This window comes from Sturnira hondurensis, unplaced genomic scaffold, assembly GCF_014824575.4.
Source record: "Sturnira hondurensis isolate 20B ecotype Veracruz unplaced genomic scaffold, ASM1482457v3 Scaffold0014384, whole genome shotgun sequence".
Classification (NCBI taxonomy): Eukaryota; Metazoa; Chordata; class Mammalia; order Chiroptera; family Phyllostomidae; genus Sturnira; species Sturnira hondurensis.
Genome location: NW_028087015.1, coordinates 8,616,653 through 8,687,501, shown reverse-complemented (window position 1 = coordinate 8,687,501; position 70,849 = coordinate 8,616,653). Strand labels below are relative to the sequence as shown.

At 44.3% G+C, this 70,849-nt stretch overlaps 2 protein-coding genes and 1 pseudogene across 4 annotated transcripts; 2 read left to right on the top strand and 1 right to left on the bottom strand.

Moving 5' to 3' along the window:
* The first annotated feature begins 3,371 nt into the window (after nt 1-3,371).
* On the top strand, nt 3,372-4,398 carry LOC118998560 (chromobox protein homolog 1-like; annotated as a pseudogene).
* Nucleotides 4,399-22,257: 17,859 nt separating this feature from the next.
* Nucleotides 22,258-41,395, bottom strand: TRIP13 (thyroid hormone receptor interactor 13). Its single transcript, XM_037062938.1, has 13 exons — nt 41,145-41,395; nt 40,215-40,380; nt 38,439-38,568; nt 36,989-37,044; nt 35,902-35,992; nt 34,628-34,700; nt 31,064-31,127; nt 30,216-30,302; nt 29,825-29,931; nt 26,675-26,828; nt 24,437-24,549; nt 23,558-23,627; nt 22,258-23,148 (listed from the first exon to the last, which is right to left on the bottom strand). The coding sequence occupies exons 1-13, from the start codon at nt 41,234-41,236 to the stop codon at nt 23,053-23,055; spliced, it is 1,299 nt and encodes a 432-aa protein (XP_036918833.1). The 5' UTR covers nt 41,237-41,395; the 3' UTR covers nt 22,258-23,052.
* Nucleotides 41,396-41,443: 48 nt separating this feature from the next.
* BRD9 (bromodomain containing 9) lies at nt 41,444-68,899 on the top strand. 3 transcript variants are annotated; one of them, XM_037062934.1, is made up of 16 exons: nt 41,444-41,634; nt 42,307-42,521; nt 42,847-42,979; nt 44,426-44,486; nt 44,904-45,048; nt 47,368-47,478; nt 48,171-48,346; nt 49,699-49,831; nt 51,584-51,659; nt 52,996-53,097; nt 54,392-54,524; nt 59,943-60,054; nt 62,153-62,191; nt 64,990-65,089; nt 66,745-66,912; nt 68,113-68,899. In XM_037062934.1, the coding sequence occupies exons 1-16, from the start codon at nt 41,583-41,585 to the stop codon at nt 68,211-68,213; spliced, it is 1,857 nt and encodes a 618-aa protein (XP_036918829.1). In that variant the 5' UTR covers nt 41,444-41,582; the 3' UTR covers nt 68,214-68,899. The 3 variants fall into 3 exon arrangements, with proteins under 3 accessions (XP_036918829.1, XP_036918832.1, XP_036918831.1); XM_037062937.1 differs by having other exon boundaries at nt 48,234-48,346; nt 68,113-68,333; XM_037062936.1 differs by having other exon boundaries at nt 48,231-48,346; nt 68,113-68,333.
* Nucleotides 68,900-70,849: the final 1,950 nt, after the last annotated feature.

Below are 70,849 nucleotides of genomic sequence, written 5' to 3'. Positions count from 1 at the left end.
CAGCCAACCTCCCTCTGAGCGGGGGTGCAGAACACAAACACGCTGCTCAGTGGGCGCTGAGCCCCAAGTGCAGAGAATGATTCGAAGGAAGACGGAGCAAGTTCTGCCAAGCGTATGCAAGGAGAAGTAAATTGAGGCAGAAATAGACAATTCTCACGGGACAATGGCATCCTCACTAAGTGCTACCTCTCTTGCCCTGAGGGGAGGACCTGCTGGCCAGGTCCATCTCAGAAACAAGGGCCATGCAGGGTGGGCCAGTTCCTAGCAGAGAGCCTGCCTGTGAGGCAGAGAGTTTGGGCCCGACATTTCTTATCTTAGACAATGGCTGCCCCATGCTCCTTGATGTCAATGCTCCTCCCTTGGAACAGAAGACCCCAGAGCAACAGACCTGGAACAGTTTGCTGTCCCCCACTGAGTCACTGAGCGGTACTCCCATCTCCCTTGCCATCGTTCCGTGAAGGCTTCTGCTCTCAGGGTCTCTTATGGGGTAGTTACTCAATTTGGGGTCTTCTGGTGCCCAGAGGCAGGAGAAGGACTCTTCCCTGAACTGACCAAAAGGAAAAAATTTTTTAAAGAAATAGGTGACAGATTTGGGACCGTCCTTGCTAGTGGGACCCCAATGCCACTCAGACATCAGTCCTTTATCCTCAAGTGGAGAAGTGGGACTGGGTTACCTGAGACTTAAAGTGTGACAGGAGAGACAGGGTGGTGGTCTGGGTGCCCTGGAGTCAGCAGCGACTAGGCCCTGAGCCCTTGGAGGATAGAGCGCTGGCCTGGGGCAGGAGGGACACCGAGACTCTGCCTGGGGAGCTGCCCAATAGGGAAAACATAGACACCAGCACCAGAAGAAAGACAGTGGCTTCTGATGGAGGGAGAAGCGACGGCATGCTGGCCATCGACACCCCCCACCCAAGCCCACTGCTATCTTATAAGGCACGTCGGCAATTTCTCAGCCTTTCCCACCTGCCTGCAGTCATGTACCTGCAGGCAAAACTAGAGAGGGCACAGTGGCCATGGGTCAACACTTCTCTTCAGACACAGGGAGGCTTACACCAGACCACATGTGCATGTGTGAGAATGCATGTGTAATCACATGCATTTGGTTGTGTGCATGTGGTTGTATGCACACACTTGTGTATGGTTGTCTGTGTGCCCTGAGCCTGCCAAGGAACATGCAGAGCAAGTCCTGCCGTCTGTCCATCCTATTGGAGTCTCTCTGGTGCACGCACTCCTGTCTTCACGAGGAAAGCTGACCTACATGGTCAAGGCATGGGTGCTCAGTTTCCTGAGAATAGGGTCACTTTGACTTAGGTTCTCTTGACTGACACAAGGGCCATGAAATGCAGAGCACTGCCCAGACAGCCCACACTGGGCAGAGCCTGTCCCGCCAGCCACATCGTCTCACATACTCTGTCCCAGGGTGAGCAGTGCCCCAACTGCACAGGCTGGAGCTCCTCTTGCAGATGCGCCCACCACTCGAGTGACACGTGACAACAATTGAGATAGTAAATGAGGGAAAAGGAGTCCTCACCTGTTCCCCACACAGCTTCAGGCTCAGCAAAAGCATGGTTGAGGTTGCAGTGCCAGAGAGAATCATGTCTGTGTTTTCTGCTAAGTCTGAAGGTGTGCTCTGGCTCCGAGCTCAGGCCAGCTCGCCGCCTGGTCAGGGCAGCAGGGCTCCAGCATCCTCTAAGTCAGACACACAGCTGCGTGATTCTGAAAACCTATATGAAGTCAGAGCAAATGCTTCCTCCATGGAAACTTTCCATGAAGCTACCTGGAGTCACAGAGCCTGGGGTGAGTGAGGGTGCTGGCTGGCAGGTGGCAGCCTGTCCCAGTAGATATGTGGGATGGGCTTGTCCATCAAAGGTGGCCTGTCCCCACTGTGTCAACAAACAGGGCCCTCTACTTCTCAAAAATACCAGCCACCCAAAGATCTCAAGACACACTGGATAGAACCACTCCTCTGTGAACAAAGCAGACAGACCACCCTGACCTAAGGCTGGTGTGTCCCGGGAAACAGTGTGGCCTTTGCTGGGCGAGATGGCATGTCTGGGACTGGTCTTGCATTTCACATCCCTGCTTAGTGGCCCTGGGGAGCTTGGGACAAATGGTTGATCCATTAGGAGTCTGAGTTTCTGTCTTGTTAATGGAGTTATGATCACACATCTTTACAGAGTTGCTGTGGCCTCAACACGAGCCACTCGGGGAGTTCCAGTCTCCTCTATGCCACCCCAGAGGGGGCTGAGTGGGTCACATGTGGCCAAGATCCAAGCCAAAGGGAAGAGCAGGAGTGTGCTGGCAATGCCTGCAGAGGGGAAGCTGACAAAACAGGGCACACAAGTGACCCTTATTTTCTGAAAAACTCAAAGAGAAAAAGCAAAACAAACTTATGTTGGAGCAATTGCTACCCTAAACCCAGGTGGTCTAAAGACAGGCTCCCTCTTTTTAGTACCTCAGGAAGACTAAACAAAAACATTAGGAGCAACTTAAACTTTTCTAGGGTAACCTGGTAACGTATTTTGTTGCCTTGAGCAATTCCACCTGGTATGGCATTTTGTGAGTCTACTGAGTACATGGTGTTGGGAGAAATATTTATACTGATATCTTTTCCAAATGAGTGCAAAAAGGGGGGCGTAAAAAATCTGTACCTCAAACTAAAACCAGAAAGTCAGCCCTGGCTGGTATAGCTCAGTGGATTGAGCACAGGCCTGTGAAGCAAAGGGTCGCAGTTCAATTCCCAGTCAGGGCGCATGCCTGGGTTGCAGGCCAGTTCCCAGCCATGGGACACATGAGAGGCAACCACACATTGATGTTTCTCTCCCACTCTTTCTCCTTCCCTTCCCCTCTCTCTAAAAATAAATAAATAAAGTATTAAAAAAAACCCAGAAAGTCAGGACATGAATTCATAGCTGTATTTCTCAAACTTCTGCTTAACACTTTTTCTTTTTCCAGGTAAACCATTAACTTAAGAAAAGAAAACCATTAAAAATAAAACAAGGTGTGCAATGTAGCTCTGGGAACATAAAAGAAAACTCAAGGCATAGGGAAAGAGAGATCTTCAGTCATAAATGATATTCAGATCATGGAGAAAGAAAGTTTCCAGTCATAAATAATGTCACATGATAAGAAAGCAGGTTGCAGTCATAAATGATAATAGGGAAAGAAAGGTATCAATGAATAAAGGCTAACTCGTGTGATCAAGTTTTCCAGTTGTAAATGATAACTCAGGTGATAAAACAAGTTTTCCTGTCACAGTGAAAATTCTGGTGATAATGAAGGTTTCTGTGGCGGAGGGGAGGGCCACTGGCCCCAGCCTGCTGCTTAGGGGAGGGGCTGAGCAGTGGCCACTGGGCCTGTTGATTTTCTGGGGGCCACCCCTCCTGCCAGCTGGAAGCCATGCTGCCAGTAGCATGACACCAACTCCTGTTCGGCTCTTGGGTGCTACGCTGAACAGTGTCACCCTTTATACCAGAAAGCTGGTGGGTGCTATGGGGAAAAAGCAAAATTGGAAGAAAGTGGAGGAGGTGCTAGAAAAAAAGGTAGAGGAATATGTGGTGGGAAAAGTTCTCGACTGTGGAGTAGTAAAGGGCAAAGTGGAGTAGCTCCTTAAGTGGAAGAGGGTTCTCAATGAGGGAGAGCATGTGGGAGCCAGAAGAGAACCCAGATTGTGCCCACTTCATTGCCAAGTTTCTACAGTCACAGAAAACAGACCACAAGGGAGAAAAGTCAGAGGTAGGCAAGCACAGCACTGACTCTGACTCTGAAGAAAAGGGAGAGGAGAGCAAACCCAAGATGAAAGGAGAGTGAGAAAAGAAAACCTTTAAAAACACTGAGCCAGTATGGCTCAATGGATTGAGCTCCCCGGCCTGCAAACCCAAGGCTTGCCAGTTCAATTCCTGGTCAGGGCACATGCCTGGGTTGCAGGCCAGGTCCCCACTGGGAGGGTGTGCAAGAGGCACATTTATGTTTCTCTCCCTCTCTCTCTCTCCCTACCCCTCTGTCTAAAAGTAAATAAGTAAAATCTTAAAAAAAAAAAAAAGGAAAACAATGAGGCTTTGCCTGGGGTTTGGAGCTGGTGTGAATTATTGGAACTACAGACTCTAGTGGAGAACTCATGTTCCTAATGAATTGGGAAAACTCTGACGTGGCTGACCTGGAAGAGGCTGACCTTGTCCCTGCCAAAGAAAAGCCATAGTCAAGTGCTGCCAGGTTGTCATATCCTTCTATGAGGAAAGGCTGATGTGGCATTCCTACCGCTTGGAGGATGATGGTAGACAAGATGACAAGAGTCATGTGCCCCTGTCGCATTTGACTGGTTTTCAAGTGGGGAGGGAAATGAGTTCTATTTGTCCTGACACTATAAAGTGGCTCAAGAAGATGTTCTTTGAAGAGTGAGTATAGTTTCTGTGCCCTACAGCAGGTCAAGGACTGCATAGGGGAAGGGGGCGTGGGTTTCAAGGCAACTCATTCTGCACTTTACTGAGGAAAGCAAAGGGCCTTCTATGAAGGACAAAACCTGCAGAACGAGTGCATGGGAGATAAAGAAAGATTTTGCAGATCTTCAAATAGCATTCCTACAGCACACGGCCTTTGTCCTACCATGTGTTAACTCTGCATTTTTACAGCAGAGAGCATGTGTGCAGATTTTTGGCTATTACTGTATATTATTTGGGGGTGAAAGGGATGGGGTGGGAAGGAAGGGCAATGGGTAAGATTCTTTATGTTAAAATTTGAGGCCTGACTGGGGAAATGAAAAAATGAGTCATTTGAGGCATGAGTAAAATGAGTAAGGGTGATTTGGTTCTGTGTCCAGAATATTTTATCTTTCCCAACTATGTCATAGCAATGTGAGGACTGTGAGAAGCTGTTTAAAAGCTGTGAATGCCTGAAATTTACAAGCCAAGCTGTTGAGTGCTGTCGGTGACAAAGGACCAAGCTAACTGATCAGTTACCAAAGCTGCCCTTTGGGGGATGGAAACTGGTTGAGGAGGGAACTGCTTCTATTGGAGCATATATGTAGGCAGATCATTCTGTCTTAGAGGTGCTAACTCTTGAAACCAGCCAGAAGACCCTTTCTTTCCAGTTATGAAGCTATAAACATTAGCTTGTCCATCCAAACCACTGGCTGAGGTATTCAGGGAGGGTAATAGGGTGGCATAAGAGGTGTGAAAGTAAAGAGAAATGCCCAGGCTCTGAGGGTAGAAAATTCTTGGGCCCTCTCTGTTTGCTGAACGTTGAACTCGAACTATCGGTGGCAAGAAGCAGTCAGTCACAGACAACATGTGCTCATCAAATCACTCCGAGACTGGAATGTTTCAAAGGCTGTGGTCTCTGGAGAAGATTCAACTTTCCTACTCGGGCAGGAGTTCACTTTAAAACACAAAACAAAAAAATTCTTTTTTAATCCTAAGAATTATTTAATACCCAAATGCTGTCTTAAATCATGAGATCCATCAGACTTGATGTCATTCATTCCTGCATTTAGAACCTCATTGTAAAATCTTTTTAGGCCTGTGTTAGGTTTTAATGAAACCTTTGTTTAAATGTAAACTTCATACCACACTGTCAGTTTTTGTCTTAATAAAACTATATAGATTTATTTTATTTTTTATTATATTTTATTGATTATGCTATTATAGTTTTCCCAATTCCCCCCCTTTATTTCCCCTCTACCCTGTACCCCCCAATCCTGCAGCATCCCCCCCTTAGTTCATGTCCATGGATTGTACATATAAGTTCTTTGAGTCCTCTGTTTCCTGTACCATTTTTGACCTTCCCCTGTCTATTTTATGCCTACCAATTATGCTTCTTCTTCCCTGTATATTTTCACTCCTATTCCTCCCCTCCCCCTCCCCACTGAAAACCCTTCATGTGATGTCCATTACTTTGATTTTGTTCCTGTTCTACTGTTTGTTTAGTTTTTGTTTTCATTGTTTTTCTTTCTTTTATTTTTTTAGGTTCATTTATTGATAGTTGTGAGTTTGTTGTGATTTTACTGGTCATGTTTTTGATCTTCCTTTTCTTAGATAAGTCTCTTTAACATGTCATATAATAAGGGCTTGGTGTTGATGAACTCTTTTAACTTGACCTTATCTTAGAAGCACTTGATCTGCCCTTCCATTCTAAATGACAACTTTGCTGGATAGAGTAATCTTGGATGTAGGTCCTTGCCTTTCATGACTTTAAATACTTCTTTCCAGCCCCTTCTTGTTTGTAAGGTCTCTTTTGAGAAATCAGCTGATAGCCTTATGAGGACTCCTTTGTAGGTAACTCTTTCCTTTCTTCTTTTAAGATTCTCTCTTTGTCTTTTATCTTGGATAACTTAATGATGATGTGCCTTGGTGTATTCCTCTTTGTGTCCAACTTCTTTGGTACTCTTTGGGCTTCCTGGACTTCCTGAAAATCTATTTCCTTCACCAAATTGGAGAAGTTTTTCTTTATTATTTGTTCAAATAAGTTTTCAATTCCTTGCTGTTGTTCTTCTCCTTTTGGCACCCCTATAATTCAGATATTGGAATGTTTCAGGTTGTCCCAGAGGTTTATAATACTCTCTTCACTTTTTTAAATTTTTGTTTCTTCATTCTGTTCCGGTTGGATATTTATTTCTTCCTTTTGTTCCAAAGCATTGATTTGAGTTCCATTTTCCTTCCTGTCACTGTTGGTTCCCTGAATGTTTTGCTTTGTTTCACTTTGGGTATCTTTCATTTGTCCTTTCATTTTTAGACCAAACTCAATCAATTGTGTGAGCATTTTGATTACCAGGGCTTTAAATTCTCCATCAGATAGGTTGGCTATATCCTCATTGCTTAGCTCTCTTTCTGAGGTTTTGCTGTGTTCTTTCATTTTGGCCCTATTTCTTTGTTTTGGTGCACCTGATAAGTTGTAAGGGGGCAGGGCCTTAGGTAATCGCCTGGGCAGGGCAAACCTCCTGGCTGAGATGTGGTGCTGCCTGTGGGGAAGGGGCCAGAGAGGGAATAGTGCTACTCGCCTGCTCGTCTCTAGTGTACTTTTCAATGAACTCCCGTGTGAGACTGGGAGTTTCTGGACTGTGGCAACCGCCATAGTCCACAGCCACCTCTGAATCTCAGTTTCCCCTTAAGTCAGCCCCGCCCAAAGAGCCTGCCTCCAAGCTGTGGCCAGCCCCACCTGCGCCGCCTCACCGAGGTTTTCTCTCCGACTGCTGCCTTAACGGCTGGTTGGTCCGGTTGATTTTTTCTTTAATTCTGTGGTTCTCAGAGTTCCATGCAGTTTGATTTTCTGGTGCTTCTGGTTGTTTATTGATTTTAGATTGGTTGCTATCCTCCTTTTGGTTGTGCAAGGAAGTGAAGCATTTCTACCTATGCCTCCATCTTGGCTAGAACTCTGTATAGATTTATTTTTAACAGCTTCCCAGCTCAAGTGATAATGAGGTGAGAGGGAAAAAAAGGTTTCCAGATGCCAATGATAGTCATCAGATAAGGAGAGCATGCATCCAGTATTAATAACTTGGGTGATAGGGACAGACAGTTTCCAGTCATAAATGATAACTCGGGTGGTAAAGGTGTTTCATGAATAAATTTTAAGTCAGGCCCTGGCTGGTGTAGCTCAGTGGATTGAGCGCGGGCCTGCGAACCAGACAATCGCGGTTCGATTCCCAGTCAGGGCACATGCTTGGGTTGCAGGCCAGTTTCCGGCAGGGGTCAGTTCCCTGCAGGGGATGCACCAGAAGCAACCATACATTGATGTTTCCTTCCTCTCACCTTCCCTTCCCCTCTAAAGATAAATAAATAAAATATTAAAAAAATAAATTTTAAGTCAGCTGATAGAGTATTAAGGCTTCCAGTAATAAATAAGTCAGGAGATAGAGAAGGAGGTTTCATGTCATAAATGATAAGGGAACTAAAAGAGAAGGAAGGATTCAATGCATGGATGATAACTCATGTGATAAAAAAAGGTTTTTAGTGATAAATGATAACTCAGGTGATATAGAGAGAGGGGTCTTGATCATGAAGAATAAATTAGGAAATAGAAAAGAAAGATTTCTAGTTACAAATGACAAATTGTGTGTGAGAGAGAAAAAAAACTTCTGATATACATAATTCAGGTAATAGAGAAAAAAGATGTACAGGCATAAATGATAACTAAGGAGATACAGAAAAAAGGTTTTCCATTTATAAACAATTACTTAGTTGACAGAGAATGACTCAGTCATAAAAGATAAGTCAGATGATAAAGAGTGTTTCCAATTATAAATTATAACTGTGATAGAGAAAGAATGTTTCAAGTTATAAATAATAACTCATAGGATAGAGAAAAAGGTTTCAAGTCATAAAAGGTATGTGAAGTTATAGACCAGGAAGGCTTCAAGTTACAAATGATAGAAAAAGAAAAGTGTCCAGTCATAAATAGTAATTCAGGTGATAAAGGAAGAAGATTCCTTTTTTTGGGGGGGGGGGTTCACAGGCCCATGCTCAATCCACTGAGCTACACCAGCCAGGGCTAGATTCCTTTAAAAAAAAAAAAAAAAAAAACAACTAAGGTGATAGAGAAAGAAAGATTTCCAGTCACAAATGTTAAGGCAGGCAGAAAAAGAAAGGTTTCCAGTCATTGATAATAGCTCAAGTGATAGGAAAAAATGTTCTTTTTCCTCATGCAACTGCACTCCAGGAAGACAAACAACCCAATTAAAAATTGGTAAAGGACTTGAAGAGACACTTCTCCAAGGAGGACATACAGAGTGCCCAGAGACACATGAAAAGATGCTCAGCATCACTAGCTGTCAGAGAGATGCAAATTAAAACCACAATGAGATGCCACTTCATACCAGTTAGAATGGCCATCACAAACAAATCAACAAAAAACAAGTGCTGGCGGGGCTGTGGAGAAAAGAGAACCCTAGTGCACTGTTGGTGGGAACGCAGACTGGTGTGGCCACTGTGGAAAACAATATGGAATTTTCTCAGAAAACTAAAAATGGGACTGCCTTTTGGCCCAGAAATTCCACTGCTGGGATTATACTGAGTCTATTTCTGTTCTGCTTGTCCATTTATTTTGTTTTTTAGATACCACATATATGTGAAATCATATGACATTTGTCTTCCTCTGTCTGACTTACTTCACTCAGCACAATACCTTCTAGGTCTATCCATGTTGTTGCAGATTGCAAGATTTCATTCTCATTTATGGCTGAGTCATATTCCATTGTACACATATGTACCACTTCTTTATCCATTTGTCTATTAACGGACACTTAGTTTGCTTCCATATCTTAGTTATTATAAGTAATGCTGTAATGAACATATAAATGTATATATATATGTCTTTTTGATTTAGTGTTTTGGGGCTCCTTTGGGAAAATACACAGAGGTGAAATTGTTGGGTCCTTCTTTGTCTCTTGTTATAAAGCTTTGTTTTAAAGTTCATTTTGACTGGTATAAGTATTGCTATGCCATCTTTTTTGTTTGTTTGTTTGTTTCCATTTTCATGAAATATCTTTTTCCCAACCCTTTACTTTCAGTCTATGTGTGTCTTTCTATTTGAAGTGAGTCTCTTGTAGACAGCACATGTAAGCATCTTGTTTTTTATCCATTAAGTTTCCATTTGTCTTTTGACTGGAGCATTTAGTCCATTTGCATTTAAAATAATTGTTGATAGCTATGCATTTATTGACATTTTATCTTATTTTCCTTCTTAAATAAGACCCTTTAACATTACCTGTAATACTGGTTTGGTGCAGATGAACTCCTTTAGCTTTTTTTTTTTTTTTTTTTAAATCTGGGAACCTCTTTGTCCTTCAATTCTAAATGGTAGCTTTACAGGGTAAAGTAATCTTGGTTGTGGGTCCTTCCTTTTCATCACTTAGAGCATTTCTTGCCAATCCCTTCTAGCCCGCAAAGTTTTTGCTTAGAAATCATCTGACAGTCTTATGGGAGCTCCCTTGTAGATAAGTAACTGCTTTTTTTTCTTGCTGCTTCCACGATTCTCTTTTTCTTTAACCTTTGGCATTTTGATCATGATGTGTCTTGGTATGGGCTTCTTTGGGTTCATCTTGCTAGGTACTCTGTGCTTCCTGGACTTGTAGGTTTATTTCATTCACCAGGTTAAGGATGTTTTCTATCATTATTTTATCACATAGGGCTTTCTTTCTTTCTTCTTTTTTTTAATGTGGTATTGCTTTTTAAGTATATTTTATTGACTATGCTATTTCAGTTGTCCCATTCTTTTTCTCTCCCCATTATCCTCCTCTGCCCTGCACCCCTCTCCTACCAGTATTCCCCTCCAACTTAGTTCATGTCCATGGGTTGCACATATAAGTTCTTTGGCTTCTTCATTTCCTATACTGTTCTTAACCTCCCCATGTCTATTTTGTACCTGCCAATTATGCTTCTTATTCCCTGTACCTTTTCCCCCATTCTCCTCCCCCAATTGATAATCCTCCATGTGATGTCCGTTTCTCTGATTTTGTTCCTGTTCTAGTTGTTTGCTTACTTTTTTTTTTTTTAGGTCAACTTGTGGATAGTTGTAAGTTTGTTGTCATTTTACTGATTGTAGTTTTGGTCTTCTTTTTTTTCTTAGATAAATCCCTTTAACATTTCATATAATAAGGGTTTGGTGATGATAAACTCCTTTAAATTGACCTTATCTGGGAAGCACTTTATCTGCCCTTCCATTCTAAATGATAGCTTTGCTGGATAGAGTAATCTTGTATATAAGTCCTTGCCTTTCATGACTTGGAATACTTCTTTCCAGTCCCCTCTTGCCTGTAAGGTTTCTTTTGAGAAATCAGCTGATAGTCTTATGAGCACTCCTTTGTAGGTAACTCTCTCCTTTTCTCTTTTTGCTTTTAAGATTATCTCCTTATCTTTAATCATAGTAATTTAATTATTATGTGTCTTGGTGTTTCTTCTTGGATCCAACTTCTTTGGAACTCTCTGAGCTTCCTGGACTTGCATGTCTAGTTCCTTTGCCAGATTGGGGAAGTTTTCCTTCATTATTTTTTTCAAATAAGTTTTCAATTTCTTGGTCTTCCCCTTCTCCTTCTGGCACTCCTGTGATTTGGATGTTGGAAAGTTTGAAGTTGCCCCAGAGGTTCCTAAGCCTCTCCTCATTTTTTTAATTTTAATTTTTATTTCTTTGTTCTGTTCTGATTGAATGCTTATTTCTTCCTTCTGTTCCAAATTGTTGATTTGAGTCCTGGTTTCCTTCCTTTCACTGTTGGTTCCCTGTATATTTTGCTTTATTTCACTTTGTATAGCCTTCACTTCTTCCTTTAATTTATGTCCATACTCAGTCATTTCTGGGAGCACCCTGATCACCAGTGTTTATAACTCTGCATCTGATAGGTTGGCTATCTCCTCATCACTTAGTTTATTTTCTGGAGTTTTTATCTGTTCTTTCACTTGGGCCATATTTCTTTGTCTCAGTGCTCCTGTTACATCATAAGGGGTGGAGCCTTAGGTATCAACCAGGGTGGGGCAACCCACTTTGCTGTGTTGTTGGAGAGGGGTCAGAGAAGGAACATTGCTGTTTGCTTGACTCTCACCCCATTTTCAGTCACTCCCCCTGCTACTCACACATGAATCGCGCCTTTCTGGTGCTGATTCTCAGGTGGTAGGGTTTGAGTACATTCTAGGACCCCATTGGTTCCTCCAATGGCCTCTCCAGTAAGGCTGGCAGTTTCTCTTGCCACTGCAACCACCACAGGATTTTACAGTCAGAGGTTTTGAGGCTTTACTTCTCTGCACTGGAACGTGAGTTGCATGGTCTGTCTTGGTCCCCAGTTGTTCCTCCCAGTTTATCTGCACATGAATGTGGGACCATCTGGTCCACCAGCCACCACCTTGCCATGTGTCCTCTCCACCCCAGCTGCCTGTCTCTGCCCCTCCTACCAGTCTAGATGAATGTTTTTTCTTTAACTCCTTGGTTGTCAGACTTCCATACAGTTCGATTTTTGCAGTTCTGGTTGATTTTGTTTTTAAATTGGTTGTTTTCCTTCCTTGGTTGTATGAGGAAGCAAAGCATATCTACCTACACCTCCATCTCACCCTATTTTTTATTGTTTTTTTTCCTTTTTGTTGTTCTGATTAGATATTTTCTGCTTCTTTGTCTTCCAAATCTCTGATTTGGTCCTCTGTTCCTTCTCCTCAACTGCTGATTTCCTATAATGTATTCTTCATTTCAGTTAGTGTGTTGTTTATTTCTGACTGTTTTGTTTTCTTTCTCCATTTTTATGTTACTATTTCCTTTTTTAAAAGATTTTCTTTATTTATTTTTAGAGAGAGGGGAAGAGAGGGAGAAAGAGAGATGGAGAAACATCAGTGTGTGGTTGCCTCTCACATGGCCCCCACTGGGGACCTAGCCTGTAACTCAGGCATGCGCCGTGACTGGGAATCAAACTGCAATCCTTTGGTTCACAGCCTGTGATCAATCCACTGAGCTACACCAGCCAAGGCTGTTTCTATTTCTTTGTTGAAGTTCTCGCTAAGTTCATCTATTTTTCCTCTATGTACATTGAACATTCTTACAATCATTGTTTTGAACTCCACTTGTTTCCATTTTGTTTAGTTCTTTTTTTGGAGTTTTGTTTTGTTCTTTCATTTGTCTCCTCATTTTGGCTGCACCCCAATGTTTATTTCTATGCATTAGATAGAGCTCCTATGTCTCCCAGGGTTGCTCGAGTGGTCTAATACAGTAGCTGTCCTGTAGGGCCCTGTGGCACAATCTTTTCAATCACCAGAGCTGAGCATTCCAAGTGCACCCCTTCTGTGAGCTGTGTATATCCTCCTGTTGCAGTTGAGCCTTGATTGCTATTGGCACCTCAATGGGAGTGATTTATCCCCCAGGCTAATTGGCTGTGAAGACCAGTTTCAACTGCCATTGAGAATCAGCTATGCAGGGGCCAATCTCATGAAGCAGGACTTACTTCACCTGGGCTCTGGTGCCTACTGAGTCTGCCCTTTGACAAGTGTACCTTTTGGAGAAGGTTTCTTCGTACTTCAATGTGGTCTGAAGCTGTTCACAGGGTGCACTGTCTCTGGAGCCTTTTTGGAGATGCAGGTGAGGTCAACCACCAACTGTGTTCTACTAGTGTCACTCAGAATGAGCTACAAAGCAATCTGCAGATGGCTGCTACTTGTGCTGGACTTGGAGGTACCCAGGAGAGGTTAAGCTGCGAACCAAGACCAGCTGCCACTACTGCTGGGCCTGGGGTCACCTAGCAAGATGTACACAGCAGGCTGAGGTCAGATCCTGCTTGTCTGAGAGATTTTAGGAAAGTCTCAAGTATAAACCAAGACAGGTCATTTGCATGGAAAAGCCACTGAAAACAGTCTGCATGGGCCCACAAGTTGGGTAAGGCAGGGTCTCAGGAAATCACTAAGGCCAGGTGAACAGTGATAGCCATGTTGATGGGGTCTCAGATATGGTGCCTGCCTGCTGGCTCTGTGGGGCAAATGTCCATTAAAGGAACAAAGACTTATGCTAGCACTTGTCTGGGAGAAAACTGTCCCCCATTTCTTTCTCTCTCCAATGCCAGATTACTCAGTTCCTCCTTGTGTATTCCTGCTGCCCCAGAGCTGGAACTCAGAGGGAGTGAGTCTGAAAATATCTACTTATAGGCCCTGTAAGAGGAATTGCCTGGGACTCCAGAAGTCCTCCATCTCACTCAGCTATAATTCAAGCTTGTTTTTAAAGCCAAAAGTTATGGGAACTTCTCTTCCTGGCACTGGAACTCTGCACTGGGGGTTCTGATATGAGGCTGATACCCCTTGCTCCTCATGCAGGACTTCCGCAGCAGATATTCCTCTTGGTTTTTATCTGGCATATGTGAGTATATGACCAGCCTATTCCGCATTTTTGCCCCTCCTTCAAGTCTTGATGTGGCTTCTTCTGTATATCCTTAGTTATAGGACTTTTGTTCAGCTATATTCCAGGTGATTCTGAAAAGCTGTTGTTGTATAGTTTAGTTGTAATTTTGATGTGGTTGTAGGAGGATTCCAAAAATGTTTCAATCATAAAAAATAACAGGTTAAAAAATAAAAGTATCCAAGCATAAATGATAAGTCACATGATCAAGAAAAAAAGTAGCCAGTCATAAATAACTCAGGCTATAGAAAAAGATTTTTTAATCATAATAATAAATCAAAAGATATAGAAAGAAAAATTTTCAGTCATAAGTGATAAATAAGATGATAAAGAAAGTAATTTCTAATCATAAAAGATAGCCAATGTGAGAAAAACAAATTTTCTACTCATAAATGGGAATCATGATGATAGAGGTTCTATCATAAATGATAATCCATTATAGAAATGATAACTCATTAATAGAAAAATTTAAAAATCTTAGTCACAAATGGTCACCACAGTCATAGAAACAAAATTTCCCAGCCTTATATGATAATTCAGGTGATAGAGAATGAAAGGTTTCCTGTCATAAGTGGTAACTCATAAGATAGAGAAATAATGTATCAAGTCCAAAATGTTGTCAAGTGATAAAGAAAATTTCCAGTCATAAATAATTTCAGATGTAAAGAATGTTTTCAGTCATAAATGATAAATAACTTGATTGAGAATGGTTTTTACTCACAAATGATAATTCAGGTTATAGAGGATGAATGCATCCAGACATTAATGAAACTCATGAAATAGGAAAACAATATTTCCAGTAATAAATAATAATTTTGGTGATGGAGAAAAAAATATTTCCAGTCATAAATGGTAACTCAGGTTATAGAGGGGGAATGTTTCAAGTCATAAATGATGGTAAACAATATTTACAGTCACATGATAATTTAAGGATAGATAACAAAATATTTTTAGTCACAAATGATTCAGACTATTATAGGTGAAGGTTTTCAGTCAAAAATGATAACTAAGATTACAGAGAAAAATATTTCTGTCATAAATGACAACTCAGATTATAGAGGAAGAATGTTTTCAGTCCTAAATAATAAATAAGGCAATAGAGAAATATTTCCAGTCATCTATGACCATTAAGTTGATAGAGAACAAGATGTTTTCAGTCATAAATGATAACTGATGTGATTGAGAAAGAAGGTTTTCATTCATAAATGAAATGATACCTCAGGTTATAGAAGAAGATTTCTAGTGATAAATGATAACATGTTATACAGGGAAAAGATTTTCTGATAGAGAACAAATTTTTTTCAGTCGTAAATGGTAACTCAGGTGATAATAAGCAACACTACCAATCATAAAGAACTCAGATGATAGAGCACAAATTGTTTTCAGTCCTAAATGATAATTCTGGTTATATTGGATGAAGATTTTCAATCATAAATGACAACTGAGGAAACAGAGAAAGAATATGTCCAGTCATAAATAACTCAGATAATAGAGAAATAAGATTTCAAGTCATAAATGATAATTCAGGCTATTGAAAACAAAATGTTTCCAGGCATAACTCAAATTATATAGAAAGACTGTTTCAGTCATAAATTATAAATCAGCTTATAGAGCAAGAATGTTTCCCATCCTAAGTGATAAATTACGTGATAGAAAACAAAATGTATTCAGTAGTAAATACCTCAGCTTTCAAAGGAAGACAGTTTTTAGTCATCAATGATAACACAGGTGATAGAGAATAAAGTTTTCAGTCATACATGGCACCTCAGATGATTGATAAAGAAGGCGCCTTGTCAGAAAAAGATAACATATTGTATAGGAAGACAGTTTCTGGTTATAAATGATAACTAGGATTATAAACAACAAAAAGTTTTAGTTATAAAGTTATAAAGATAACTTTAGTTATAAAGAAAGTTATAAAGATAACTCAAGTTATAAAGAAAGAAGGTTTTCAGTCATAAATAACAATTCTGGTTATAGGGGAAGAATGTTTCCAGCTGTAAATGATACCTCAGATGATGGAGATACATTTCAGCTCTAAATGACAATTAAGGTGATAGAGAACAAATATTTTCAGTCATAAGTTATAACTCATATGATAGAGAAGCATTCCCAGTCATAAATGATAATTCAGGCAACAGAGAACAGATTGTTTTCAGTCATATATAATAACTCAGGTGCTAGTTGAAGAGTGTTTTCAGTCATAAATGGTATTTCAGGTTATAGAGAAAAATTTCCAGGCATAAATAATAATTCAGGTGATAGATAAGAAATGTTATCAGTCATACACAATAATTCAGATTGATAAGAAAGGTTTTCAGTTATAAGTGATACTGAGGTTATAAAGGAAGGTTTCTAGTTATAAATTATAACACAAGTGACAAAGAACATAACTGCTTCACTTATAAGTGGTAAGTAAAGTTATTTGAAAAGAATGATTCTATTCATAAATGAAAACACAGATGACAGAGGAACAACATATTCAATAATAAATTATAATTCAGATCAGACAGGAAAAACTATTTTCAGTAATAAAGGATAACTCAGGTTATAATAGAAGGAGGTTTTTAGGCATAACAATAAACCAGGTGCTAGTAGAATGTTTCCTATTATAAATTATAACTCAGGTGATAGAGAAACATTTCTAGACATAAATAATAATTGAGGTGATAAAGGACAAAGTGTTTTCGGTCATAAATAATAACTCAGGTAATAGTGGAAGATTTTTGGTCATAAATAATGAGTCAGGTTATAGAAGAAGAATGTTTTCAGTCATAAATGATAACTCAGGTTATAGAGGAAGGTTTCCTTCATAATTTATAACTCAGTTGGCAGAGAAACATATATAGAAACAAATGATAATTGAGATGATAAAGCACAAAATGTTTTTAGTCATAAAGAATAACTCAGATCATTGAGGAAGAATGTTTTCCTGTCATAAATGATAACACAGGTGATAGAGAAACAACATTTCCAGTCAAAAATTATAGTTCAGATGATAGAGGACAAAATGTTTTCAATCATAAATTGTAGCTCAGGTTATATCAAAAAAGGTTTCCAGTCACAAATGATAATTCTGGAGAAAGAAAACAATGTTTTCAATCATAAATAATAACAATAAAAAACATTTCCAATCATAAATGATATTTAAGATGGAGAATAAAATGTTTGGTCATAAGGGACAGCTCAGATGATATGGGAAGAATATTCTCAGTCATAAATAACTCAGGTGATAGAGAATGTTTTTTTGTCATAAATGACAACTCAGGTGATATAAGAAAAATGTTTCCAATCATAATAATTTGGGTTATAGGGGAAGAATGTTGCCTATCATGAGTAATAAATTGATAGAAAAATATTTTCATTCATAAATAACTCAGTTGACAGAGAACGAAATGTTTTTTTAATATATAATCTTTATTACATTTTATTCCTGTACTAGTTAGTCCCCTTATACCTGCCTCCCCCCAACAATCATCACCCTGTTGTCCACGTCCATGAGTCCTTACTCTTTTTTGCTCAATCCCTCCATCCCCTAACTAGCCCCCACCCCCACTAGCTGTCATCTGTTCTCCATCTATGGGTATATCTCTGGTTTGCTTGGTAGTTCAGTTTGGAGAACAAAATATTTTAAATCATAAATTAGAGGGAGAATGAGATTAAATCACAAGATTAGAGGGAGAATGTTTCCTATCATAACTAATAACTCAGGTAGTAGAGGAAAACGATTTCCATTCATAAATGTTATCTCAGGTAATAGAGAACAAAATGTTTTCAGTAATAAATTGTAATTCAGATTGGGGGGAGGTTTCCAGTCAAAAATTATAATTCAGGTGATAGAGAACAAAATGTTTTCAGGTGTATATGATAACTCAGGTGATAGAAGAAGAATGTCTAAAGTCAAGTAATAACTCAGGTGATAAACATTTTCGGTCACAAATGATAATTCAGGGGATACGAAACGTTTTCAACCATACGATAACTAAAATTTAGAGGAAGAAGATTTTCAGTCATAAGCGAGAACTCAGGTAATTGAGAAACAAAAATTGCAGTGATAAATAATTCAGGTGATAGAACAAAGTATTTTCAATCACAAGTAGTAATGCAGGTTATACAGGAGGGTTTTCCATCATAAATGACAACTCAAGTTATAGAGGAAAAATTTTTCAGTCATAAAAGATAACTCTGGCCCTGGCTGGTGTAGCTCAATGGATTGAGCGTGGGCCTGCAAACCAGAGGATCACAGTTCAATTCCCAGTCAGGGCACATGCCTGGGTTGCAAACCAGTTTCCAGGGTACGCATGAGAGGCAACCATACATTGATATTTCTCTCCTTTCCTTCCCTTTCCATCTAAAGATAAATAAATGAAAATTAAAAAAAAGACAACTCTGGTGATAGAGTAAAAATGTATCCAGTCATAAATGATAACTCAGGTAAAAGTAAAATATTGACAATTATAAGTGGTAACTCAGGTGACAGAAAACAAAATGTTCCCAGTCATTTTTTATTCAAGTTAACAGTAAGAATGATAACTCAGGTTATAGAGAACAACTGTGTTTAGTCATAAATGATAACAGGTTATAAAAAAAGAATGTCTCCTGTCATAAATCATAACTCGGGTGATAAACAACATTTTGTCATAAATGATAAGTTAGGTGATTATAAACAAAATGATTCCAATCATGTGATATCTCAAATTTTGGACAAAGAAGGTTTCTAGTCAAAATAACTCAGGTCTTAGAGAATATAATGGTTTTAGTCATAAATAATAACTCGGGTTATAAAAGAAGTATGTTTCTAGTCATAAAATATAACTCATGTGATTGACATTTCCAGTCATCAATTATAACTGAGGTGATGGAACACAAAATGATTTCAGTTATAAATCATAACTCAGGTTATAGAGGAATTAGGTTTCCTGTAATAAATGATAACTCAGGAGAATATAATGTCTTCAATCAAATGATATCAAGTGATAAACATTTTCAGTCATAAATGATTCAGATGATAGAGAACAAAATGTTTTCAGCCATAAATGTAACTCAGATAATTGAGAAAGAGGGTTTCCAGCCTTAAATGATAACTCAGGTGATAGAGAAACAACATTTCTGGTTATAAATGATAATTCAGCTGAAAGTTTTTCAGTAGCAAAATCATGGTGATAGGAGTCCCAGCAGGTGCCAAAGAGAGCCACTGCCATCTTGCCTGAACTTCAGTTGTTGCCTTGTACTAGAAAGTTGAGCCTCCAAATCCAGTCTCACTGGTCTCGTATGGCAGGAGGATGTAATCATCACATTCAGTCCTGGATATTATTTACTTCACTGTGCCATTTCCACAGAAGGTGTGAGAAGCCATCAACCCAGAGTGAGGGTATGTGATGGCTAAACTCAGGTCGGTTCCCGTTCATTGTACAGGGGGTGGCAGTGTGGGGGCCACTTTCATCCACTCAGTCAGGCTTAGCGTGGGGAGGCTATATCACTTTCCACATGTGGCCCAGGTTGTCTGTCCTCAGAAGCTCTATGTATCCCATCCCTTACTTCCACAGGCCACACCAACTCAAGGGAAGCTGGAAAAATGTGCTGCATGGTCAGGGATGGGATCTGGAGAACACCATCTCTGACACCATCTCCTTGGCAAGTCCTCCCCAGCCCACCCTATCGTGCATCTCTACCTGCTTCTATGTCACCTCATTTTCCCCAGGGTAAGGATCATCCGCTTATTGCAATAGCTCCCAGTAGTACCCAGAGTAATTTCCCCAAAGTTAGGCACTGGCTTTTTCACACTTGCTCTCAAAAAGCATAACCTGTGATCTCACCTATAATTGGAAACTAATTAACAAAACAAACAAAAGAGCAAAAAAAGAACAGAGACATGGAAATAAAGAACAAACTGACAGTGACCAGAGGGATGGGGGATGGGGATAATGGGGGAAAGAAGGGGAGCAGTCAAGTCAAGGAACATGTACAAAGGACCCATGGACAAGGACAATGGGGTGGGGATATCTTTGGGAGTAGGAGTTAGATGGGGCAAGGGAGAGCAATGTGGAGTGGGGTGGGGTGGTGGGAAATGGGTACAACTATAACTGAACAATAAAAAAAATAGAAAGTGTCCAAAGAGAGAATGGGGCAAGTTAGAAAGTTATGCCTTAAAAAACCTAATTGAATTCTTATTCATTTTAAAATGTTTCATCCTTTATTTGTCATTACTAATTATTCCAAATAGAATCTAGTTATTCTCTCTTGGGGGGAAAAAAGGTATAACCTGCCCTGGCTAGTTCCCTTGGTTGGAGTGTCATTTTCCATACACCAAAAAGGTTATGGGTTCGATCCCTGGTCAGGGTGTGTAGGGGAGGCAACTAGCCAATGTTTCTTTCTCTCAGATCAGTAAGTATATCCTCAGGTGAGAATTTAAAAAAAGCATAACCCTCTGCCAACTCTGTCTGGCTTCAAGGCCTATGTGGATGAGGCCTGGGGCCACATCTGTGAGCTGGGGTTGGTGCTACCAGGAGCTGACTACAGCATTTCCCCTGCTCCATGTATCATTGTATCATAGGATTGACAGTTGGCAGTCATGACGACTCCAACAGTGAATCCTTGCCTGGGGATGAGAGCCATGCTAGTGAGGAAGGCCAAGTGGAAACCTTCAAAACCAACCCAAGGGGAACAAGATGCAGGGTGCACCAGCCCTCAATGTTCAATAGCAGCCTGGCCCTGGAGAAACTGAGGACCCTAGCATGACCACCAGACTCCCTCAGGCTTGGCTAAGCAGTGGTTCCATCAGCATAACCCTGCACCTCCATATCAGATATGGCTTCATGACTGCAACACCCCATGGGGCTCAGGTCCATGGCTCATGCCCAACAATTTGGAGTACTCAGACAGGACCAGATGTGGTCACATGCACATGCTCCCTAGATGGTGCTCACTCTCCCTAGCCTTGAGGAGATCTTGTGTACTTCCTGGGGACAGTGCTCTGGCCCACATCACCAATGAGGAATTAGTGGCCCACAACAGGAACATGGCTACACCCACCCCTTCACAAACCTGTTTCTTATGGGCAGGGCAACCCATCCCTATTCTCGCCCTGGGCCAAGGGCAACATCTAGCCTTGCCAGGCAATGTACATCTCAGGGATTTTAACCGCATCTCAGTAAGTGCCCACGGCAGCCTACGCAGGGTCAAGAGCCTGGGTCTTGTGTCCTCCACCTGGGGGCCCCGGTATGACCCACCCCCATGCCTTGGCCTTCCCATCAGAAGCAGGTGCCTCTTCTGGGAGGATAGGTGGGTGTAGGGATGGCCCATGTCTCTTCTCTTTACACAGGTCTAGTGAGCTAGGTCCTGAGGAGGAATGATGGGCTGAGAGCACGTGTTCCTGGGTTACCCTGTCCCCTCCCCTGCAGACACACACACATGCAGATGTCTGTATCCATGAACTCACAGGCACATGTGCATACATATAAGCACATAAACACACATGACTTGTGGGGAGAGTAGAGGGGGGCCTCAGGGCCTGAATAGGAACACATGGCCTGGCCGGTTGCCTCTGTTGAACATGCTTTCCACCCTGGGGCCTTGGTGGACCCTGAACACCCCGGGTCACATCCTGTGGAGTGGTGTTGCCCTCTAGTGGTGGCCCATGGATAGATGTGTCAGCTACACCCACAGTGCTTCTAGAACCCACTTTCTGGGAAATGATTCTAGATCTGGTAGGTGGACCCCCACCCTCACACACATGTCTCATCCTCAGCCAGCAGGGCCTGGGGTCTAAGGCCCCACCCCACCTCTTTCTGAACTCTCTTCCCCATGGCTGTTTCCTTTGCTGTGTCTGTTTCTTTATCCATAGCACCTGGGGCTCTCCCTCTCCTCCCCAGACCCCTTCCTTCCACCTGGATACCTGGACACTGGGTATTTCAGAAGCAAACCCGTAAAATAAAGTTGTTTCATAGTCCCTGCCTACTCCAGCCCCAATACTTTAGGGCATGAAGCGTCCTACCCTCTTCTTCCTTATGCCCACAAACACCACCTTCACTCCCATTACAGGGTCTTTGGAAAACCACAGAGCCAGACCCTGGCTCCAAGGCAGAAGTCACTGGCTGTGCTTCTGGATCTGGCTAAGCCAAGGCTGGCAGATGGCACAGGGACAAAATCCGTGTGGGCCATGGCTTTAGGGGTTTACCACCACGTGGCCTGAGAGGGCCCCTCCCCACAGCTGTGTGTGCAGTCCCCATAAAATGGTACAGCCTCTTCTGCCTTTACCCTCAAAGAATAAAACAGGCTAAAAGTTAAGTAATCATGTGAGTAATTTTTAAGTAATATTCAAAGAGATTGGGAGCAATAAGAGAAACAAAATGAGAAATTTCTGGAAAAATTTTTTAATACTTAAAATGTTATAGAACAAAAGGTAACATTTGAAAAAGTTCTTTTAAAATGTGTACAAAACACTAATATAAAATTTATTTTAGCATGAGATAAGATAAAAGCAAAACATAATACTCTGTGGAATATTCCAATTTTCACATTTGTTAACGTGAATTTTCATTCGAATTCTGATAATGTTACTCAACAGAACAGGGAGAAATACTGTTGCACTGCTTGCTCACTGTGCTGGTTAGGAGGGGCATGAGATACACATTTCAAATGAACACCAAGGGCTGCACCTTTCCCACAAAGTGGACCATGTCTGACTATTATGAAGGACACTTTACCTGGAATTTTTTTCTTGATTTCTGTAATACAAGAATAGGTTTCCTTATTCATTAAATAGTCTGAAATGTCTGCATTAAATAAGACCAGCTCACTTCAGATAGCAATTGCTGCCTTCCATCTCGAGTGATGTGTACATTTTTAATGCTATGATCACATTCTTATTTATGGCGATAAAATTTCTCTCGTTTCCCTAACCTATATTAATCATCATTTTTAAACAAAATTTGTCAACATTTTGTGTCTGATCAACTACAAGCAGGATGAAATAAACACATCTAAGCAGTTCTTTACAAAGGGCCAACAGAACTTGACCTATATCACCCTTTAAAACATTGAAAATGATAGGCCTCCTAATATGCATTGAAAAGTACGTAAATACAGCACACTCCTTTCAACAATGCTCTGCTCTGCAGGTCTATGCCATGTTGTACAAAGATGTCTGAGAAAGTGACCTCACTGCTTGTGTTCATGACTTGGAAACTGCAGGTGGGGGAGGCCAGATCAAACACAAGAGGAAAGCTTTTTTCTATCTTCAAACTGCTTGTCCACTGCCAGGGAAAGGGCCTGGAGGAAGCCCTCAATGGTGACGGTAGGGGCCTGGAAAAATGCGCAGGAGTCAATGGGGTGACCCTCACCCTTGGGGGCCACCGGCAGTACCCACCCCATCCTTGACACAGTCAGCAGAGGGGGCAACTCTGGGTCACTGTTCTGTATGGGCTAAGCTCAGACCTGAGGGGCACAAGTACCTCTGAGGCTTTGATGTGAGCTTTTGATGTATGTGAGCAGAGACACCTCCTCCCAAAGAGCTTAAGAGGGCTCTACAGCTAAGGTATCAAGACTAGAGCCTCCTACAGCCTCAGGAGGCTGTCCCTTTAGAAACTGAGGTAAAATAAGACAGATATCCACCCCAGAGAAATTAAGTGTGACTCCTAGCAAGGCCACACCCTGCTGGACAGAGTGCGTGGGAAAAGTACCCAGAGGCAGAGGATGGCTGTGGAAAACGTACCTGAATGTACAGCGCATGAGCCAGAAATGGGAGTTTTCTTAGGATGCGGCCACTGAGGCCCTCGCTCTTCCTGTGAATGTAACCAAGTTCAGGGATGTCAATTCCATGTGAACAATTGTGTATTTTGAGACTAATTTCCCCAGCTGTGTCTCTGAATGTCCCTTCTCCCACAACCCTGCAAGTGGGGCTGGTCTCCCTTAGTACTCAGCTACTGCTCCAAGTAGGACAGAGTCCTTGCTGCCCTGATGGGCCACCCATGGGCACCATTGTGCTCAGGGACTACAATGCCTACCCAGTGGCATGGATTACCTCACATCTTTATTAATTTTTATACAGATCTCTGAACTGCTCCCCTCTGTCCCATCTCTTCAACAGATAATACAACAAAACCTTTAAAAAATACTGTTCTTTATGTGATCCCTTTGTTCAAAACCTTCCACATGCTTCAACAGTCTCAGAATAAAGTTCACACTCTCTGGTCAGAACTTGGAAGCTTCCCTTACTCAGTCCTCAGCATATAACCCACTGAAGTCCCTGCACACATAGTGTCCATGGCCTTCCAGATTTCTGTCCAGTTTATTTGAATTCTAACTGTCCTCTGAGGCTCTGCTACGTTTTCCCACCTTCCCTTGATCCCCGAAGCCACCTGAGAACTTGGAAGCACTACTGACCCTGGACCTCCATCCTCTGGCCCAGGAACCCAGCCCCAAGGGTGTTGAGGCTCTCAAAGCTCCCCCAGCCTGTGAGTGATGAGTTGGGATTCAACTCCCTGTTCTCTGACCCCACAACCACTACCCCAGATGGCTACAGTTAATTATGACTTCCTGTCACTACAGCAAATGGACTTTTCATGGTTACAAAAATTAGGTCCATTCACACCTTGAAATTTCACTCAAAAGGAGGCTCAACTTTGACACGTTGTTTTCAATGAAGCCAATCATCTCTAGCTCGCGGAGGGTCAGCAGCTGCTGGCGAGGGTATATGATCTGACACTGAGAAGACAGGGGGCAGAGTGTACGTGGTCAGCAACAGGATAGCACTGAGAGAATGAACATAATCCACATCACATCTCACAGACATGCAAACAGAGTCATTAAACATACACAGCTGACCAGGAAACAGGCCCGTTCCCTTCTCACGGGTGGCTGTGGGCGCATATGCACACCACATACTTCCCTGCTTCTTCCAACAAAGACAAGAACACAAACAACAAAACATGTCTCTGAAACAAGCAGCAAACCGGCCTCTTCTATTCTTTGGCCAAAATACGTCCTTACCATGCACCAACACAGGAGTCCAGTCCGGTATTCGGTCTCAAGGATGTGACACAACTTGTAGATGGCAGAGCTAGGCCCTGCAGCCAGGACTTCGTCCACCTTTCAAGGAGGGTCTGTGTTTTTTGCTTTTAAGACAAGACTCTCATTTGGTGGAATAACACAGACCAAAGGTCTTAGCCTCACAGTTCACCTTGTAAACCACATGCCTGCACATTGGATGCTCTGCCAAAGTAGCCGCACTGAACTGTCAGATTGCTACAATAACCACTACTAAATGAATTTTAATGTGAACTGTTTTGATTCAGGAGCCAGCACAGAGGAGAGAGAAGGAATGACTTTCTCCACACATTTTGGAGGTTTGGTGAGGATTATGGGTAAAGTTAAGAAACAGGGTTTGTGTTTGGTGTGTTCCAACCCCCGCCTAACTAAGTGACTGACTTCCTCAGGCTCCCTGCACCTTCCCCTGAGTTGCCCTCCTGCCACCCCTCCATTGACAAGTGCTGGCCTCCAAGCTCATATAAGAATGGCAGTACCTCAGGATCTTGACAGAGAGGGCAAAAATCACATTTTAGCCTTCCGGACTAGCCAGATCTCTATTAAAACAGTGGAATGCTTTAACTCCCTATAAACTCTATAAAAAAACAATGCCTGGCCACATGCCCAGCTCCCAGAAAAAGTCCATGCACCTGGCTAATCCTTGGGACATCCCCTGGATTCAGAACACAAGTGTGAGTCTGATAGCACACTGAAGGCACCTGGTGATCTTCGGCAGGATCTGCCATCACACTGGCTTCTTGGCAGCAATACTGCGTCACTACACTTCTGATGGTCACTTGGGGTTTCAAGTCTAAGCTCCATGGGGCCCCTCTCCCTCTCCCACACTACAGGAATGTAGGACAGAATGCACATGCCAGGACAGTGCTCTCCCAGCTCTGAGACCAGTGCTGAGGGCAGCTCTCCTGTCCCTGTCACAGAGGCTGTGTCATCCTCATTGAGGATGTTGAGGCTTGAGATCCATGGTGCCAGGATCCTGGTGGATGGGAGTGGGAGAGGATTGATCCCACCCTACTAGCAATTATAACAATGCCATTACTATGATCACCGTGTAAATGCCTACTTGTTGGCTGGCTTGGTTACTGCCCAGAACCCCCCAGTGTCCAGAGCTCCTGGCACTGGGAACATGTTAGGTTCCTGTTAGACTGAATTATAAGAGACCGACTGTGATACTATGCTCACTGCCATCAATAAAACATGGGACCAAAGGGACATGAACACTATAGCCAATAACAGGCTCTGAACCTTTAGTAAGGATAAATTCCCTGTGAACTATGACCTCTAGTTAACTAACCTCCTTCTCAACTACAACCTCCAGTCAGATGGCCTCCCTGTGAATAATGACCTCCAGTCAGATGACCTCATTTTGAAGGACCTTCCAGTCACGATGACCTTCCTATGAACAAGGACCTCTATCATTTTCTTTCAGGGGAGGAAAATGAGGCCTGGAGAGTGGGTCATTTGCAAAGGCCATGAGAACCAGAACTTGCCAGGAATGCTGACCACAGCCCACACCCCTCCCACTCAATCACCTACAGGTGGATCAAACACGATGATCATTTTGTGCCAAAAGAGCAAACATATTGAGTCAGTGGCCATAATATTTCGACTATTAACAAAACTTTCCAGATAGAACTGAAATTTTCAATCTAAGAAAATGGTTAATGACATGTCAGAATACTTTACTCCACATTGAAACTAGCTATTTTAAGTTACGCCAGGGAATTAAAAAATAGAAGAAACTTACTGGTTAGTAGAGAGAGAGAAACACAATCAAAGTACACACCTTCATCAGTTCTTCCAAACAGGAGAGGTAGATTTTGAAGATAGCTGCTGCAGAAGGCGGCCCGATATACTGCCTGATGTCCGCCCTGTCCACGAAGGCCACGTCGATCCTCTCTGTGATATTGGAAGTGGTCAGGATCACCACGTTGGAGTGCCTGGAGACAGAGGAGCGAGGATCAGTCACCCCATGCCCCTGTGACTTGATATGCTACTGTACACAGGGAATGTCAAGAGGTGCCCCTGAAGGTTCCGAGCGTTTAACCATTGTTCAGCTAGCCACACTTCCTGCCCCAACAGCAGTCCACAGAGCCTCTGAGGCCCTGCAACTCTGAGCTCCTGGTCACAACAAGCGTGCCAGACCAACTCTCCAGAAGCCTTTGTTCTGGTCACTTTTGTGCCTTCTAGAAAGTTCTCCTAAAAACCTGCTGTTTCCTCACTTCCTTCAACTGTGGAAAAGACCTAATCCCTGTAGTGCATCCCTGACCACCCCATCTCCCGATCCCCTAGCACACACACACCCCTGACTGCCTAAGTACAGCTACATAACTGCTCATGACACAGCTCTCACCAATATACTACGGAGCTAAATTATTTATCCCCTTTACCAGCTGCTTTCCTCTCTAGCTTCCAAACACAGGAGAGCCACCATTATCATTCTGCTCACCAACACGGGCCAGCACGGTGCAGGCACAAGAGGCCCTGGGGAATATGCTTCCCATCCTAGTGGGCTTGGGCACAGGGGATGTGGTGTCACTGCTCTCAGGGCCTATGGTCAGCATACAGCAACTGTGTGGTGAGGGGAGCACCTAGGAAGATCAGCTTCACCTGGACTCTGTCAACAGCTATGCAGCCCTCTGCAGGGGGGACAAGGCGAGCCATATGAGAGCAGGGATTGGAGCACAGGGGTCCCAGAAGCCTGGGCAGAAGGGACTGGCATACAGGCTGAGTGAGCAGGCTGCTTGGTGCAGCATCCAAGTGGGGATGCAGAGGGAGCACATGGCTGGAAATGCATCCCCGGATAAGCTTTGTTACCAAGGGTCTGATCCGTGTAAAGGCAGATGTGCAAGGATCACCCAGAGAGAGACCTGAACCAGGATGTGAAGAAATGTGAGGTAAGGGAGGTGAGAGGGAAATCAGAAGCACATGTGTCTCTGTTCCTTCATGAGCCCACACACCCTGATGACAAAAGGGTCAGGGTGGGACCATGTCCTGGCCTGAACAGTGGGTGCATGGCACAGCCATCAGTGTCACAGGAACCCAGGAAGTTGGGGGGTTTCAGGGCCAAATGAGCCACTTGGGAGCATATCTGATGGCTGGTCATGATATGCAGACCTGTGATGGGGGCCTGCCCACCAGAACCTTGAGTGATGCTACAGGACTGACAGCTATGAACAGTCTATGCAGGAACCCCCTGAACAAACAGTGGGGAAACTGGCAGCAGAAACTGTCGTAGTCAGGAGAGTGCAGCCAGGGGAGTTGAATGCTCTGGACATTTTTAGGAAGAAGAAAGTGAGCACTTGGGTGAAACAGGAGTAGTAGTAGGGGCAGAAACCAGACAGTCAGAGAGGAACAGGAGTAGCAACAAGGAGGGACTACACCTTGCACAAGGCTTGCTTGTAGAAGAGTGAGAAGCAAGAGGGTTCTGCAGCTGACCCCAACAGGTAACTACATTTCCAAGAAGCTAGAGATATTCTCTATGGTAAAACAATGATGAAGCCTCAGATAAGACATTCCTTAACACAATTATTTACGTCACTCCACATTCAATAAGCTAGCTTCTGAATGATGCTTTGGAGCCCGGGCACCCTGGAATCAGAGACACCAGAGAACAAACATGAGGACTCTAGATGACAGAGGGAGCTCTGAAATCCTGCAAAGAACAGGTGGGTCCTCTGGTTTGAACATTACTTCCTTGTGAGTCAGGTTAGTAGGAGTCTCTTCCTAAAGCTGGATGAGCTCTGGGTACATTGAGTACAGGCCCTGCAAGGCTAGACTTTGGAGACATGAAATCTGGCCCTGTGCAGGGTGAGCAAGTGATGCTCCACCTGCCCAGTGCCAGCCCTTCAACTATTACATGGCTAGTTGTGCTGGAGCCAATGCATGAGCACAGCAGCGTGCACTCTGTTTTAGGTTTCTCTGCAGGGTGCGAGTTTTCACCATGCCTAAGCTGTTTTACATTTTTAATACTTCAATCAAGTAAAAAGTGCTTAATTTCTAAAAAACGCATTTAGTATATGCTGCTTCAAAAGTGGAAAACGAGCAAATACTCAATGCCAGAGGCATTTTTAGTTAGGAGAGCTGGAGTAGGGTCCAGAGGTGTGTGATCCTCACACATCTTCTCTGTGACTTCTCACGTAAGGTCAGTGTCAGAGCCTCTAGAGCCATGCACCACATAATGATGCTTGTCAACAAGGAACAGCACATCTGATGGCAGTCCCGTAAGATTACAGTGGATTAGAAGTAAAAGACTTATGATGTTAGAAGAAAAAGCTGGACCTGACTATAATATTGATTTTACTGCTAGCTCTGGGGGGTTTAAATAGATGAGAAGGCTCAGCATGCTGTCCTCCCACTGTGCACCAGTCCATGGCTGGGACCCTAGAGGTGGCGAGGGAGAGAAGAGCCCAGGGGCCCACATACCCCTGCACGCATACACACACACATACACTCATGCATACAACTCATTCCCCTTCCTGTTTCTTCATTATTATTTTTGTCTCAGGCTTTATCTCTCTGGGTCTCTTTTGATCTCTGCTCTCTCTTTTCTATCCTCTCTTCTCTCCTTCTTCCTGATGTCTACTCTCCCTCCAGAGCTTCCCTCTACAGTCCTTACCTTGTTCCCCTAACATCAGTGCACACATGTACTTTTCTCTTTTATACTATATTTTTACCGGACATTTTCTACGTTTAGGTGTGTGCAGACACACATACTTACCACGTGTTACAAATGCCTACAGTAGTCAGTACAGTAACATGCTGTATAGGCTTGTGGCCAAGGAGCAGCAGGCTGTATCATACAGTCTGGGTGTATAGTGGGCTACGCCATCTGGGTTTATGTAAATGCCTTTATGATGCTCACACAACAGCAAATCACCTAATGATGCATTTCTTAGAAAGTACGCCATTGTTAAGTGGCACATGACTGTAATACCTTTTAATTTGATCGATTTGGGTCAAGACAGCATTGACCACGCGGATGGCATCTGAAGGCTCAGTGCCTGCCCTGCAGGCATTACGGGCAGCCGTGAGGCTCTCCACCTGTGGGGACAGAGCAATGGATCAAAAATCACAGTACGTGGCCCCACAGGGCAGCCACAGAACACATCAACTGAGCAAGTGAATGAACAAATGAGTGGGTATATGGGTGCCTCGGTGTGCAAGGAGCTGAACATGTGGGATGCCAAGGGAGACAGGGCTGCATGAGACACCGACTGCCCGACGGAGGGTGAGCCGAGCACGGGGCTGGTTGTACCCTGGCAACAGTAGGAGGCATTCAGTTTTGAATTTCCTCTATCACAGGTTTAATGTCTGGACGTGCCTACCTCATCAATCAGCACGAACACCAGAGCGTCTTTGTCATCAATTAGATCCTGGATCTTCTGGAACATCTTAGTTACTAGCTTGCCACTCTGGAACCAAAACACTCTTAGTGTTGATCTGCATTCACCATGCTGCCTGGTGCACACATGACCTGGCCTGGTATCACTCTGACCCCAGGTGCTCCCACATGCCCACTGTCTCCTGACAGTCCTCAGAGAACTCCCTAAATCAGAGAGGCCAGGTCTGCAGGGGTGGAAGTCAATCCAAATGCCTTCTCTCCCTGCTTCACGTGCCAGGACACTGAGACTTGGTCCCTCACTGACTCCTGTCCAGGGTCACATAGCTCACCTGTCTGCCTGCCTCTTACTTTCCCTTTCCCAGCTGTCCTCACGACTGGGAATGAGATGAATTATGGGTGCAAACATGCAAACCAGCTGGGCACACCCCTTATGAACACTCCCTGTTCCCACTCTCATGCACCAAAAGGGCCTACTGACAGGGCTGCTTGGAGCAGAGCACTTCAGTAGTGAGGGACACCTGTGACATCACCTGTCCAAACCCCTCAATTCACAGATGGCTGAATTTGGCTCAGAGCCCGGAACGGATGCTCAGCCGAGGAGTTAGAAATCGGGATGCCCCCCTCTCCTCAGACAATGTTGAATGTCTTGTCTCACCCAGTCAAAGGTCTGGATGTGCCCAGCACCTTGGGCCTCAGACTATTTCCAAGTTACTACTTAGCTCTAGAAGTTTTCTCTGCCCACAAAGTCAGCTGCACAGAAGGTCTGCTTAATACACAGGACACCTTTTCAACTACATGGTTGACAACCCAGGAAACTATATTAATACTTACTTCTGAAAACCACTTAGAAAAGAGACTGTGGCTGTTTATTTCAATTAACTGTCCATATCGGTACCTAGGATGACAAAAAAGAGTTAAAACAATTACTTTGCAAATTAGTCCTCCTGCATCCCCAGCGGTGGCACTTTTGCTTATTAAATACATCTCTCAGCTGCCCAGTACAGTCAGAATTACTAACTTGTTAAGTCATCATAATCACTGACAAAGAATCAAGGTACCTAGAACCTGCGTAGTAAGTAAGTATAAAAAACCTAACAGAATGCAACCAACAGTTCTGTTTAAAGTAAATTAAAAACTTAAAACTGAATATAATACTTTCATTTGAATTAAAACAAGAGTAAAATCCCTCTAACTTTTAATCTACTTGTAATTTATATTTATGTTCAAAAAGTACCACTGCTACTAATACAGTAAGTAAATCTACACAAGCATGAGAAGTTTGGGCTAGAGCTGAGTATTTTTTCCTCCTTCCACAAAACATTAAAGAATGTGACCATTTGTTTTCCAGCACAAACACTAGCACTCTGCGTGCTTAGATGGCAAGAAGTGAACATTACACACTAACTAAATGACATCCAGCGCTAAAACTCCTATCACTCAGGAGATGGCTGGTAAGTCTGGACACAGTTCTGACTAGATTCACACAGGAAGCCAGACTGAGACAGGACAGAAGCTGACTCCAAAGTCCTCTCCAGTTTCTTTCATGTTGTAATTCCACAGAAGAAAAATAATTACTTTCAAAAAGTATCACTGACTTTTCATTTAAAAAAGAGAAGAAGACCATTTACTAATTCTGTTCACAAAAGAGGGGAGAGTAAAGACAGACAATATAACAAAATAAAGACTGGGTTGAGTATTAAACAGAGTTAATTAATTATAAAGCATTTTTATTAAGTGAGCAAAAAATGCTTGCTAACGCTTCTTTTTGTAGTTTATAAGACACAAGATAAATATATATTGCCAGGTCTTTGTACAGTCAGTGTGTCACTTAATGATGGGGATACATTCTGAGAAAATGAGCAGTCAGGTGATTCCATTGTTGGGAGAACATCACAGAGGCACTTACACAGACCCGGGCGTACAGCCCACCATGCACCCAGACTATGGTACAGTCCACTGCCCCTGGGCTACCAGCTTGTACAGCCTGTTGCTGTGCAAGACAAGATGAGATTAAATCAATCATAAGAGAAAATTATACCATCAAGAGACACAGTAATCACAAGATGCATGGAACCAGCATAACAAGGCATACACACTATTTTATTTTTACTTATTTTAAGATTTGTTTATTTATCTTTAGAGGGGAAGGGAAAGAGAGAGGGAGAGAAATATCAATGTATGGTTGCCTCTCATGCATTCCCTACTGGGAACTGGCCTGCAACCCAGGCATGTGCCCTGACTGGGAATCGAACCATGACCCTTTGGTTTGCAGGCCCACGCTCAATCCACTGAGCTACACCAGCCAGGGCCATACACACTATTTTATAAAAAACTCTTTTTAAGTAGGAAGAATACACTGTAAAATAACAATAAAAAACACAGTAAACATATAAACCAGTAACATAGTTTTTTATTATCATTATCAAGTATAAGGTATTTGCATAATTCTATGAACTATATACACTTATAGGACTGGCAGCCCAGTGGGTTTGTTTATAGCAGCATCACCACAAACGTGTGAGTAATGTGTTGTGCTCTGACATTATGATGGCTATGATGTCACTAGGCAATAGGAATTTTTTAGCTTATGGGTCCACCATCATACATGCAATCTGCCATTGACCGAAATGTAGTTATATGGTGCATGACAGTACTGGGAAAACTTGTATTTCTTGTAATAACATTTTCACCCTCTGGTGTGTTAGGAAATTACCCCTAGAGATCTTTAAACACATTTCAATATGTCAAGGCAAAGGCCAAGTTGCCAAGCATAAAATAAAGAGTTAAAATAAAGCATTTCCCTATGTAAAAATACTTACAAGACATTTTGAAAAGAAAGTAAATATTTATATCTCACAGGATTTCCTTTTCTAAATCCAAACAGGAGTTAACAGGCAGGAGATCTACCCCTGCCTTCACCAAATACAACACTGGGCAGAATAAATGAAACATCTATGAAGGGAACTGGACAGCAGAACAGGCACCAGAGGACCTGAGAGAAGAAAAATAAGGTAAGCACTACAATCACCAGGCTCTCTGCCTAGAGCATTTGGAAAGGACCCAAGAAGGCAAAGCTGTTGTTCTGAATTGAGGAGACAAGGGTCAGAGTTCAAGGACCCTGAAGCAGCAGGGCCCTGGAGGGCAGTGGTCCAGAGGGGAGGCAGATTTTCACAAATAAAGCACCAGAAATAATCCTGGGGTCCCTCTAAGTATTTACTGAACACCTGGACATCTATGAGCAGGGAAACCCACCTACGAGCAGGCTGTCTAGATCTGTGAGCTAAATGGTTCCTGGAACTCACACAGCTAGCCAAAGTGGAGAACACTTGTTACTCATTCAAGGTGTTCTGCTGAGACCCCAGCAGAGGCTCACTTGAGAATGAAAACTGCAGTATACTTAGACCCCTCACTAACAAAGCTTAAAAACAAACCTCAAAAGGATCACAATAAATCATAAGTAACTGAAATGCCTACCGAAACAAGACCCAACAGTCTTTACAGAGCCCAGACACTTCAAACCACAACGTCCACATTCAAAAATTACCTGACATGCCAAGGGCATAAAATGTGTCCTGTAACCAGAAGAAATACAATAGACTCAGAAATAATGGTCATGAATTTAGTCAACAAGAACATTAAAACAATTATTATAAATTGCTCAAGGATTTTAACAGAACATGGTGAAAAGTATAGAAGGAATCAAAGAAAACCCCAGAGGAAAAAAATTCAGTATCAGAAATGAAAACATTGCTGATTGGAATCAAAAGCAAATTAGATACTGCAGAAAATTATACAAAAAGAAACACAGACAGAAAAATTTTTGTACCTGAAAAAAACAAAAAAGCGTTATCAGTTGCCTGTGAAACAGTATCACATGGGCTAACATGCCAATAAATGTACTCTCAGAAAAGGGGGGGGGCAAGAAAATTAGTTAATAAAATAATGGTCAACTATTTCCCAAATGTGATGAAACCATAAACCTGAAAACAGACAGAAATCAAGGAGAAACAGACAAATCCACTCTTAGAGGCTTGGCCATTCCTGTCCAGTAAGTGATGGAATAGCAGATCAAACCATCAGCAGGGACATCGAGTACCCTGAGCTGACATCCACAAAACACACTACCCAAAAAGAGCAGAAACATGTTCTCCGAAGTGCACATGGAACAGTCAGCAGGACAGACCACATGCTGGTCATTAAGCAAGTCTCCATAAATTTCAAAATACTGAAATCATAACTTAAGACTATGTTGAATATAGAGGAATTAATATACATTGAGAGGGACCTTACTTATTATATAAAATTATTAAAAAATAAAGATAGCATCTATTATTATAAAGGGAAAGCAGGAAATCCTATTCCTGCTACTTCCCTCTTTCAAATCACCCAAGGTACCTGCTTAAAAGTCGAATGGTCAATTTCTGAGCCAGGGCTCTACACAGGGATGTTTTTCCAGTTCCTGGAGGACCTGTAACAAAATTTAAGCAAATATGTGTGTAAGTCAGTGCTGTATCCAACTCCTTAAAGCGACAGCAGTTGCATTTTCCACAGAATACAAAATAAGCAGAGTTCAATACTATGTTATTACAAGTGCTTATTAACTCACAATGAAGTCTGCTAGCAGAATAAATGCCATAAAATATTACCAATACACTTTGAAAGTCTTTCCCTGTTTTTTTTCTAATATGAAGTTAACTTGTGTTTCTGGTCTTACCTTCCACTACTACTGGCACAAACCCTGCTTCTGGGGTCCAGGAGACCACTCACTGCATTTCTTGGTCTAATGTCTTCATGGACGCCCTTCTTGTCCCCACATATCCTCTATGTGGCCCCCTTCAAAGGTCAAACACACCTTTCCAGCTAATCATCAGGACTCAGGCACTGAAGCCTGCTGTGTCTGCAGCCCACTGCAACACTGTCTTTCACTACGGATATTTCTCCCTGGGCCTGCACCCCATACTAAACCTGAGGATGCAGGTGAGGACCCTTGGTTGTAGAGCTTCTTGCTCTGTGTATCACCTAGCATGCCTTGCAGAGGTTCTGAGGAGACAAATGCAGAACAAATGCATCTAACAGAAAATGCTGACATGCTGAACTCTGATGTTTTACAAACATATTGAATAACAAAAGAGAAAATATATAACAGGTTCTAAATAAAAAATTATTGAAATACCTATATTAATTGGCATAAAGAGGTTAGTTATTCTGAATTCCTACATCACTATAGTTTGGGTATCCTACATTTCTTTCCATCCAATGTTAAGAAAAATACCCATTATTTTCCTCTGAGAAGAACCAGACAGAATGTCTGTAAATCAGGGTTTTGCAGTTTACTACTCATAAAGCAAAGCTTGAAGAGTATTACAAGGAAACATGAGGCAATTTCTTTTCTAGGAGTTTATCATCAATTGGAGAAATAAGAGTTAACTGAAAAGTTTAATCATAATATAAAAAAGTCACAAGGCAGTAACTGGGTGGCTGCCAAATGAAGGGTCATGCAACAAATGTTCAGAGTAACGTGAGCTGCATAGGCTTCTCAAAGAAGGAACATTTTAGGACAACTCTGGCTCCACCAGAACAAAACTGCTGTAACTCCTTGCCGAAAGACAAAGATGTAAAGACTGACATCACACAGCCTATCTTATAAAATGCAACCCCACATGCTTTACCATGAAGCAGCACCACCCGGTTCCAGGTGATGAGATTGCTGTCGACATTCCTGTCTGAAAACAGTAACGCTGTCATCACATAATCAAGGAGCTGAGTGAAAAAAGGAAAAATACAGATAAAGAAGCCAACAGGCAAAGGCTCTCACTATGTGTGCTCTCACTATGTGTGCTCCTACATGAGCAGCAGGGACAGAAGAAAGCCCTCCAGCGACTGCCTCCACCAAACACTTCCTGGATATATCACAAGCTTTCATTATAGAAGGTAACTTAAAACAGAAGAGGATAAGTGCTATTACTATTACAAGCAGAAAGGATAAACACAAAGACACTTTTATTTAGAATTCCGAGATCGCACAAAATAACTAAGGGACTCACCCTGACTGGTGTGTCTCAGTGAGTAGAGCATTGTCCCGAGAACTGAAAGGTCACGGGTTCGATTCCCAGTCAGGGCACATGCCTGGGTTGTGGGCCAGGTCCCCAACTGGGACATGCAAGAGGCAACCAACTGATGATTCTCTCCCTCTCTTTCTCCTTCCCTTTCCCTCTCTCTCTAAAAATAAACAAATAAATCTTTAAAAAAAATAATTAAGGGACTTATCAAACAGGAGCAGTAGGCAAGCACACAGTACACTTACCAAAAAATAATAGCCAAGACTCCCTTATCCCACTGTGGCTGCCTAGAGCAGCCTGGAGGAACAGGATATAGACTTGTAGTGCCCCCCCCACCATGCAGAAAGACTCTTCCCCATGAAGGGGGTTTGGACACGCTAGCACTTGCTGGATCCTGTCCACCTGCTCCTGGTGCCCTGTGGCAGAGTCTCCTCAGCCTCCAATGGTTCCTAAGAGTAAAACTCCACTGAAGCTTTCTTCACGCTCAGCACCCTCCCTCTGCCCGCTCAGGGGATGCCCCAGAGACCAAGTCTCCCTGGGAGCAATCCCAGAGGACAGGCATCCAGAATACTGGCTGCTGGCTGATAGTGGCTCCCAAAAGCCCATTTGAGTCAAAGAGCTCAGAGGTTCTGGAGAGCAAGACAATAATGATTCCACTTCAAATAATGAGGACTTTTGGAGAAAAAGTGCAACTTACGTGAGATTTGATTTCCACATCATATACCAGGCTGTCCCACAGCCCGTGGAATTCAGCTGTGACAGAATAAAACAAAAACTTACTTTAGAAAAGCAAGTATTACACCTACCAGCTAGATCTGCCCTGGGCCACCAATGCTCTCCCCTGCTTCACATGTGGTATGCTAAGTGTATGATTACAGGGAAGTTACATTTTAAAAATTTTTCTTGAAATATGTAGCCCTGGCTGGTGTAGCTCAGTGGATTGAGCACGGACCTGTGAACCAAAGGATCATGGTTCGATTCCCAGTCAGGGCACATGCCTGGGTTGCAGGCCAGTTCCCAGCAGGGGACACACGAGAGGCAACCATGCATTGATATTTCTCTCCCTCCCTTCCCCTCTAAAGAAAAGTAAAATCTTTAAAATTTAAATATGTAAATATGTAAAATATTTTAAATATGTAAAATAAATGCCAGTTACATAGGACTTCTGACAAATAATAACTGGTTAAGAGTTCTTTTTTTGCCCTGGCTGGTATAGCTCAGTGGATTGAGCGCGGGCCTGCGAACCAGACGATCGCGGTTTGATTCCCAGTCAGGGCACATGCTTTGGTTGCAGGCCAGTTTCCGGCAGGAGCCAGTTCCCTGCAGGGGGTGCACGAGAAGCAACCATACATTGATGTTTCTTTCCTCTCTCCTTCCCTTCCCCTCTAAAAAGATAAATAAATAAAATATTTTTAAAAAAAGAGTTCTTTTTTTGTCATGTTCTTATGCACAGTTACCTTTTGTGGACCCATACTTTCTTTACATAGCACAGACTGAATCCACCACTCTCCCTATAAGCTACAGGTGGCATACACAAAGGCCTGTGGGCCGAATCCCACCCTCTGCCTCGTTTTATCTGGTTTGGCACCTTATTTCTACCCGGTGACAGTGCTGAGCTCTTGCTTAACTGCTAACAAGCAGTTACATTGATACAGTCCTAAAATTACATTAGGCCCTTTGAAGGCAGCCACGAGGCTGATGTGGCCCCTGGTGAAAATGAGTTTGACACCCCTGCTGTAAGTCAACACTCGGGCAAGGCAGACCAGCGGGTCTAGTCTAGCCATTAGGACATCAGATATAAACTTGATGACGGAGTTAACCCTGCCTTCAAGAACACAATGGCAAGTCCACAAACAAGCATCAAGACAGTAGGAGGAAGGAGTCCAGCAGAACTGACCAACTGGGCAGGAAAAAAAGAGTACAGTTTACATTCTCAACAAATACCATCTACGAAGAACCAGTCCAAAGGAATCCTGTTCCTCATTCTTTTGTAATATACTTACCATTTTATAAGAAATATGATGCCCTGAAGATCTACAAAACAAACAAAATCTCTTTGGCTAACTGACTTGGCAAGTCTGAGGTGTGTGACACCCTCTGACCTCATGGACTCAGCATGTTCCACCTACTGTTATTATTACACGTACCTGCAGGAAGAACCCAGTGATTTGCTGCAATTATACTTTCTGTCTCTTCTTCCAAATTTTCACTGGTGGGGCCATCTTCACTCAGGTGGAAGATGTGAAGTACAACAGTGCACGCACTCAAATTGATGGGCTATGATGAGAAGGAAAATCAAATCTACACAAATGGAAAAAACACTCATTTTTTAATTCTAAAGTCCGTTTTTTAAAATCCTTACCCAAGAACATCGTCATGATTTTAGAGGGGAAGGAAAGGAGAGAAACATCAATCTGCTGCCTCTTGTATGTGCCCCAACTAGGAGCTGAACCTGCAACCCAGGCACATGTCCTGACCAGGAAATGAACCGTGACCTTCGCTTTATAGTACAATGCTCCAACAAACTGAGCCACACTGGCCAGGACTCTAAAGTCCATTTTTAATGCTAAAATCCAAAAATAAAGACGGAAGGTGCAATATGTTTAAAACTAGCTCTGAGATTAGATACAAAGGCTATTATTTTACTAGATTTAGAATTAGCTCTTTTAAACATGTTTATCCCCTCTCCCCTTTTAGGGTCTAATAGCTCTCTGGAAAAAAACAACTTTATTGTGTTTATAGTTACAAAAGTAACAGATGTATGTTGAAAAATTGCATATATAGAATGGCAAATATCAAAGTTCCCAACATCCAACCTCACAGATGTTAATCTATAACACATCCACAAAAGTGATTCTATCACAGTTTTCTATCCATGCTTTTCCCACTCACTAGAGCTTAGAGACATTTTACATTGGTAGATAGAAATCTTTCTTTTTCATGGTTATACCATATTTGGTATAAATGTGTCAGATGTTTGCCAATCTCATGGATAGTTAAAATATTTCAAATTGTTAGCTATTAATAATACTATACACATCTCTACAAAATTACATAATTATCTGGTAAGATAAATTCCTTGAGGTGAATCTGTAATCAAAGATGTTTAGTGGGTAGCATCCACGCCCTCCAGTTAGGCTGAGCTAACTGTCCCTCCACAAGTGCTGGAAAGCTCTCCATTTCCCCCCAGGCTAGCCAAAATTGAGTACAATGGCATCAGATATCAGTACAGATAAAACTCCAACAATGCCACAAATGTTGGCCCTAATGTAAGAGTGGGGAGGTCCACCACCTAAGCATTATTTTAGTGCCATACCAATTCTTCCAAATTGACTCTTCATGAGAACAGAAATTGCCCAGGTATCAATGGTGCATCTTCCGGAGGCAGGCACTTTGGGTTGTTTTTACAGTGGTACAACTGCCACAACTCCTCCACACTGTTACACAAAGCTCTCCTTAGCTCCCACACATGAACTCTGTAAGATGGTGGGTGATGGTATGGTGGGCTGGATGAAGAGCTTCAAGAAGGCAAGCCCTTTTCCTCATCTCTGCTGTCCCCACACATCCTATGGTCCTAACACATGCTGAGCACCCATAAAATATTTTTACTGAAAGAATACAAGAGAAGGCTCACAGTCCTCCTCAGCGCAGCCCTCTGTTCTAGGGTGCTGCATTCTAATTCCTGGTTTCCAATCTCTCCCTGACTGCACTCACAGCATGCTGACCCTGAGGCCATGTCTACTCCCAGATTCGGGCTCCTGCCAGAGAGCCAGTACTTGTCTTCTGTTGTCAAACCAACAGGTAATCAAAGCAACCCAGTTTCTGACACATGCTATCAAAGCAGCAAGCAGACATTCAGGGCACCAACTTTCTACTCAGCCACAGGTTAACTGTTTCTTCCCCCCTGGAAGTTAATAACTTACCTGTGAGTCTTTAATTTTTAATTCTGTGTCAACAATGGAAACAGACTGCACATTTCTGGTCAGGAAAGGTTCATCAAACTCAGTCCATGTGTAATCACCAAACACAATATTATGCCTGTTAAGTAGCTTTCTAACACTCAGCTTTATATCTTCTTTTTTTGCCGTGCTGGACAACATGCAAAACACACAGATCAGTTGTAGATTAAGAAGCAAAATTTTAACAGTACTTCTTTTTTTTTTAAAGAAATCAGGGTATACAAAAGAAAGTGCAGCACTTGAGAACAGAGAAGGAGGAAGCAGGCCTGCCAGGGAATCAAAGCTAGAGTCACTCATTACTGCCTGCTAGCTGTGTGGCCCGGGAGCAGCCCAAGGACTTTGTGCCTGAGCTCTTCTCCATCCGATAGATGGGGCAGTAGCAAGACTTCTTGCTACACTAGGCTACTATGAAGATTAGTCAATATATTCAAAGTGTTTAGGGACAATGCCTGGCACGTAGTAAGCATTCAATAAATGTTGGCTATCTCCTATTAGTGAAAGAAGGAAACCTCACAGCTGTGGGATCAGGTCAGGAGTCTGCATTTTAGTAAGTATCCAAGGCCTGGCATTCACTCTGAGAAAACCTAACACTTTTGGCTTGGCATTCAAGGCTCCACTCGGCCCACCCTGCCACCTGACGGCCCGGCTGACTGGTTCTGAGACAGAACTGGAAACTCTTGAGTATTTGGCCCTTCTCAACTTCCAGCTTTCCCGGGCTGTGCCCGGCGGGCCAGCGTGCGTCCCGTTCAGAGTCAGGCCAGACAGGTCCAGACCGAGTCCGGCGCAATGAGCTCCAAGCAGCGTCTGGACCGAGTGTTATGGGTAGGGGCCACGCAGGTGCGGAATCCGCTCAGGGCTACCCTAGTCCTATCCGGTCGGGTCCTGCCGGCTCACCTGCCGCTCCGCTGATGCACCTCCACATGGACTGTCGGCGTCTCAGCCACGCAGGGCAGTGCCTGCTTCAGGTCGCCCACGGCCTGGTCCATGGCTCCGCCGTCGCAGCCACGAGCACCGAGTAGCCGGCCCGAGCGTGGCCGCCGCCGGACGCCCGGCGCCGCCACCACATCCAACACCACCTCCGCCACAGCCGCCACCAGGCCCGCCAGCCCCGCCAGCGCTTTGAATCTGCCGCGCGCAGCGCTCCGTCACCCGACCCGGAAGCGCTCGTGCTGGCAAGCGGCGGGGCCACTTCCGGGCGCGAGGTCCGCTTCCGGCGCGGCCCCTCGACCTCCGCAGGCTGAGGCGGGCGCGGAGCCAGGGCCGCGGGCCGGCGGCCACGCTCGGGCAGCGTTCGCTGCTGCCCACGGCCCCGCTCTTTGCCCCGCAACCGCCATGGGCAAGAAGCACAAGAAGCACAAGACCGAATGGCGCTCGTCGTACGAGGGTGAGGCAGCGGACGCGCTTTGTGACGCCGGGATGGTTGGGTATTCGCGCGGGCTGGCCAGAGGATGGGCAAGGGTCCCGGGGACGCGCTAAGGCTCCCGGGCTCGCGGGCTTTCGCGGTGGGCGGGGCCCCAGACTCGCGGCGGCAGGGGTTCGAGCTCCGTGTGGTCCATCTCCGAAGTCCTGGAGAAAAACCAAAGGTCTGAGTTGGCTGGTGTCTGAGTCTCCGGGAGGAGGTCTTACCGTTTTGTCCTCCCGCCTTTCCCTGCTCGTTCCTGGTCCTGCAGCAGCAGTTCGTTACTTGTCAGTGGAAAGCAAGGTGGTGAACAGGGCCCTGGGGCTTTGGGATGTGGCATCGGTCTGCGGGGTCCCAGCTCCTAGCTTTGTTACTTCCACTGGTCTTGTTGCTTCTAATGGTCTTGTTGCTTTCCCCTCTCCCTGGCTCTGTGAGGGGGAAGGAAATGGAGAGGAAAGAGGATAACACTCAGCCACTCTCAGCTTTGACCCACCGTCTTTCCGTAATGGTTTTAGCATTCTTCTGCTCCACCTTAGTAGGGCCAGACGTCCTCTAGGGCCTCCACAGTAGCACCCACTCGTTGGCCAGCCATGCCACCCACCTGGGTGATGTTTTCTCAAAGCGTGCACTGGAGAGCCACCATCTCTGTCTCTACAGATTATGCAGACAAGCCCTTGGAGAAGCCCCTGAAGTTGGTCCTCAAAGTTGGAGGAAGCGAAGTGACTGAACTCTCTGGATCTGGCCATGACTCCAGCTATTATGATGATAGGTCAGACCATGAGCGAGAGAGACATAAAGAAAAGAAGAAGAAGAAGAAGAAGAAATCAGAGAAGGAGAAATATATGGACGATGAAGAAAGAAGGAAGCGAAAGGTAAAACAGGGTGAAGGTGGCCATCATGTCCTGTCCCCAAACCCCTGAAGTGGCAGGCAGAAGTGCTGCAGGGCTTAGGAAAGGGGGTGTTTTGTTTGTAGCAAAACACTGCAAAGGTAGTTTCTTTGATTCTGGCTCTTTGTGCATCACTTTTCCCCTGACCCCTGGGGAGGGTCTTTGCAGGGGTGGGAATCTGGAGTGGGAAAGAGTCTCTGAAAGAGAGTGTTTCTCTCTTAGCTTTGTGTTTTCCTTTGTAAACAGGATAAACAGGAGGTTTGTTTAAAACTGTTTGCATTGCTCTCACTGCCTTGACTTTACCTCATAGGAAGAGAAGAAGCGGAAACGGGAAAAGGAACACTGTGACACAGAGGGAGAGGCTGATGATTTTGATCCTGGGAAGAAGGTAGAGGTGGAGCCGCCTCCTGATCGGCCAATCCGAGCGTGCCGGACACAACCAGGCAAGTGGTAGCATTTTCAAAGACTTTCTTGGACTGTTGGAGCTTGTTACTATGAAGCAGCAGTTCGTAGCGTGTCTTTCAGCTTTTTGGGAGACACACAGAAGGAAGGAACAGGAGTGAGGGCTTCCTCTTCCAAGGCCTCACATGAAATATAGCTGGATCAGAGGTTCTTGCCATCATCTTTGAACTTCTAGAGCAGGGTTTGGCCATGTGCCGCTCCTGGTCTTTTTCTTTAAGCCCATGAGTTAAGAAGCTCATTATAGATGGGAGGAAGCTAGTGTTTCAAGGACTTAAGAAACACTGGGAGCTGTGCTGACTCTACCAAAGGACAACTTCTGGAACACTCTGATCTGTGTGTGGTTACTTCCCTCAGAGGCTTCTAAATGGTCAGGAGGTTTGTTTTTCAGGCAGTTTCTTTTCTTGCTGGTGGAGGTAGAAGGTATTGTATTGCAATCATAGTGGGGTGTTGTTTTCTGGCAGTACCCTCCCATGAGTGAGTCATTGCCATGGTGAACAGGTAGGACTTGGGGCTGCTGAGAATGTTGGGAGGAAGAGAGGGTCAGGTACAAATAACACTTCATAAATGAATGTGTCTGCAAAGTTAATGCAGACACTGGTAAATTGTAACTTAATCTAATTTGTCTCCTTAATGTTCTACATCGGGTACTTTCCCTCCAAATTATGCCTGAAGAACTAATGATCACATGATGTTTTCTTGGTCACTCTGAAGAGCATCACTGTTGGGGACCTGGTGGTCTGCACTCCTGTTGTTCTTCAGACTTGGTTCCTCAATAGACAATGGCATTTAGAAACCAAAGTCTGGGTGGTGGGTGTAGCCCTAAATGGACAGGGCTAGGAAAGTCCATCACATACATACATCTTCTAGAGGGAACCGAAACTGACATCTGTGTCTACATTCACTGAAAACTATGTTTTCACACATGTGCCCGTAGATGTAGCTAAGAACTGCAGTGCTCACAGTAACCCTTGTATGGTGTGTATTCTTATCCCTGTTTTACACATGAAGAACAGGCATATCCAGAAGTTTAGGGCTCTCGAGTGAAATGATAGTTGGTGAATCCATCCATTACTATATCCAAAGCCTTTGTTCTTACTTTCATACCTTATCTGGAATGTACCAGGCCCATTGGTGATAGGAATTGGAAATAGATTGATGACTACTAGGTATATGTTGTTGGTTTAAGGGATTTGGGCACTAGGGTTTGGGGACCTGTGTGGGGGTATTCTTTACATCCAGCTGAACTTGGTGAGGGGTCAAGGCTGAGTTTGGTTTACCTTTTTATCCAGTTCTTACTTGAACTGTCTTATGAAAATGCCTTGGAACTTGAAACAAATAAGTACACACTATGAAATTGGAGCACTCCAGTGAAGTGATTTCAAAATCTTTTTGTTCAATTTTATTTTTTTTCCTTTTTAAATCATTAGCTGAAAACGAGAGCACACCTATTCAGCAACTGCTAGAGCATTTCCTCCGCCAGCTCCAGAGGTAACAAATGTTTCTAAAGAGCTTTTATTTGACAGCATTTGGGTTCTTCTTTATGAAGCATTTTTGCCACCACCACCACTGTGTGTGAAGCAGACACTTCACCTCCACTGGGAATGCCCATTTTGACAGAGTGGGCAAGCACCATTCAAGAGCAGAGCCGGGAGGAGACTGTCGATGTGGGGGTCAGCGAGCTGTGATGTAGATGCCGTGGTTGCAGCCAGGGTGCTAGTCATGGAATTTTTAGTGTATCCAAAAATACCTATAAACAATTTTAAAGGGCATAAGTTTTATTTTTTTATTTTTAAGAAATAAACTTCAGTCAACTATATTAAACTTTTTATGGTGAAGGGTTTTGTATCATTCAAAAATTTAGGTTTTAGGGCTTTCCAGTTTAAATAAAGATGCTTTCGTTTTCAGAAAAGATCCTCATGGATTTTTTGCTTTTCCTGTCACGGATGCAATTGCTCCTGGATACTCAATGATAATAAAACATCCGATGGATTTTGGCACAATGAAAGACAAAATTGTGGCCAATGAATACAAGTCAGTCACGGAATTTAAGGTAAATTAATTTCAGTTCCTAAAATAATTGTTTGGAAGCTTTGCATTAGTTGTCCAGTAAACACTTGGATCATCAGACATAGTCATTTCTATTTGCAAGTTTTCACAGGTGTTTCTGTGTTTGGGTTGATGTTTCGCAAACATAGCATCAGGCAAATGGGTTGGTTGTAATTTACTCTGTACTGTGGTCTAGAGCAGTAATTCTCAGTCTTTTTTATAACATGTTCCACATGTACTAATTATGAAAATTTTGTAGTTTTGCCTATCTGACAAAAAATGGTGTAATTTTGATTCATTTACACAGGACAACTGTTGTTGTGTTGCCTGTTGTCATTTTTTTAATTTGACGGACTAAGGGAAAAGAGGTCAGTGCCCCTGGCTGCATAGTCAGGTACTACATGTTTTACAAATTCTTGCAGCTTACCAGTGAGCCTCTTTTGGCAAGCCATTTGAAAATCACTGGTCTAGAAGCTGGCCCATGGGTTAACATGCTATTTGAAATGCCTTTCTTTTCTCTCTTTCTTTCTCTCTTTCTCTCTCTTTCTTTCTCTCTCTCTCTCTTTCTTTCACGATGCTGGCTTAAATGAGACATGTTAGGTCAAGCAAAGTTACATCTTATTTGACCTGGTTCCAGAATGGGTATTTTTAAAAATGTAATTTTCCTAATTCTCAGTTTTATAATGTAATAATTGGGAGTTTGAGTTTTTTAGAATAATGAGTTCTTAAATCCCCTGAATACTTAGTTTTTAACTCTCCTTTCTTAGTACTGGCTGTGAGAGGTCGGAATTGATGATTGGCTCCAACACCCTGGGGGAGAGTCAAAGCGGATGCTTGACAGCATTGGCAATAGTGTCATTTAGGAGACAACACTGGGCTTCTTTCTTAGGTCTGTTAACGTCTGAAAAACTTGGCTCTTTGATATTTGCTGGAGACATCACTGAAAGGGTTTGCTAACCTACAGACGGGAGAAAGGACAAATTTTCACAGGAGAATGGAGCAGTGCTCCAGAGGGCAGATGGTATCAGTAATCCACACCCTATAGTTCTCTATCTTTTCTAACTACAGACCCCAATTTTGTCTCTTGCCCAGTGACAAAGCCAAGGTGTGAGCAGTGTCCACCCCATGTCTTGTCCTCAAGAGAGTGGTTTTTTTTTTAAAGATTTTATTTATTTATCTTTGGAGGGGAAGAGAAGGAGAGAGGGAGAGAAATATCAATGTATGGTTGCCTCTCATGCATCCCCCACTGGGAACTGGCCTGCAACCCAGGCATGTGCCCTGACTGGGAATTGAACCGAGATCATGTGGTTCGCAGGCCCATGCTCAATCCACTGAGCTACACCAGCCAGGGCCTGGTTGTTTTAAAAAGTGAAATTATATAGGTTTCAAGTATATAATCTATAATACATCATCTGTATGTTGTGTTGTGTGTTCATGCCAAGTTGAGTCTCTTTCCATTTACCATTTATCTCCTCATACCCTCTTCTCCCTCCTCTCACCCCTCTTTCCCTTGGGTAATCATCATGTTGTCTGTGTCTGTGAGTTTGTTTGCTTAATTCCTTCACCTTTTTCACCCAGCCCCCAACCCCCTCACGTCTGATGGCTGTCAGTCTATTCTCTTATCTATGAGTCTCTTGATTTTGTTTGTCGGTTTATTTTGTTCATTAGATTCCACATATGAGTGAAAATAATTCACCTGTGACAGCTGTGTGCTAAATAATTTGGGTGGGATGTTAAAATACTGATGTTTTGAATAACTTTTATTATAAATTATCGTTTAATAAGACATTATTTTAGTCCTTTTCTGTATAGAACTAGAATAACTGTAGACAAAATTTTAAATTCCATGGAAAAATCCCAGAGATAGAGCACCTAACTGTGCCCACCTCTCAGTTTATCCCTGGACTTTTACTTAACTTAGCTGTTAGTCCTTGTTCCTATTTACGTCCGAGTTCCTCTCAAAGAGAGGAGAGGGGGTTGGAGACAGGAAGGATGCAGAGGGAGCCATCTGTCTCAAATGAAATGTACATATTATGCTTAAAAAGAAGTACAGACTTTGTTTTGTGTAAATGGAGATCAGTGAACAATTATGAAAATTTCTCTGAAAGCTTTTAAAGTTATTTTTTAATCAAAGAGGCAAATTTAATATTGCTTCTCACTTAATTTTCGGCTCCTTATTTTGGCCTCTTTGGCCTCTTTTAATCAAAGAGGCAAATTTAATTGCTTTTCACTTAATTTTCAGCTCTTCATTTTGGCCTCTTTAAACTCTTTGCTGCTGTGTGGTGTTTCCAACTTGATTAATTGTTTTCTCTTTTTTTTTCAGGCAGATTTCAAACTGATGTGTGATAATGCAATGACATACAACAGGCCAGACACTGTGTACTACAAGTTAGCTAAGAAGATCCTTCACGCAGGCTTTAAGATGATGAGCAAAGTAAGAAAGCCACTAACACCGAGGAGCCACAGAAAGGAGAATTCTCCTCCTCTACGTTGTTTATGCCTAAACAGAAACTCACTCACAGTAAATGACATGTTTCCATCTTCCTGTCACTGGCCACGGCATGGACCCCTCTGCTCTAGGGTAGATGCCACAGGCTGTCCTGTCCATATCCCTCTCCTCCAGGCACTCTCCTCTTTCTCTTCTTGCTCCTGCCCTAGCTGTAATATCTCCTTTAGGGATGGGTAGAACATTCTGGATGTGTTGATCTCAAGTCTGGGTGAATTTCTCACTGTATTGCAGCCAACCTTTTGGGTTTGTTTTGTGTGGCTGCCTCACTGAATCCAGCTGGGACATCCTGGCCATCCTGAGTGGCTTCCAAGGTCTGTCTGAGGAGCCAGGTTGCATGCGCCACGTGTCTAGGACCACTGCTTTTTCCCTGATGAGCCTGTAGGTGAGGTGCAGCCCTGTGCCCTCTGGCCTGTTCCCCTCTGCCGGCTCTAAGTGCTCGCCAGCTAATAGGCTGCACCCTTTGGTGTTGACCCCACAACCACCTCCTGTTGCACCGCATGGAAGATTAGCTGTTAGGCCAGGTGAGGTTGTGGCCATCCCCATCCCATCCCATTGTCATGGCACCTTGGCTGTGAGGGAGAGGTAAAGTCGTGCTGCTCTGTCCTTTCTGATTCTAGGAGCGGCTGTTAGCTTTGAAGCGCAGCATGTCGTTTATGCAGGACATGGATTTTTCTCAGCAGGCAGCTCTTCTGGGCAACGAAGACACAGCTGTTGAGGAACCTGTTCCAGAAGTTGTACCCGTACAAGTAGAAACTACCAAGAAATCCAAAAGGCCGAGTAGAGAAGTCATCAGGTAAAGAGAAGTGCACTTGCCTGTGGAGTCGGGCACTCACCTTAGGAATGCAGGTGCTCCCTGGAGAGAGTAGATTAGGGGCACCAGCCTGTGTTTCTGCCTGTGTCTCTGGAGTAGCTTAGGGGTGCACTGCTTGTGCAGCCTGGTGGGAGGAGCACAGCTCCTCACAAGCTTAGATCTGTGTTCAGAGGGATGTGACTATCCTTCCCTGCCCACCTTGAGAGTGAGGTGACCGTAGTGTGTAAGTAATGAATGTCATCATTATCACTGGAAGGTATCAGAAGATCATGGGACCTCACTGTCATTTCTGCAGGAAGTGGTGGTTTGCTTTGTCACCTATGCTCTCTCCATGTGGACATACCACCATCCTACAGCCAGCACAGTAACTTGTCCTAGAGGAGAGCACTATCATGCTAATGGACACAGGAGGTGTAAGGGCTGAGACAGCCCCTCCTGCATGCACACATGATCTGTCCCAGGTGTGACACAGTGAGCTCATCTCTTTAGCCCTGCAGCATGTCCTCTGCTCACTGCTGTTCCCACATGTGTCCTATTTGTGAATATTTTTTGGCTCTTTATTCCCAAGAAACCTCACATGCTGGTGACCTGGGCTTGCCTGTCCCAGGCTCAGGGAACGAAACTGTCATGTTGGGCAGGCAGCATGCGTGGCCACATGCACTCCTCACCACGCTCCCTGAGCTCCCTGCTCCCGCAGCTATAAACGCTGAACCAGAGGAAGGGTGTTCCCATAGACTCAACATCCCCAGGCAAGGCTGGCTTCCATGGCTCCTTAGAAGGGTCCCACCCACCTACTTCTAGAAACTTCCACAGCAGAGGTTGTCTCCCTTGGATACTGCACCTAGCACCTCTCAGCTGTTTGAATCAAGAACTCCATGTGGAACCTGAGGCTGACCTGCTAAAGTCTTGGGGCGTCCCTTGGGCCTTGCGGTGAGGGCTGCCAGTGAGCAGGCTTGTGTTCCTGGCCCAAACTCCACCAGCTCCTCAACCCTCCACAGGGTTTTTGCTGCTTTTTCTAATGGTACCTTCAGTGACACTTTAACAGTGAGGCTTCTGTCATGTGATGTTTCTTCTGTTCTTAAGGCAACTGAAATATAACTGATACAGAAAGCTTACTTGGTTTACACTTACTCTTCATCTTAATGAAAGGGTCTTGTTTTACTGTGGTTAGAACTAAAAGGAAGAGAGCATAAGTGCTCTTTGTAGCATAAGTGCTACTCCTACTGGGTATTTGTATGACTCTGGGGGCATTAGGGACTGACCACTGCAGGGAAGGGGTGAAGTGGTTACGTCGTGTGCCTTGTGGTGATTTTTGCAGTGTTTCTGCCTTGTAGCTGCATGTTTGAGCCAGAAGGAAACGCTTGCAGCCTGACTGACAGCACAGCAGAAGAACATGTACTGGCCCTGGTGGAGCACGCGGCCGATGAGGCTCGGGATAGGATCAACCGACTTCTTCCAGGCAGCAAGGTAGTGCTTCCTGACGGGTGGTGTATTTTCTGCCAGGACAGTGGCACAGCCCTCAGAGTCAAGAGGTTAATGTCTGGATGTTATGAGTGTCTAGTCCAAGCTCTGTTGCTGTCATGGGATGCCTTTGTCACTGGAGGGTCCAGCTCAGGAGTGCATGCTATAGTCAAAGTGAGCTCCTTTTCCCCACTGGCCATTGTAGCCACTGGCCCCATCTCCTGGGAGGTAAGGGGTCCTCCAGGGACAGATGCCTGTGTCAGGACTATGTTAACCTCCATCACTTGACAGAGGCTGAACCCGCCAGACTTCTCTGCTGCAGGTTAATGCTTCTCCCTGTGTACTCACAACTTTGTGTGGTGCTTCAGTCACTCATGTGTCTGATGCAGGTGTGGCTGGTGGGAGGGAGCCTGTCCAGCTAGCTGCTGGTCATCAGGAGGAGGTAACACCATCCTCTGAGCATCTCCTCTCTGACACAAGAATACATTCTAGGCCAGCACATCTGGTAGAAATAGTGTGAGTCACATATGCAGCTTTAAGCTTCTTAGTCATGCTAACGATGACACGGTTGAAATTCTAATACATTTTATTTGATCTGATACATCCAAAATCATATTTAAACAGTCTGAACTAGAACTTTACAATTTTTTCATACTGAGTCTGTGAAATTCAGATTATAAAGTACTTTGAAATGATAATATCTTGGATGTTTTGGGTTATATAAATTCTGCTAAGATTAATTTTACCTGCTTTATTTATTTATTTTTAATGTGCCTGCTAGGAAGTTTGAGGTTTCCTGTGTGGCTTACAGTGTCATTCCAGGGGACCTGCAAGTCTGTACCCCTGTTGCACTTTAGCTGTGGAATCTACTGTTTCTCCAAGGAACCCTGGTTCCTTAGTGGATAATGGCTTTTAGAAACCCAGGTTTGAGCACCGTGTGTGGCCCTCAGTGGAGAGAGCTAGGAAAGGCCATTATATACGTATGGCTTCTAGAAGGAACCTAGACTGACATCTGTGTTTACATTCACCAAAAACCATGTTTTTACACTGAACCTCCGATGCCATCTAGTATCACCAAGCCTCTTCTCCTTTTCTTCCTTTTAATTTTGTAATTTCACAGTGAGAAACCTGGCTTCTTTTATCCTTATTACACTTATTTGACCAAGGGTAACTAATCTCCCATCCTGCATGCCCTACTCACCCAGCTTGGGTCCTGGTTCCCCTCCCAGGCTTGCTCCTCCTGCTCAGACATTCGTTCCTTTCACTTGGGCTCCAGCACCTGAACAGGTGGGCAGCCTTCTCCACCTTCTCCCCACACACACCAGCACAAAGATGCCTTCCCTTCCTCACTCTCTTCATGGCTTTCAGAGGAGGAGTTGGTTTTGTTTGGTGGTTGGTTCTAACTCATTTTATTGAGGCTTCTGTCCTACTGTAAAAAGTTGTTTATAGGTAAATTGTTTTCTTTCAAAAGATATTTTTAAGAAGGTGTTATGAGGAACTTTTCTAAGTTCTTTCATTGCACTCATGCGCACATCGTTTGCAAGTGGGTCTTGAACTCCAGGGAAAGGTATGAATGGGGCCTCTTCATTCATAGAGAAACAAGTGACCTTTGTGGCCTTTCAAGATTGTCCAAGCTCGGCCATATTCCTAAGCCTTTATTTTGCTGGAGCTTCAGTAGAAGTCTCAACTGCGAAAGCTAAGGGCTCTCACTTCGGGGGGGGGGTGGTGGGGCGTGCACTCAGGCGAGCTTCCTTACAGATGGGCTATCTGAAGAAGAGCGGTGACGGGAACCTGCTCTACAGCGTGGTCAACGCGGCCGAGCCAGATGCCGACGGTGGGTGGCCCATCTCAGGGCTCAGTGTCCCTTTTAGTCTTTATGCTGTTCTGCTAACCTCTATTTTCTATTCAATGTTTTAAAACCTTATAACCTGTTTCTGATATGTGTTTTCACTGGAGTATGTGACACCAGTGGTTAAATGTAGATGACAAGCCCTGTTCAATTTCCCGCTCCTGCACCACTCCCCTCACCATGACACTTGTGTGGTAAGCAGACTGAGGTTGGTCATCCAGTTGGGGTGGAGGTGCTGATCAGACCGTCTCTGACCGAGGGCCCCTAGGACAGCCAGCTGGACAGGAATTTCTCTCCTGCAGAGCTGCAGGCTTGGGGCTGGACGTCCTGTACTGTCGTGAGGATTTGCCTCACCAGTTCAGTAACGGCTCCTTTGACAGAAACCAGTCCCCACCTCTGCTCTACTCTCGAAGCTTGAAAGAAGTAACTGTCAGCTCAAACACAAGTTTTAGAAGAAAAAACCGCAAGTTGGTAATTCAATCAAGGAAGATCTTGATGAAGCCATAAATACTGGGGGTGGGTGGGGGGGTGGTTGTGGCCTTTAACAAGCATCTTTATACTTTTCCATCTCCTTCAGAAAGATTTTTCAAAGGCTTGTTTTTTGAAGAAAAGCAAAACTGTGGAACTGAATGTTGCAGGCATGCACACACACCTAGAAAATGAACCCCTTTTCTTGGTCATGCGCACATGGATGCATGCAGGGCAGCCCCCACGGCCTAATGTGCCTGGTGGCATCATTTCACCCAGCTCTTGACACAGTTTTATTTAGCATTCTCTTAGTATACAAAGTATAAATTCTGATCAGCTTCTTTGTTCTTTAGCCAGAATAAATCATACTGTCTTCATAAGAGAGTAGGCAAGTTGATCAGTGGCTAGAAAAAGAACGTGAAGTAGAGGTTCTAGTTAGGAATTTGAAGAGTCCTGCTCAGGTCACATAATAGTGTGTGAGTGACAACTTTAGTGTAGGAAATATGCAGTCGGAGAGTGTGCAAAGGCGGGAGCTGTACTGTTGCTATAAGAATGCATGCAGCATTTCTTAGAGGTGGTGAGTGGTCAGTTTGAAAATTATGTTCCTAGTGTCATGGTCAGAGAGCAGAAGTTTCTCATTACGTTGACTTTGGGGTAATCATAAAGCGAAATTGAAATGTGATTAAGGTTCAGAATGGTAGTTGGCTTTTGCAAATTCAATTTTAGATGGTCTTCATAGAGAGCCTCCCAGCCCTCTCTCCCACACATACCTATTGTGAGGTGAAGAGAGTGTTTGAGGTGCTATTTGGGACGGGGGTCCATCAACTGCCCGCTCACAGTGCTGCTCTTGCAGAGGAGGAGACCCACCCGGTGGACCTGAGCTCACTCTCCAGCAAGTTGCTCCCTGGCTTCAGTTTCACCACGCTGGGCTTCAAAGATGAGAGAAGGAGCAAAGGTGAGTGTGCAGGGAGTGTGGGGAGGAGCACTCACAGGTAAGTGAGTTGTTGCAAAGGAGTCCCCAGTTCTTCCTCCAAGGTCTTCCTGGCTTACCTGTTTTTAGAAATATATCCAGATTCTGATTTTGAAATTAATAGTAAAATTAAGACCATTTGAATGACAGGAATAAAAATGACATAAGGCAAGTTCCTGCCTTGCCTTCTGCTCTTCACTGATGGATTGGTCTCAGTCCTGCACTTCGTGGAATTCTTAGATGGGCTACTACTGTATGCCGTGATAGCCGGGACTCTTGGGGCCAGGTGGTGGAGATCTAGTGGTGGAAATTTAGTGTCCTCCAACAAACTGTTACATTTTATTCTTTTGGAAGGGGGGTGATGATGCCTGTAGCCAAGAGAGAGCTGTGCATAACTTTCTCCAGAGAGAATTAGGGAGAGTGTGGGTGCGTTGGCTGCCATTTGTATTTGTGGTTGGCTTTTTGGTTTGTTTTGGAGTGTCTGTCGGTATTTCTGGCTGTTTTGTTCCCATGGGGACATTTAAAAAAATTTTTTTAAAGATTTTATTTATCTTTAGAGGGGAAGGGAAGGAGAAAAGGAGAGAATATCAATGTATGGTTGCCTCTCATGGGTCCCCCAGTGGGAACTGGCCTGCAACCCAGGCATGTGCCCTGACTGGGAATTGAACCACAGTCCTCTGGTTCACAGGCCCGAGCTCAATCCACTGAGCTACACCAGCCAGGGCCCCAGGGGGCATTTTGACTGTCAACTGGGGTGCTATTGGCATTTAGTGGGGAGAGGCCTGGGTTGCTTCTTCATACCCTTCTGTGCCCAGGACACAACCCTTCCAGCCCCTGACATCATTCATGCAGAGTTGCTGGCATGTACCTCCTTCAGAACAGTGACCCTCTGATTCCCTTTATATCCCCTCAGCATGAGCCAGCCTCTGCAGGTGAGGTTCCCAGTAATGTCTGGGATGGGAGAAGAGCTGGCACCAAGAAGCCCTTCTACTTGTCGCACTCACTCCTTTCTGAAACACTGAACCGTTCTCTGTAGCCACTGGCCACAGAGGTAACACAAAGGTGATGAAGCGATTCCACTAGTCATGCCCAAAGCTTCTACTAGTTGGTAGTTCAGCAAGGATTTCGTAGAGAAGAAAGTGTGCCACTGAGGCGGATGCCTTGTACAAGAGTGTGGATGAGCAACACAAGGAGAAAGGTGGAAGTTCATCTCCTGCCAGATGTAATTTGAGTGTAAATCTGATGTTTCTTATGTTTTCCCTATTTTCTCCACTCTTAGTCACATTATTGTCAAGTGCCAGTACTGCACTGTCAATGCATAACAATTCTGTGTTTGGAGACTTGAAATCAGATGAAATGGAGCTTTTGTATTCTGCCTACGGAGACGAGACGGGTGTGCAGTGTGCACTGAGGTAAGCTGTGCCCAGAGACGCAGGCAGCAGCAGGAGCCGTCTTCCTACTGAGAAGGCACTTCAGAGCCTGTGTATTGGGAAGAGAGCCACTGCAGCAGGTTCAAAGCGCAGAAATTCCCAAGTTATTTTCAGTATACCCTTGTGGTTTACTGTAGCCTAGTTGTGAATTTTGGGTAACTCAATCACAGTTTTTTATTTAAATCATTTTTTATTTTTCGATTACAGTTGACATATGATACTATGTTAGTTTCAGGTGTACACCCCAGTGATTAGACATTATACAACCTACTGAATGATCATACCATAAATCTCATTCCCATCTGATACCGTGTATAGCTATTAGAGTATTATTGACTATATTCCCTATATGGTACTTTATATACATCCCCATGAGTACTCTGTTACTACCAATTTATACTGCTTAATCCCTTCACCTTTTACACCCAGTTCTTCAACCCTCATCCCACCTGGCAACCATCAAAAGCCTCTCTATACCTGAGTCTGTTTCTGTTCTGCTTGTCGTTTGTTTTTTAGATTTAATTATTATTTTTAAAATATTTTATTTACTTATTTTTAGAGAGAGGGGATGGGAAGGAGAAAGTGGGAGAGAAACATCAATGTGTGGTTGCCTCTCATGCGTCCCCTACAGGGGACCCGGCCTGCAACCCAGGCATGTGCCCTGACTGGGAATCGAACTGGCGACCCCTTGCTTCACAGGCCCACACTCAATCCACTGAGCTACACCAGCCAGGGCTAGATTTCATTATTGATAGATATGTATTTATTGCTATTTTATTGTTTATTTTATTTTTATTTTTGTTCTCTTAAAGAAGACCCTTTAACATTTCTTATAATACTGGTTTGGTAGTGATTAACTCCTTTAGCTTTTCCTTGTATGGGAAGCTCTTTATATGTCCTTTGATTCTAAGTGATAATAGCTTTGTTGGGTAGAGTAGGTCTTTGGTTGTAGGTCTTTGCTTTTCATCACTTTGAATATTTGTTGCCAGTCCCTCAGGCCTGCAAAGTTTCTGTCTTGAAGTCAGCTGTCAGTCTTATGGGAACTCCCTTGTAAGTAACTAACTGCTTTTCTCTTGCTGTTTTTAAGATTCTTTGCCTTTAACCTTTTGCATTTTAATTATGATGTATCTTGGTGTGGGCCTTTTTGGTTTCATCTTGCTGGGGACTGCACTTCCTGGACTTGTGTAATTCCTTCACCAGGTTAGGGAAGTTTTCTGTTGTTTTTCTACATAGCTTTTCAATTTCTTGCTCTCTTCTGGCACCTGCATGATGAGGTGGTTGGTACACTCGAAGTTGTCCCAGAGGCTCCTAAGGTTGTCCTCATTATTTTAAATTTTCTTTTTCTTTTTGCTGCTCTGATTGGATGTTTTTTGCTTCCTTATATTCCAAATCGCTGTTTTGATTCTCAGCCTCATCTACTCCACTGTTGATTCCCTGTAAACTATTCATTTAAATTAGTGTATCTTTCATGGCTCACTGGTTCTTCTTTATGGTTTCCAGGTCCTTTTTTGTTTTGGGGGTTTTTAAAAAATATTTTTTATATTTATTTATCTTTAGAGGGGAAGGGAAGGAGAGAAGGAGAGAAATGTCAATGTATGGATGCCTCTCGTGAGTCCCCTGCTGGGAACTGGCCTGCAACCCGGGCATGTGCCCTAACTGGGAATTGAACCACGATCATGTGGTTCACAGGCCCGCACTCAGTCCACTGAGCTACACCAGCCAGGGCTGACCTTTTTTGTTTTTGAAGTTCTCTCCAAGTTCATCTACTCTTCCCCTAAGTTCATCTACTCTTCCCCTAAGTTCATCCTTATAACCATTGTTTTGAACTTTGTAGTTTGCTTACCTCCATTTCATTTCATTCTTTCTCTGGATTTTGTTCTGTTCTTTCATTTGGGACATTTTTTTGTCTTCTCATTGTGGCAACTTCCCTGTGTTTGTTTCTGTGTATTAGGTAGAGCTGCTATATCTTCTGGGCTTGGTAGAGTGGCCTACTGTAGGTAGTAGGTGTCCTGTAGGGTCCAGCAGCACAGCCTCTCTGTTCACCCAAGCTCAACTCTCCACCCTTTGGCTCTGTTCACTCTCCTTTTGTAGTTGAGTCTCCATTGCTGTTTGCATGTCAGTGAGAGTGGTTTAGCCCCAGGCCAGTCAACTTCAAGGATTAGCTGTGACCACCATGGAGGTTTAGCTGTGCAAGGGCCAACCCCGTGGAGCAGGACTTACTTCCTCAGGGCTTAGGTGCCCACTGACTCTGTCCTTTGAGTGTGTTGCTTGTAGTTGTGATTGGGTGGTGCTTTGCTGTGGTCTGAAGCTCTCCACTAGGTACACTGGCTTTTGTGCCTTCCAGGAGGTGGAGGCCAAACTCTGCCAGCATCTGTGTTGTCTGGGGCTGTGTTCTATAGAGGGCTGTAACTTGTGCTGGGCTTGGACATACCCAGAAAAGGACGTGCTTCAAACCAAAGCTGGCTGCCACTACTACTGGGTCTGGAGCCACTTAGTAAGGATGTACGGGGCACACCAAGCCCAGATCCTGCTTGTTTAAGAGATTTTAGGAAAATCTGATTTTAGGCCATTCATAATGGAAAACCACTGGAAATAGCTTAGGTTGACCCAAGAGTTGGTGAGGCGGAATCTCAGGAAAACACCAGGATGGGGCAAACATTGATGTTAGCCAGGTTGATGAAGACTCAGCTATGGTGCCCACTTGCCAGTTCTATGGGTGAAGGGCTCAGAAAAGGAACTGTTGGCCTCTGCCTGCACTTCTCTCAGGTGGAAGGCTGCCCTTCTTAACTCTCCCTGATGCTAGACAGTTCATTTCCTCTTCATTTGTACCTGGTGCCTTTCAAGCTGCTGAGTAAGTCCATGCACAGGCCCTTTAAGAGGAACTGCCTAGGATTCCGGAAGCCCTAATTCTCACTCAGCCATAATCTCCACTGGTTTTTACAGCCAGAAGTTATGGGGACTTTTCTTCCTGGCACTGGAACCATGGGCTGGGGTTAGGGGCTGATATGGGGCTGGTTTCTCTTGTTCCTAGGGGCGACACCCTGTAGCCAAGCTATGCCTCCTGATTTTTATCCAGCACATGTGGGTGTGGGACCAGCCCATTCTGCATCTCTGCCCCTCCTACCAGTCTCAGTGTTGCTTCTTTATACCTTTAGTTGTAGGACTTCCATTCAGCTAGATTTCAGGTAGTTCTGAATGATGGTTTTTCTGTAGTTTGGTTGTATTTTTGAGGTGGTTGTGGGAGGCTGCAAGTACTGCATTTATCTGTGCCTTTACAATCTTCATCAGAAGCTGCAAATGTTGGGCTGTATAGGGCTTTGAATAACAAGTTTCGCAAAGATTTGAGATATGAACCCTGGCTGGTATAACTCAGTGGATTGAGCATGGGCCTGCGAACCAAAGGGTTGCTGATTCAATTCCCAGTCGGGGCACATGCCTGGGTTGTGGGCCAGGTCAAGTAAAATCTTTAAAAAAATTTTTTTTGAGATATGAAAATAGAGGTAACCAACTTTTCCGAAGTGTCATGTACAGCACACTCCATCCTGGGCTCCAGCAGAGGGAGGACAGAGTGGGTGAGAGTTGTGTAAGGATAGTCTGAGGTTTGTGGCTCTGGGGAAAGACTTGAAGGGACAGTCGCCAGGATCCCTGTGCTGAGTCATTCTGCATGCTGCAGACACCATCTTTCTTAGGTGGTCACTCCCCTTTGTGTGGCATCAGCCTGGCAGAAAGCTCAATCACAGCTTTAAGGAGGTGATGATCTAGGCTGTAGCTCAAAGAAGTACTTTTTGTGTGTGTAATGAGCTGTGTATGTTTAGTAAGAATTTGTTTTGCAGTTGTATTCAGATGTGTTCTTCTTGCCGCATTAGTCAGCCTGGGCTGCGTAACAAGCCCCACAGACAGAGCCTTAAACAACTAACATTTATTGTTTCCCAGTCCGTGAGGCTGCAAGTCTGAATTGCAGGTGTCAGCAGGGCTGCTTTCTCCTGAGGCCAGTGCTGTCTTCTTGTCCCTCTGTGTGCGTGTGATACTAACATGAGAGATGTAGTACTGTGTTTCTGTAGAACTCTTTGTTTTCTGTGGCAAAGTAGACTGTCACTGTTGTAGAATTTTAGTAATTTTCTATGGAGAAAATAATTTTGTAGCCTCTAAGAAATGGAGTCTTTCCATATTAGTTTTGTTTTATTCTCAAAAGAAACATTATTAAAATATTAAAACATTTTTAAAAATTAGTCCCTAATACACTAAATGAATACCTAGCCCAGGTTTTTTGTGAGACAAAAAAAAAAAGTAGAAAACTGAGAAGGAAATTTCTTGAGATGATGGTGTCACAAATTGGTTACCCTCCTCTTTATTCCTGTTTTCCCTGGCAACATGCTCACAGTTCTTCAGGAATACCAGTCACCTTTTCTTCAGGTAGCACTGTGTAGTTGGACTGAGCTTGTCTTCCCCAAGTACATGCTCCTGACACGCATGCAGATTCTGTGTGCCGTGTAGAGAAAGTCACAGCACACAAGCAGCACACGCAGGGAGGTAGACAGGTCCTGGCCTTGGTATCAGGGCCCCTTCCTGCCGCGCTCCCCCAGGCCGGCCGCTTCCTCAGATGCTTTGTCCTCGGGCGCTTCCAGGCCACACGTGAGTGTTCTCTTGTCATTGTGAAGAGAACACTCATGTTCTCTTGTCATCGTGGTGGTTTGTTTAAAATGCTCCTGGCGAGCATTTTTTAAATTCACTCCCGACCGTCGTTTTTTAAATTCATTTTTCATGGGTAGTGGTACTGCTTTTAGACCAGCAGCCCTCCTCGCTCTGTGTGAAGGTCTTTGAAGTCTGGACAGCCCTGTTGAGCCTTTGCCTGGCTTTGATGCTAGGACCATGCGTTTTTCATTTTCTGCCTCCTTTTAAATTTGGCTAGTTTTATTTTGATTTTTAAAGCATTCATAAGGTCCAAAAATTAAGCCTGGCTCCCACAATTGCTCCTTCCCCTGCCCATTAGGTAGCCATTTACACTGTGCATCTTTCCTCAGTCTACTTTTATTTTTAAACCCAAAACAGATAGGAATGTGCTTGTTTTACAGAATTTAGCATAAGTTATTCTATCACCTCATACACGTGTGTATACACTGTTTTTCACTGTTTTTTTTTTTAATTAATTTTCTCTTGAGAATTTTTTTTTAACTTTTTGGTGGCATGGACCATTTTGAGGATCTGATGAAGTTTGTTGGTCCAAATCTTCCACTTATGAGAGGTTTGCAGCTCGCAGAAAGTACCTCCTGGAGGAGCGACTGAGGTGTGCTGACGTCACAGGCTTCTGTGCTCAGGACTGCTGGCATTGGTGGCAGCAGAGTCTGGAAGATGAAAGCACGTAGCATTTGTGTTAGTATGTTCTTTCCTGGCCCTTTCCAGCCTGCAGGAGTTTGTGAAGGATGCTGGGAGCTACAGCAAGAGAATAGTGGATGACCTCCTGGACCAGATCACAGGCGGAGACCACTCGCGGATGCTCTTCCAGCTAAGGCAGGTGGGCTGCACTGTGGTGCCATTCCTGTAAAGGAGCCCATCCAAATGACTGGCTTCTCAGGATCGATTGTGCTGATTTTAGGTCCTCGCTAAACAGTTCTCTCACTGACCTTTTCTTTTTTTTATACTTTTCACTGTTGGTTGTCTTTAGAAGAAACTTTTAGAAGTCATCTCTATTTGCCACATATTTACTCTTCATAACTTTGTGCATACTCAGATTTCTTTCATCTGTCATTTCCTTTTGTTCCAAAGGATTATTTCATAGTATAGATTTGGCAACTGAATTTGCTCAGTATTCTTTGAGAAAAGTATGTGACCGTTGTTTTTTAAATTCATTTTTCATGGGTAGGGGATCAAGTTGATGTGTTTTTTCTTTTCTACTTTAAAAAATACCTAACTTGCACTATTTCTGTGTATGCAGTTATTTTTGTTTTCCATTTGTAATATGTCTATTTTGGTCAAAATCAAGGATTGACAAACTGGCCCTTGAGCTCAATGATTTTTTACATTACATTTTTTCATAGGTTGTAAAAATAAATGCTACAGACTTTATTTACATGGCTTGCAAAACCTCAAATATAGAGGTAGGTAAAAGTAGGTATGCAGTGGTTAGTATGTAAAACTCAAAGAGTTCATTCTTGTATTATTTATAGTATTATCCATTTGTATTATTTCCATTGGAATATGTAAATTTACTTTTGCCCATCCTTATTTGCTCTCCAGCCCTTCAGAGAAAAGGTTTGCTGACCTCTGCTCTAGATACTTTTATTTATTTTTATTTTTTTTAACTTTTTAAAATTTATTTTTTAGAGAGAGAGGAAGGGAAGGAGGAGAGGGAGAGAAACACCAGTGTGTGATTGCCCCTTATGCACCCCCAATTGGAGACCTGGCCTGCAACCTTTTGCATTTCAGGCCCACGCTCAATCCACTGAGCTTCAGCAGCTAGGGCTGCTCTAGATGCTTTTAATTTTTCTTTCATCTTTCTAACTGATTTTCAGCAATTTATTTTTGATGTGTCTTAGTGTGCTTTGTATTCTACTTAACATTAAGTAAGCTTCTTGGACCTATTGGTTTATGGTTTTCAACAAATTCGGAAGATTTTTCAGCCATTATCTCTTCAAATACTCTTTGCCTACACCCTTATTTTACCTTTTCTGTGACTTCGACGTGTGTTAGATGTCTCGATATATTCAGCATATTACTAAAGTGCTTCTTTTAAAAAGACTTAACCGCCCCACCCTCACCCGTCCCCCCTTTAGTTTGAATAGTTTCTGTTGCCATGATTTTGGTAATCCTTCTTCATGCCATGCCTAAATTTGTGAATCCCAGCTAGTGAATTTTTTACTTAAGATACCATGTTTTCCATCCCTGGAATTCCATTTAGGGTTTTTTTGTTTTTTAAACTCCTTAACCACTAATTCTGTCGTTTCTGTCCATCTGGATCTGTCTCTGGGCAGATTGTCCTTTGATTTATAGGCCACAATTGGCTGCTTTGTTGTCTGATTGGGTGTTGGACTTGCGCTGCGATTCTAGACTGTGCCGATGCAGCGGCCACTGGCCACAGAGGGCTGCTGGGAAATTTGGAAGTGCTAGTCTGATTTTAGTTATGTGGGAAGCACAAGCTACAAACTAGAATTTTAAAGACTAAAACAAAAAAAGAAGGGTGACACTACATCAATAATTATTTTACTTGGATTACATGTTAGATGAAAATGTTTTCAATAGATTAAGAAGACTACATTAAGACTAATTGTACATGAAGGTTAATTTTAACATGGCTACTAGAAAATGTAAAATTAGGTATAAGCTTGCATTATATTTCTGTTGGAAAAGGCTGGTCTGGATTTTATCTTCTACCTTTAAGGAATGTTTATGTTTGTTTTGGCAGAGTTGTTACTTCTGAACCCAACCCCCCTCGTCTTCTTAAGCTTATTTTTAAGCTTTGTTAGGATTCATGTAGGCAACCATTTTTCTAGTGTTAGTCTGGCTTAAATGGTAAGGAATAGTGAATGAACTGTCACCTGTGTCCATGATGTGGATGGATCGCCCTATATAAAATCATTGGGAAAAACTGATTTCCTGCCTGTTTTACTTTGCAGAGGAGAAATGTCCCGATGAAGCCCCCAGATGAAATAAAGGTGAGTTCCATGGACATGTAAGTACATTGTTATTAGGGTTCCCGCAGGGCAGTTGTGCTCTGCTTTTGAAATGGGGTGGTTGAGAAGAGCTTTGTATGTTGTCTTATTTAGAAAGTAATTAAGTTTCTGATGAATAAGACTAAGTGGTAGTCTCTTTCCACCCCTTGATTTTTAATGGCTTGGAGTGAGGGATATAAAACCACAATAAATTCCTCCAAATCCAGACTCAGGAATCCAAAGGTGCCGGGAAGGGCGGGGCTGCTGAAAGGTGGGCACATCAAGAGGCAAATGCCATGTGGCATCAGCTGGGTGCACATGTACTGCACACTTGTGAGTGAGATGAGCTTGGAGAATCTAAGTCATTGGGGCCTCATGAGTGCCTGGTGTAAATGGTTTCTGTTTGAGGGAGCTGTTTGTTGTGGTCCACCTAAGGTTCCCTGCCCTCCCTGCCTTTTCCTGTCCCTTGGAAAAAACTCGTAATGTACTTGGAGCAGAGAGGCCAGGATGCTGGGGAGGGTGTTGGGCCCTAGACCACTGTTGTTACCTGGCCTTGGTGGTCGGAGGACTCACCCAGGGCAGGAGGATCAGGTATCTGGCAGGTGGGGCTTGCTGAGTGACAGACTGAAGAAGGTGACATGGTATCTTCCAGGAGGGTGTTCTCTGTGGTGCATCTGGGTACATAAGACAGCCAGGATTCTGCTCAGGGTCTGTCTGGTTATGCAGATGCACTGTGGCATAGAGTGCAAGCCCCACACCCATCTTTGAAAACCTGGGGCATGTGCAGGCTGCCTTGAGCTAGGATCCCGGCCCACATTTCTGCCCTGCTGCTAGGCCTCCACAGAGTCAGCTCTGGGGCAGGTGTGGACAGCTTTCAGAAGGGGCCTCCTGTTGCCTATACTGTCCCTTGTGCTGAACTCCTGCTCCCACCCCTTTCTTCAACCCTGTGGTGGCTGTGCCTGTCTCTGTGACTGGCTTCATTAAGTGCTTTTTTGTCCATGTGTGATAGTCAGCCCATGTTGACCTGCAGTGAGGCACCCACCTCCGCCCACTTGATTCTGTCATGCTCGTGCTCAGTGCTGTCTTAGAATGTAGATCTCCATTCTTAGCTAGCTTTGACCAGTGGAAACAACCAAAGCACTTTCCTTTAGGTGAGCCCTGGAACAATATAGCCTTGGGAAGACTCTTTGGTGTGTGTGTGCGTGCTTTGTGCATTAGTGCATAGGAAGGGGCATTGCTCTGCTGTAGTCTCTAGGGAAATTTGTGCTGCTAGATGGCCTTCTACAGGAGGAATAGGGTGTGAGCAACCCAGCTTTTTTCAGATGTCTTAATGAGCTGCAAATTGCCTCGTGTTTTAGGACCCTCAGGTAAATCTTGAGAGATACAAGCTGGGGGATGATGATTCCCACTGAGCAAGGGTTTTGGTGCTGAGCCCTGGGTGGTGTAACTAACAGCTCTGAGCTTCAATCTCTGGTTCAGAGGCAGATGGTAATGGTGGGGTTGTGGGAATTTATAGTTACACTGAACCCTTCGGGCCTGGCCCATTATTGGCTCTGTAAACATGAACTCATAATGGCCTGAATTGTTATTGTGACAGTTCCTCTTGGAAGAGATTATTTATCAAAGCAGGTAGGAGTAGATTTTATAAAAGCCAAGTAAAGAAGCAAATTCACAGATCACCAGGGCCAAGAAAGCCCCTGTAGCAGAGGGTTCACACTGAGACCAAAACAGTCCAGCCAGAAGGTTTACACCAAGGCTAAGATAGCCCAACCTCAGAGGGTTCACACCAAGGCCAAGACAGCCCAACAGGCATGGGGGTCATAGGCCTAGTTTCCCCTTCCTCGGTAACAGGAACATCAGCTTCTTCCAGTGACTAGGTTCCTATGAATTGCTGGATGAAGGTGGACACCACTCCCTACCATGCACGCTGGCAGGGGTCCTATCTGAGTCCCAGGAGAGGGCTAGGGTGGAATGAGGAGCATAGAAAAAGCATCTGCACAGGCTGGGCCCAGGAACTCCCAGCACCTGTCATGTGGGGCTTTTGTTTCTTAACTCTTTGGTGAAGAAATGATGTCACCCTAGACTGTCATTTGGAGAGGGGGACACTGTCATTTGACACTAAATTGTCATTGGTTACATAGGATTCAGCACCCATGTAAGAGTATGTGATTTGGTAGAATATTGAGGGCTTTAAAATACTAGAGATGACTCTTCAAATATTTCCTTAAAATATAGCTCTGTGTTAATCCTAAAAATCTAATATTCTGATAGCAGCAAATCGGATGGAAGAAAATGTGTGTGTGGTCGGATAGAGTATTTCAGAGAAGGCAGGGCTGGCCATCTCTGGAATGATGTAGAGAGAACTGGGAATTGACACAGTAGACAGAAGACTTCCAGGGAGAAGATGTGCCACGTGAGAGCTGGGAGAGCAGAGGTGGCTGCCGTCCGCACCTTCAGGAGGCTCGCCGGGGAAGGAAAGAGAATGCCCTGGTTTGGAATCTGCTACCTTACTTAAGTGAAGTCCCTGAAAAATAGTTGTGGGCTCTTCAGGTGCTGTGTACCTACCTGATGCAGAGTCACCAGAGAGCCAGCAGCCTTTGTGTGCCTGTCTGGCATTGTTGATCTAGGTAGTGGCTCACTCATGAGCTTATACCTGGTGGTCCCAGGGCTGTGGAATGGGCTAGACACAGCTTGGTCTTGCCCACTTTTGGGGACTGGACATGACAGAGCAGGCCTGTCCTACCAGTGGATGTTCAATGCCCACTTAGTGCCTTTCCTTTTTTGTTTTCTGTCCTCCACAGGGTGGGGACCCCCTAGGAGATGGCGGCTCTGTGCTGGATTTCATGTCAATGAAGTCGTATTCTGACGTCTCTCTGGACATCTCCATGCTCAGCTCTCTGGGTAGGTTGTGCTGGGCACACACCTAACATGTAACACGGCAGTTGGATCAGCTGAAAGGAAGTGGTCAGTAGTGCTGTGTTTCCACTCAACCTGAGGGGTGGTCCCTGGGAGCACAGGGCTGGTACGCTGCTGCTTATCCTTGCTCCTGGTAAGGTGGCCATAGGTGAGGGCCCTCCTGTCCTCAGTACCACCTTCAGATGGCTCCATATTGGGCTTGCCTGGGACTTCTTCCTGACTTCAGGCTCCGTGTTTCGAACCTGGGTCCTTCCATTCAGTTGGTTCAGGCACCTGCCCTGACCTACTGATAGTGCATTAATGTGGTCACGTGTGCCCACTAGGATGTTCCCTCGTGGGCATAATCATACCATTGCACAGACAGTTCAGGTGGTGGGAGCCTTCTTGAAATCTTTGTTCAGTACAACTAGTAGTCGAGAGCTGCTATAACAATTTTCTACACATCAGTTACTCTTTTTTCCTCTGGTTGCATCTTAAGATTTTCTCTCATTACTGGTTTTCAGTACTCTGGTTGTAATGTGCCTTGTTTGCATTTCTCTAGGTGTATTCTTCCTGGGTTTTGTTCAGCTACACGATACTAAGGGTTTAGAGATTTTACCAAATGTAGGAAGTTTGGCTATAGCCCGGACTCTGCCTATTGGTTGCCAAGCCTGTGTTTTGGGCTGTCCCGTACTGCATCCTCAACGGCACTATTTGTTCCATCTGCTGTGCTGACCTGCCCTTGTCCTGCCTGGGGTTTCCCTTTCCATCCAGCTCCATTGCACTTTTTCAGCATTGTCATCCCTTTCTGGCCTCACTGTTACGGTTTCTGTGCCTTCTTTAATACATGGAGTGTGTATCCAATTGTTTTAACTCCCTGTCTGCCCATTCCCACATCTTTCCACGATGTTCCTCCCTGGCAGAGCTCTGTTTTCTTGTTCTGTTGCCTGCCTGGTGGGTTATTGGAGGCCAGCAATGAAGTTACACTATTGGGTGCTAGATTTGGTTGCATGTCTTTGAACTATGGTGGATCTTGCTCCAACAGGCTATTGGGCAACTTGGAGTTGTTGGACCCTATACAGGTTTTGCTTTGAGGTATTCTTAGGGTGCACACAGAGCCACAGTGTAGGGTGAACGTGGTCCCACCCATAGGCTGCATCCTTCTGTGATTGTCACATACATGTGAATTGTTGACCTCCCCGGCAGGGTGCAGGGCAACGCTTGGCCAAGACTAGAGAGCTCACCAGGCAGCCTTTCTTCTCCAGCTCTTAGCCCACTCATTGCCCGGCTCTGCAGGTGCCAGCCCTGTGCCCAGTCCTGGTGTCTGCAGGCTTCTATGGCACACATCATCTCGTTTTTCCAGTTGTTTATGACAGGAATGCAAGACTTCTGTCCATAAAATGGCGCAGATTGACATGGTGCCTGGTTTCTTTTCCCACACATTGTCCCTCCCGTCATTGTCCACCCCCTTCTGCTCACTCCAATTGTATTACCATCGCCTCCAAGCTTGCTCGTGCTCATCTGGCTCACCTTATGAGGGGCTGTTGTCTTGCGCATGCATAGTGAAGAGTGAGAGATGGTAGTTGTGGACCAGCAGTGCTGACACACAGTGCTTTACAGGTGGACCTGAACTGATGTCTCATCATCCTGTGTTTTCACAGGGAAAGTGAAGAAGGAGCTGGACCATGATGACAGCCATCTGAACTTGGATGAGACGACAAAGCTCTTACAGGACCTGCATGAGGCGCAGGCTGAACGCGGGGGCTCCCGGCCGTCATCCAACCTCAGCTCCCTGTCTAACACCTCCGACAGGGATCAGCACCATCTAGGTAAGGCAGCTCCTGGCCTGGTCTCAGCCCCAAATCTCCCCGTGTCCATCTGGGAAGAGAGCAGGAGCACTGATTGTCAAGAAAGGCTAGAGACCCTAGGAGAGTGGAAGCTGTGTGGGCAGTGAGTCCAGGCCCACAGGTCTGCAGTGCCCTGGAGCTTGAACAGGCCTCCCTTGTCCTGTGGCTGCACTGAGGTGAAGTGTTCGAGTGGGATCTAGTTAGTGTTGTGAGTTTGTGGCTTTGGACATTAGGTGCTGGCAGTCTGTGTCCCAGACAGCCACATACTGAGGCTCTTGGTAAGGGGAGGAATTAGGCTGAGACTGCAGACTCTTACAGCATACCGAGTTAGAAGTTGGGAATGTTTCTTTCTTCTTTTTTTTGTTTTTAGTCCCCAAACAGTGTGTTGACAAGTTTGTTCCTCCCGGATTCTTATTTGGGAGAGCACGTGACCTTCCTTGGTCAGGGGGTTCCTGAGTTTAATGAGTGTCATGGCCCCCCCAGGAAGGGAACCAGACATTTGCCTCATGGCTTTTCAGTGTGTCAGTGCTACTGATTTAGTTCCCACATATGAATATTGAATTATCCTTTTAGAGAATAATTGGTGGCAGGGGAGGAAGGAAATGGTGGTAAACAGCTACAGAAGTTTGGTGAAAGCTATCCGAATCAGGAGCAGTATTTTCGGTCCTATTAACCTTGTGATAAACGACACATGAAGTGGGTTCCAGGTAGCCCGGGGTCAGCTCCAGATCTGAGAACTCCAACTTCCTGCGAGGCTCTCCAAGTAGCACTGGAGCCTGCTTGGGGGACTAGGGTTTGTCTGAGGGGCCCCTGGCCAAGGAGCCTTTTGTTCCTATAGAAGCAGCGGTTATGCTGTGTGGAGGGAGGGTCAGGGCCAACCTTCTGCTACAGGGTGCCCACAGCTATCAGCTATGCCTGTGAAAAGTGGTCTCCACCTGTCCCCAGGAGTGATAAGATGTGGTTTGTACCCTGGGAGAGATGAAAGGGTGGCCTGTACCCGGTAGCGGCCCACACTCCAGAAAGGGTTGAGGGAGGTGGCCTGAATGCCGGGAACCATTGCTCTGGCTGAGTCCAGGGCTTTGCTAACCGCAGTCACACAGACATGGTTTTGGCCAGGCGCCTGCTGAGCCTGGACCATGTGTACAGATGTATTGAAATGTCTCGTCTTTCCCATGATTGCAGGAAGCCCTTCTCGCCTCAGTGTCGGTGAGCAGCCAGAGGTGACCCATGACCCATATGAATTTCTTCAGTCTCCAGAACCTGCAGCCCCTACAAAGAGCTAGCCTTGTAGATAGTCTTAGATATTTTTAAAAATTTTTTATTTGCATGTACAGAGTTTTTGTCCTGAAACAAAGACTCTCATGTCCCCTTTGGCATGCAGGAAGCAGCCTGGGGAGGTGGTGAATTGTCTCTGATATCATGTCGGCCGCATGTGGATCCATTGTTTCTGTAGATAGCCCTGTGAACCCCGAATAGTGGAAATCCTTTATAAAGGGTGTGTGATTAGATCATATAAAGCTGGTGTGGTCTGTCTGGGCAGTACAGCCTTTCTCTGGCCGGTATGGGCGCATCTGTTCTGCCCCATGACCTCCACAAGTGGCCCTTGGGAAGCAGATGTGGTAGAATCTGTCCGCACTCTGCTGGGGATCCTGTGTGTTCATTCCCACCCCACATCCCCACGTTTCCAAGGCAAGTCTTGGGGGTCACACAGGAGCATGTAGGGAGCTGGTCATACACCCACCCGGCCCTGGACAGACAAGGAGTTGAGTGCAGCTTCCTTGGTCTCTTTAATTCACGTGCCTAAGAAAGGAATACATGCTGCTGGAAGACTTAGAGATCAACTGCCCTACCAGTTACCATGAAGTATTGTGTCCATATAAAATGTTTTTTATTCTGAATATGTTTACTGGATGCCTGTTTATATTGGCAAAATGTAAATACAGATCTTAATAAAAAATACACAAAGAGTGTAATTGCATAGAATTATTTACTGCACTGGTAGGTGTCCATTTCGGAGTGACTTTTCAGTAAAAATCTTTGTCACCGAGGTTGACAGTGTCGTTCTTCCTGCTCTCTCCTCAGCACCTAGCCAGGTTCTCGGCCCCCACAGTGGTGTCTGGAGTCTCACCCATTCCTGCACAACTTTCTGCTGTTTCCTTATTGTGGAAACAAAATCAGAGTCCCTTACCTCCCAGGGTGGGGTCTGTCCTGGGGGAGAACATGTGTGGCTGCGAGGCAGTGGGCAGTGTGACGTGTCCAGGCGTGATGTGAGCACTGCTGGACAGGGTGAGGAGGGCTGGAGTTGATGAGGATGCCCCGCAGACATTTGATGAAAGCGGAGTGAAACCTGTCACAGGTGAAGCATCAGGAAGCAGCTGTGGTTTATGGGAGCAGAAAAGGAGTTCTTAACAAGCCTAAGCCGAGGNGAGAACATGTGTGGCTGCGAGGCAGTGGGCAGTGTGACGTGTCCAGGCGTGATGTGAGCACTGCTGGACAGGGTGAGGAGGGCTGGAGTTGATGAGGATGCCCCGCAGACATTTGATGAAAGCGGAGTGAAACCTGTCACAGGTGAAGCATCAGGAAGCAGCTGTGGTTTATGGGAGCAGAAAGGAGTTCTTAACAAGCCTAAGCCGAGGAGCATTACTCCACAGTTGGGCCACAGAGCTGCCCCAGCCCTGCAGCTGGCCCTCTGCTGGCCTCAGTGCCGCTGCTCCCGTATTGCCCCCAGCTTCACCCCTAGCCTCTCATCCCTGCATTGGCCCCCAGCTTCAGGAGGCTGGGGGAGGCAGAACCTGGATTTCCAGCCTCTGGATGGGGGCTGGGTTTTCCAGCAGGACTCAAGTCGGTTTCTTTGATGATGGCGTGGAGCTCAGGTTTCGGACTAGGTCCACGAAATCTTGTGGATGAGGGTGTTGGAGTTGCTTTCTTCGAGCCTTTACCTCTCTTTAGCCTGAGTTCTCCATGTCTGCCAGGGCGACTTCCAGTATAGCTCACAATGGCACCATCCAGAGCCCCAGGCCCTCCAGAAAGGAGTGATGGTCTCCACTTCTAGAGCAAGACAACAATGCAAACAGCAGGAGGAGCTGCTGCCTCCTGAGCCCTAGCCTGCGCCGCAGCCTGGCACAGCCCAGGACGCATAGTGTGGAGGGATTCCGAAGGCCTTTTTGCTCAGAAGGCTGCAGGCCACAAGCCCACAGGGAATGAAGATGAAGGCACAGTCAGGACTGGATGAACCTCTGATGGAAGGTCTCAATATTTTGTTAACTCTCTTCTGGTAAAATTCACATGACAAAATTAACCATGAGCCATTGTCAGCATGCAGTTCACTTGCTATTGTGCCTTCACAGTGTCGTGCCATTGAATCCAGAACATTTTCATTACTCCAAAGGGAAGCCCTGTACCCAGGTATGTGTGCATGTGCGGGTGTTCAGGTGAACTCACCTGGGTGAGGCTACTGTGTCTGGCTCTAGGTCATTTTGAAGGCCCTCACCACCTGCACACTTGGGATACTCTGGGGCAGTACGTTTTCTACCCCTCATACCTGGTGGCCTCCTTCAGCATCACACAGGCACTACCTTGGGCCGTGTGGCCACCCTGCACCACCCATGGGCTGTCCATGTGTGTCTAGAGAAGCATGTTCTGCGCCCAAGGCAGAACTGGTGTTATCAGGAAGTACTTTCAAGAACTGTGAAGGCCATGTTGACCAACACCTGAGCGATGAATCCACTGTGCACAGGAGCTGTGACATGGCCATCTAGTAACTGTGGTCTTTCTCAAAGTCACATATTTTTGACACCTAGGTGCCTTAGACTGACCACCCTCTCTGAAGGGGCCTCGCCCTGGTTTTTAGTTACCAGTGATCACGGCTTTCATGTCTCCCTGTGCCTCTGTGTGCTATTGACTGGATTCTCAGGGGCTT

Excerpts from the sequence above, each read along its gene's own strand:
- BRD9 (XM_037062934.1), top strand. The coding sequence starts at position 41,583 with ATGGGCAAGAAGCACAAGAAGCACAAGACCGAATGGCGCTCGTCGTAC. Across the intron at positions 53,098-54,391 it reads AGATGAGAGAAGGAGCAAAG|TCACATTATTGTCAAGTGCC; the intron begins GTGAGTGTGCAG and ends CTCCACTCTTAG. Across the intron at positions 54,525-59,942 it reads GGTGTGCAGTGTGCACTGAG|CCTGCAGGAGTTTGTGAAGG; the intron begins GTAAGCTGTGCC and ends GGCCCTTTCCAG.
- TRIP13 (XM_037062938.1), bottom strand. The coding sequence starts at position 41,236 with ATGGACCAGGCCGTGGGCGACCTGAAGCAGGCACTGCCCTGCGTGGCT. Across the intron at positions 37,045-38,438 it reads TCACTGGGTTCTTCCTGCAG|CTGAATTCCACGGGCTGTGG; the intron begins GTACGTGTAATA and ends ATTCTGTCACAG. Across the intron at positions 26,829-29,824 it reads CAAATCGATCAAATTAAAAG|GCACTCCAACGTGGTGATCC; the intron begins GTATTACAGTCA and ends CTCTGTCTCCAG.